The 68124-nt window shown below is 38.3% G+C and overlaps 1 protein-coding gene across 3 annotated transcripts; it reads right to left on the bottom strand.

Annotated features, from left to right (window-relative positions):
- Positions 1–7597: 7597 nt before the first annotated feature.
- On the bottom strand, positions 7598–42304 carry Pdlim3 (PDZ and LIM domain 3). Of its 3 annotated transcripts, XM_010619770.3 has the most exons (8): positions 42058–42304; positions 28376–28527; positions 27066–27150; positions 18311–18378; positions 13275–13538; positions 11453–11577; positions 9542–9653; positions 7598–8271 (listed from the first exon to the last, which is right to left on the bottom strand). In XM_010619770.3, the coding sequence occupies exons 1-8, from the start codon at positions 42148–42150 to the stop codon at positions 8082–8084; spliced, it is 1089 nt and encodes a 362-aa protein (XP_010618072.1). In that variant the 5' UTR covers positions 42151–42304; the 3' UTR covers positions 7598–8081. The 3 variants fall into 3 exon arrangements, with proteins under 3 accessions (XP_010618072.1, XP_033621300.1, XP_010618071.1); XM_033765409.1 differs by lacking the exon at positions 13275–13538 and having other exon boundaries at positions 7599–8271; positions 42058–42300; XM_010619769.3 differs by lacking the exons at positions 13275–13538; positions 18311–18378 and adding an exon at positions 18731–18918 and having other exon boundaries at positions 7602–8271; positions 42058–42295.
- Between the last annotated feature and the right edge of the window lie 25820 nt (positions 42305–68124).

The following is a 68124-nucleotide window of genomic DNA, read 5'->3' as shown; positions in this document are numbered from 1 at the left end:
TATTTCATTTGAGTATATCCTCAAAATGTAACCATTTTCCTATGAGTCTAATTTATATTGAACATTTTAAAATATATTTTTCCTATGTGTACTCTTAATATATCATCTTACCCCTAAACTTACTCATTGCCAAATTGCAAATGTCAGGAAAAGTGATTATTTGCTTATCCAGAACACACATTAGAATTAGCTAAGGTAAGGGGGAATTAATAGTACAAAAGATCCTCTTTAGACTTTGAAAGTAAAGAAAACTCACTCACTGGGGTGTGACCAGGAGAAATCTGGCCCTTTGTGATTCTCCTAGTCCGTGTGCATGAACGGTGCCAATGCTGATTCTCCTCAGCACTTAGTTCCCATACACAAGCAATGAAGGGTCAGTGACGCTTAGGCACACCTGCTACTGTTCCTGTTTTGGTGACTTTGAATGCTTTGTATTCCATTTAAAATAGGTAAACAAGACTTAGAATCAAAGCACAGGTGTTAAATTTACCCTTCTATAATGTAATTATCTCCCAATGCTTATGCTTTTTTGGTAAAATATTCTTTCTTATACTTCATAATGTTGAGGAGGATTGCAGAACTTTCTGAAAAAAGTCTTTTCAAGATCCCACAAGGGAATATTGAAACATAGAAAGATTAAGACACTTTTCAAAACTCTTAAACTGCCCAGTACTAGACTTCATGATTCTGAAAGTTCGGTTTTGCCCAAATCAACTTATCAAAAAAATTTCCCACACAAATGAGTTGTGTGAAGTACGTTAGTATTTTATCTGAATTTTGCAAACATATAAAAGAGGTACAAATATATTTAATGTTAGAAATAGTGGTTCTTATTTCCTGACATATCACATTTTACCTATACTACCTTCTTTTGTGGTGAGACTGCTCCTGTTTCATTCCTCCTCACCTAATAAGGACAGTAGAACATATTTTGTTAGGGGATATACATTTTCTAGTCACATATATAGATCAGTTCACTTAATGCCCTGAAAAAAAAGTCTGACTTTTTTTTGATTGTGAAGTTCACTGCTAAAGATGGAATTAAAATCTGGACTGCCGAGTTAAAAAAAATTCTGTGTGTCACAGTATTTCAAAATCTTCAGTTTCTCCTGATAGATAATCCACTTTCACCTGTTGACCAACAGCTGCAGATCTGAAAATCTGGAACCAATACAAGAGCTTTGCACAAAAACAAGCTAGTCAAATCTATTCTTAGCGAACCCAGACTAAAATGCTTCTGGGTTTTCAGCTTCATAAGGTCTTTTTTTAAACCTGACATCACAAGGTTATCATTAGTCATAGATGAAATCTATGGAGGTCTGAAAAGTGACTAAATCACCCTTAGGACATAGTGAATTTGGGGAATTATTATAAGGCCCATGTTTTGATCACAGGGGGGACACAGATGCTAGTGACTTGGTAAGTCTTGGGTGGGCTAGGGGCCTTCCTCAAAAGCTTGACTCAAATGTAAATCATCCCTACATCTAGTCCTCCTTAAGTTGCCTGTGTGTTAATTTTAGCCAGATTCCATCTATATAAGACAGTGAACCCCATAAGGGTTCACCCCCAGCTTTTGCTTTTAAGTACTTGATGTCTGCTTTTAGAAGGATTTATTTAAAGGAAAGTTGAGCATCCTGAGAGCAGGGAGTTGATCCCACTCTATGACGTTTGATACGCTAAAGGGGTAGACAGAGAGAAGTAGCCAGGTAAAGGGAGAAGGGACAGGTGTTAGGGAAAGGGATATTTTTTCAGGATCAGTACAGAACTTGAGCATGTTTGACGATTGAGTAAAAGTTATGGGCAAGGAGACTGAGTAGAAAAAAATGAGTTAAAAGGAGAAGTTGAAGAATAGAATGTTAGGTATGATTGAGACCAAGAAGACAGAAGAGCAGCAATGTCTTTTTTTCCCCTCATTGAGTTTATTGGTACACTTTAGGTATACAGTACAGTTACATTCATTATTGGGATCTTGTACCTCTACATGACAGGTCTTGGTTCTCATTTTTCCCCTTGTCCCTGCCCTCCCCTCACCCTTCCTCCCCTCCCCATTTACAAACACCTTATTTCCATTTTATCCTATTTTTTTCTTTTCCCTTATTACCTTTCCCCTACCCTTCCCACTTTCCCTACACCTTTAGCCCTTTCCTTCCTATTTCACATTGTCAATTATCTCAGTAGGATCTTATGTACTATTATAGTTTATTCACACCAGAGAAACTATTTGGTATGCAATGTCTTAAACATATGAAGTTTTGGCCATGTGGTGGCAGTGACAGAGGCAGAAGAAAGAGACAATCTACTTTCCCTGACAAGGGCTTGGGTTAGAATAGTGTTCTTTCTATCTGTGAAGCTTCCTCAGTGTGAGTAGGTGTCTATCAGCTTGAACCCATCAAGAAGCACCAACCTCTGTAGCGTCTTCTAGGTTGAAGTCTTCAGTTTATTTCACAGTCCCTGAGTCCCCTTGTCTCTGATGCAAAGTTTTTGTTTTTTCTGGTTTTTATACACATATGGAACTGCCCTGCCTCAGGTCACTTTGCTGCACATTAACAATAATGACATTTTTGCCTTGGTAATATAAAGCTATCATAATGTGTACCACCAATGGAACTAATGCATTTAAAATAACAAATCCATGTTCCCTGCTTGACTTCTGTTATGAGCCATAGCATGAGTCAGAGGTGGCACTTGTGATTATGGAACAGAAGGTTCTAAACTGAATCCCAAACTTGGCCACTCTCATTGCTCACCCTCACAAAATGGAACTGCCAGCCAAGTTGATACTCCTTTGACATCGCAAGTGCAGATCACTGAATGTTTGAGCTGATAGAGGTCTTTGCTATCACCCAGTCTGTCTCTCTCATTCTGCAGATGAGAAAGAGTGGTATGGCTCATCCAAGTCCTATCCAGACCGCTGTCCACAACAGTCATAATGACATCATTACTTAATGACATCACTGCTTAGCGTTTTTATTGTTTGACTTTTGCCAGCACTCATGGAAGAAATCATTTTTGCTTTACGTTAGTAGCAATATAAATGAAACAACGTAATAGAGAAGAGGGACTTTTAATGATGTTTATAATTTATAGGTTTAAACATTTCCACACTATATTACTTTTTAGTAGAGAATATTAGTGAGATTAACTGCCATTTTTTTCCTCTAGTTGTTTGGTCCTGTACAGAGATTAAGCTGAGATTTTTCCTCATTTGTAAAATATTTGGCAAGGCTGTTGTAAGGACTAGAAGTAAGGTATGAATGTTACTAATATATGATGTCAGGATTTATGTCAGAATTAAATTAATAATATGTATACTTCATTAAAATATTTGTATAGCCAACAAATTGTAGCTACAAGGTTATACCCTATGGTGCTTGTTATTACCATTCTTTGCCTTTATATTTATATTTCTTTATAACTATCAGTGATACTTTAGTAGCCATCAGTATTATAATCTTTGAAAGCAAAGAAGCTAAAAGAAAATGACTACCATGAGCACATCAATGTTTATGGCAGGATTATTCACCACAGCTAGACAGTGGGAACACCTTGTGGATCAACTGAAACATGACTGGGTAAACAAAACATGGGGTGTCCACACGATGGGATACTTCTCAGCTTTAAAATGCAATGAAATTCTGTTACTGCTGCAACATGAGTGAATCATGAAAATAGTAAGCCAAATGAAAGAAATAAGACATACAACCAAGGTTTCTAAAATTCATACAACTGAAGACATTCCTCTCAGGACTTCCTTAAAACAATCACAAATACCTTACATAAATGAGAGCAGTAGAGAATTATTAGTACCTGCTAGCATGAATTAATCTGTTAGATTAGCCAACAAAGCAAGCATTAATCAGATAAATTGGGATTAAGGACAAGAAATCAGGAGGGGAGGATGGATGGTTTGCAGCACGAAGCAGTGACAAGGGTGTAATTTGGGAGCTTTAGGAACTTCCAGCAACTGGAGTCCAAGATGCAGGAAGAGGTTGACTGCAGCACCAAAGGGAGTGGTGTTATTAATTGTGCATATGATGTTGGCCGTGCGTCCTGCATGCTTTAAAGAAACGCAGGTATGTACACACCTTGGCACAAATAAATATAATAGTCAACATCTACACACTTGTGCTCCCTAACTTGTATACTTCACAATACAAGGTAGAGGAGGAATTTGGGGTAGTTTTTGAATTTAAAACATAACTTTGCTATTGGCACAGAAGTAGATCAACTGCTGTTACTTCCTCACTAGAGGAATAAAAACAAACAAATGGAATAACTTTCATCTTCAGACAACCATTTTGCTTTCTATGTAATCCTAGTTTATAATCTATTTGTACACCATACTAATGATGGAGATAGAAATTAGGCATTAAAAACTACTCTTTAAATAATGGTCATGGAATTATGCTTTGTTTTTCATAAATGCATTAGTCCAAGAAGAAAGAAACTACGTTTTGGGACATTCTCTGTATACATACACAAAATCCTCAGGTGTTTAAAAAACTAATGTTAATATCTCTGACTTTGTACTTTATGGTCAGTCAGTTGAATTAATGATGTTCCTAAAATGTCTGAAAGAAATTATAATTAAGTGATCAAATCTTATAGGTACTTTGTTTTCAAATCAATTAATAAAGCATTCTAACCAGCTTTAAAAAGTTAATTTGTAAAATCAGACAAAAGTCTTTGTTATATATATTGTTAAAAAGACTCTTACGATTTTATATATATATATACTTCAACTTTTCTGACTTGGTGGGTGCTCAGTAAATATTAAATGTTCTCTCCAATGAATGGAGACCTGAGTGCATTATTGTGATAGTGTCATATAGGTCAGACAGTTTGTTTACTTGAATTACATGAATGCCCTCATTCTTCTTTCAGTCTTCTTCCTTATCCCTGATGTACAATGACACATCATACATAAAAAGGCATTAGGTTATGGCATGATAATAAAGAGTAATATTTGCAAGTTGCAGTTTTTATTAGGATTGAAATCAGATCTGTTCAAAGACAACTTGACAAATGTTTTTAAATAGTTACTGATAGAGAGACCCAAAGCTCTGTTCTGCCTATCTTGGAATGTTCCCATGTTGGGAAATTGGGACAGTGTATCTTATGCAGGGAAGAGTAAGCTTATTTGACTGCTTACACAGGTGCAAAAATATGTGATAACCAGAATTCTTCTCATTCAATCACTCACCCTCATGGTAGAGTGTAGCAGCTTCCTTCTTATGTGTACATGAATAAATAGCTTAATTAATCCTGGATCCAAAGTTCACAGAAGCTCAGTTCGTAATCATGGCTAGTTCCATTGATTATTGTTAGCTTTCAAAAGCTTATGGCTGTGCACACAGTGATTAAGACTGTTTGCTGAGAAAATGTTATTCTCTGAGCTAGATCAAAACTAGTTGGCATTCTTTCTTCATGGTATGAATTCTTTTCTAGAATTTCAGTTCCTTATGTGAATTCATTATTGAAGGCTAAAATGCTGTGTAGGGGGAAATTATTGATTTTTTTAAAAAAAGTTTTTTAACTCCTTTCTAGTTCAGCATTGCTTTTTTACTTTAAAACAACTTTTATTTAGCATTCATAGCTATTTACTAGCCCCACAGTTAATTCTTCTACATGTTTAAATTTTTATATTGAATTGTCAAAAGGGGGGCATGCTTCACAAGCCCTAGTCCCATAGCCTAAGATATCTACATTTGAGACTAGAACTATTTCATTTTTTAATTTAAACCTGGGCTTGAAGAGTTAATTATGTACTCCTCTGCTGAATGTGAAATATAATTTTAAGAAATATACCACCTAATGTCTAACACAAATTGTACATTTGTGTACAATATAATGTCTACTATATAACTTTCTTATGAGTCATTTACTCTTAATTCATCTTTTTCAGGCTGTTTGCATGTTCAGTCACTGTGCTTCCATTTTCTGGTTGAAGGATGCTGTCTCCCCATTTCCAGGTAACACAAACGCACTGGGAAAGGTGTGTGTGTGTGTGTGTGTGTGTGTGTGTGTGTGTGTGTGTGATGTGCAGCAAGAGCGAGGGAAGCCTCTAGGTCTAAGTGGTTCTTAAATAGCTTCTACTCTCATAATTCTCATAATTTTTAAAGATTCTGCAGAGTGAAGTGGACCAGTTTTCTCCTTTGCTACTTTGGGTTTTAGCTTTCTTAGGTTTTCTAAGTCAGTTACCTTTTGAGTCCTAGATTTCAAATCGTTAAGTTTCCTGGAACAAAAGTGTAAAAAATTGCTGTTGAATAACAATGCATTCCATTTTGGATACATTCATATTCTTTGATCTCAAGAGCTTATTTTATTTTTTAATACCCCTTATAATAAATTTATGTTTTTGTGCAAGGTTGCAATCTTAAATGCTTAAATGAACCAGGTAGGTGTTCTAGTTCCTCTTGCTGGGTCAAAACTCTGAGAAGTCAGTCAGAAACAATTAGCTAAGCTTGGAAGAACCCCCGAGCAATGACGCTGGTGTCCCAGTGGGAAGAGGACTCTTGCTCAAGCCAAAAGGCAGCAGATGTAGCAGGGCAGGGATACCTGTGTGACACAGTGATGAAGAGAGGGCTCCACCCACTGCTGGTTCTCCAGGGTTTTAACTTTGAAGGGACAGTTTCAGAAGTTCACAGGTGTCGCTGGTGAGGAACATGGACAGAAGGTGAGTGACCTAAGTCAAGGACACTGTCATGGGGCCACCTTCGCTGAGGGGCAAGGTAACGAATTCCAAGCAGAGCTGCCTGGCAGAATGTCTGCACCAGAAGTTGGAGCGAGCACATTCATGGGGTGCAGAGGAGTCATCACTGCTTGGAAGGCTGAGCTAAGCGTTTTGGGGTGGTGGAGGGAGCGCTACTGCCTGGCCCCAACTATGCCCAGAAGACAGACCACAAATAGAACTATGGATTTCGGCAGTGGATATAAGGACCCTAGGAAACCAGCAGCTTCTGTTTCCTGAGACGGTCCCTAAGTAGTCATCTTGGGAAGCAGGTTGCGCTAGTAAATCATTGAGCACGGAGAGATAGCCTGATAGAAAGAGCATTCAATTTGGCTGAATGTTTATCTGAAAGAGGCACTTCAATGGGAAGAGACTATGTCAAACCAAAATAAAATTTTAGTTGGAAAGAATGAAATGCCATCAATTAGCAAATTTAAATTCTCCTCCTAGTTGCAAAAAATTTGGACTCATAAGAAATAGTGAATTATAAAAACGAAAGAAGCTGGGGATGGTGGCCCTCCCCTTTAATGTTGGCGCTTTGGAAGGCTGAGGCAGGAAGTTTTCAAATTCAAGCTCCGCTCAGTCAGGGGAATTTTGTCTCAATCAATCAATCAATCAATCAATAAGGGAGCTGGGGTTGGAGCTCTGTGTGAAGAGTATAAGTTCAAATCCCAGCACCCCAAGCAAACAAACAGACTAAAGAAGTCATATTTCTTAAGCTATCTGAGTTGGCAGTGTTGTGTACATGCCAAGGTATGACTGAACCCTGTCACTGAAATGTTGATTTTAACTGAATTCGATTGCCACTTCATTAGGTATTTTAAAAATGTTTTATATATTTATTTTTTTTGCATACAGTAGCTTGAATAAGAACCTAGAGAGAACTTCTCCCTCACATGCAGTATAACAGTTAAAACAGATGCAGACCACTGCAGAGTATGTTAGAATATGCGACTGGTATTTGATACAGTTTTTCTACAGTTGTAAAAATCAATCTGTCAAGGAAGGACACTAAACTTCCTCTAATATCTTGATGTTTACACGTTGAGTGGCCATATTAGAAATGTAAATCGTGGCATATGACATACAAAAAGTATTGCTTTTAATGTCATTACTGCTATTACCAAAGATAAAAAGAATTGCAAAACACAGTTAAACACGTTTTTGTCATAGGGCAGACATTTGCATTTCTTTTTCTCAATACACAACAAGATAAATGAATGTCTAAAAGCCGTGGCTGTAGAGTTGCAGCCTGCGGTTCACCATCTTCTAGCCCAAAAACCTCTTACATCTCTCTCGTGTAAATGTACGTGTGTGCATGCGTGCGTGCGTGCCCCCTCCTGCAAAGGACCTAAGCTTTGGGATACAGGGTGACTGTGTCGTAGCCCTCTGGGGGCCTCGTGCGGGCCCTCGCGTGAACTTCACAGTACAGCTCCCCCTCCACGAAGAAGTAGCCCTTTTGCTTGAGGTTGAGGTTACAGTCGGCACACACGAAGCACTCTGGATGCCGGTACTTATCTCGCGCCTTCACAACGGCGCCCCTGTCGGGAAAAATAAGCTCAAATGAGAAACGAGAGCAATGAACCTGACACAGCAGGAGAGAACCCCGCAGCCAAGCCAGGCGTTTCACTGTGGGAGATAAACAGGCACCAGCTGTAAAACGCCTCATGGCTGTGGAATTGTCAGGGGGATGGAAGTCAGCCAAAGAAACCACCTCGCGTTCCTCTGGTGCTGAGGTATGACTGTTTTTCAGATTCTCAAGCAAGTGGTTTATATAAAAAGAGTAGGAGGAAGACATGATGTAGGCTAGACAGGATTCTGACTTTGATCTCGGTGTGGGTCACACAATCCAAGGCCCTTCTCTAGGTTTCGCTCTTGGTGGTTCCGTGAAGCAGAGAAAGAACTGCCAGGAACTGGGTGGATTGCGGGAAGAGTTTACTCCAACTCTGGAACAATTAGTTGCTTTCGGAGACATCATGAACTGTTGTACATTTGAGGTCTTTTCTCCTCCCCAACTCTCTGTCCTGCTTTTGGCTTCCTGGCCCACAGTTTGCCCTTGGCTCCCCCCAGTTTCCTCTTCCACTGCCCTCGCGGTCTGCATCCCAGATAACTGGGCAGATCTGCCTGGAGGAACAGAAGAAAGGGGTGGAGAAGTGGCCGCACGGACCACACGCTGTCCAGAGATTACAATTATCTGGTTCACTTGAAGATTAGAACTACCAAGCGAGGCTAGACAGGAAGCCCAGTGAAATGGAAGTGGATTGTACTTTGAGAAATGATTTTAACATTTGAGTGATTTAAGAAATTGGGTAACAAATGTGTTTTAATGAACAATTTGATGACTCTTGTTATTTGTTCCCCTGGGTTTATATAAAAAAGGAAGCGTGTGAAGATTGTACGTTAACAAAGGGAGGGCTTGGGGGATGCTTTAAAAAGTGAAATCATGATTCCTGGAAATATTTAAATACACATTTGGGGCAAGTGCCTCTTTACCCCAAGAGTACATCTGGAAGTGAAGTCAAGATTGCTCATTCACGTTGTGTGCCAGTGTGGGTTTACAGCTAGGGAATGCTGCTCAGAATAGGCTAACTAAATGGAAATGAGAAACTTATTTCACTTTTGGATATTTGGATCCAGATCTCAAATAAATGATTAACTTATAAAAAATATGTGCTAAATGTTGTGAACATTCTGTTTCAAGTTTGTGCATAGAAACTTAACTTTTTCATAACTGCCTTTTCTATATGTTTTAAAGCAGAAGAGAAGGAAACCCCCCACCAATCTTTATAGTGGGTTAAAAATGAGACGTACACGATGCCATTTCCACACTTGTCACAGAGTGGCATCCTCTGAGCGCCTCCAGCTCCACCATGGACTTTGGTGACCGGGGCTCTCACACTGCGAGTCCCAGCAGGGCGGTCATCTGAAAAACAGAGAGTTTCCATTTATGGTGAGGGCACAGCTGACTCCAGTCTGACTGTGTTTCTATTTTCAAGCGTGCACTTTAGCCTAAGGAATTCTGAAGTTGTGTTTGCACTGTTATTTCCAAAGGTACAGGCCTAACTGAAGCAGTGGAGACTTGATTCTGAAGCAGTGGTTTTCAAAATGGATCTGATTAAAATATTTTGTTACTGTTGCAGGAAACTGTTGTAAAATGTTCAAAGCAGCAGGAGGTATCTTTCATTTTTTATTCTTATTGTGGAAAAATATACATAACTTTTTTTTTCCTTTTTTGGTGGAATGGGGAATTGAACCCAGGGCCTTGTGCATGTGAGGCACATGCTCTGTAACTGAGCTGCTTCCCCAGGTGCTCTTTTGAAAATTTTATTTTGAGACAGGGTCTTGCTGTGTTGCCTAGGTTGGCTTCGAACTTGTGATCGTCTTGCTTCAACCTCCATGTAGCTGGGGTTACAGGTGCGTGTGTGCCACCACACTGGCTAAACTTCACTATTTTCACCACCTTTAAGTGTGCAACTCTGTGGCATTAAGTACATTCACAGTAGCAGGATCCACTTCCAGAACTGTTTCATCCTCCCCACACAGGAACTCTGTACCCATTAAGTAAAATCTCTCCATTCCTACCTCCTCACTGTCTCTGGTGACTTCTATTTCACTTTCTGTCACTATGAATTTGTCTATTATAGATTTTGCACATACATACACCAAATAATATTTGTCCTGTTTTGTCTGATTTCTTTTATGTACATAGGTGTTTTCAAGGTACATCTGTGGTACAGCATGTATAAGAATTTCATTCCTTTTAAGGCTGAATAATAGTCATATATATCACATTTTGTCAACAGATACTTAATTTTTTCCACCTTTCTGATGCTTGAGAATAACGTGAACATTAGTGTGCAGGTATCTGTTTGAGTTCCTGCTTTTGGCAAATACTTAGGAATGGAATTGCTGGTTCGTATGTTAATTCTACGTGTAACTGAAGAACTAGCATTTTGTCCTGCACAGTGGCTGTACCATTCATTTTCCTTTCCATCAGCAATGTACAAAGGTTCCCTTCACTCTCCACATCCTTGTCCATACTTGTTTCATCTTTTGTTTATTGTGGTTGTTAATACCCATCCTTATAGGACATTTTGCATTTTTCTGTTGTTTTTAAGGGCTGTATATATATTTTTAGGGGTGGAAAAGTATGGGTAGGCGTTTAAGCCCAAAAAATAGCAGGAGTGCACCAGAGGCCCAGCTCTGCTACTTAGGGTCTATGTGGCTTGCAGAAGCCCATTTTCCTGGAACATCAATTTCTCGTGTGTTAAGTGGGACAGTTAACAGCTCTCACTTCACTGTGCTATTGTGAAAATTAAATGATAAGGCACATGAAGTACTTGGCACAGAATTCAGCACACAGTCAGGTTCATCATAGTATTTTTTAAAAAGCTTTTTTTAACTTTCATGTTGATGGAACCCTAAAGTGTAGGAGAACAAGACTGTGTACGATATGTAGCTAAGATCAGATCTTACGATTCATGAGCAGAGATACCCTGGACTTCCATGGATGGAATTCATCCTCATTGCCTTTTAATGACTGTTTGCATTTTGTGACTGCTTGAACATACCCTGCAGGCTCTTTGCCTACTCAAGGCACCATCCTTGCTTACTGATTAAAAATGATATTTAGACTTTCATCCCTGGCATGTTTGTGGCAGCCCCTTCCTCCATCCTTCCAATGGCCTCTTTCAATCAAGTACAGCAGATGTGAATGCTCACCGTCGTTCACTAGCTCCTGGAGCACCCTGAAGGAGCCTGACTGGCGAGGCTGAGCAGGTTCATCGCGGTTGTCATGGAGCATGCGGTACACATCTGACTGGGGTGGTACGGAGGCTGTGGGTTCACTGAAATACGAGGACGGCAGGTGAAGCATCCCCAGGGCACCGAGAGGCAGCAGACACCAGTAAGCAGTCATCACTATATTACAGCAATGCTGAAGAGGGATTTACTTTCAAGTGAACAGTATAATTAAAATATAATGTGAATTCACATAGCGTGCCTCAAAATGTCATTGAGCAATCAACCTAGGGCCACATCAGCACTATCCATTTGGTTTGTTTGTTTGCTTGCTTTTTGGCACTGGGGATAGAACTCGGGTCCTTGTGCTTGTGAGGCAGGCTCTGGAACCACTAAGCTAAATTCCGAGCCCAAATAACTGATTTGGTACTGGGGATCGAACTCGGGACCTTGCGCTTATGAGACACGCAGTGGAACCACTGAGCCAAATCCCTGGCCCTGGCACTATCCATTTGGGACAAAATACTTTGGAGGAAAACTAAAAGGTGATTGTTGAGAAATAGTAATATTAAAAAAAAGCCAACAAGACTTGTGCCTTGTGACTCAAAAATTTTGTGACCAAAATGAACTGTTCTCAGAAAAAAGACAGCATACCTACGATAGTGCAGGAGTTAACCCAGTTTCATTATTAGCAGGCATGAAAATTTTATAGCATTTAGATTTACTTTTGATATTAAACTAAGAGCAAATTGCTTAATTTTGTTTTTAAGGCGAATTTGTTTTGTTAAGTCCTGGAAATAACAAAAATATCATTTAACTTATAAATTGATGAAATTAAATTTCTCAGTGTTTGAAAACATGTGGAAACTTTCATCTATAGAGCCCTCCAAAAAATGTATACTTCAGGAAAAGAAAAACTGATATAAATACATTAATACTAAATTCATTGCGACATCATGAGATTAATACACATTACCTTTGGCCTCTACAGTTACAAGAGGTGCTCAAAGTGGTGGCCATGAGCTTCCAGACATTTATTAGTTATGGTGAACTGCTGAAGTGCGTATACATTTTTTGGTCAGATTCTGTATATATATTAGATTGATTATCCTGCATTTCTAAAATAGCCACATTAAAATTCATTAATAGTAATGATAGCAGCTTTACTTAATATGCTCCATAAAAATATTCATAATGAATAAAAATGCTACCATAATACTATTTCTCTGGCACTCAGTACTTTGTTGCTTTATGTCATTTAACTTCATTGCTTAGAAACAATAGATATCTGTATACATTTTAACTATCTGTATTATATTTGAAAAAATTATTTTGTTTATATGAAATTCTTTGAAAACATTTTAAATGGAAAAATCATCACCTCTCCACACATTTCCTTTAGAAGAGAAGAGGTATCGTCTTACAAAAAATCCTCTGACCTTCCCAACCTCCTTCCTAATTTCTGACCCCCAAAGACAGACATTGGATATACTCGATTATAAATCACTTTTGGGAAGTACTAAATCAGACATTTGTAAAATACAATATAACTTTCAAACAACCTACACATTTCATCCTTGTATTATTTCATTTTACTGCTATCTACCACATTATTTCAGATAATCTTGATCTTCTCAAATCAGCTTTATCACCTAGATATTTGCAATAAATCCTCAGTACTTTTTCTTTAAAGCTTTTCACATAACTTTCTTTCCAGTAAGACAATGTTAATGAGACACCATGAAAGTTGACATTGCCCATGTGTTTAGTTAATATGCCCATGGTTCAAAAAGACTCGTATTACCTCATTGAAGGTGTTTCCCCTAGAGCTGTTGAAACCTGACCCTGAAGTGTTTCCATAATATTGTCATCTGAGTACAACTGCATAGGTGTATTAAACTGAGCATGTACAATCTTCACACCCGGAAGTTCCATTTCCAAAGGAATGTTAGGGGCCATCTTAGCAGCAACTTTCAAGTCACCTGGGCAAATGGTACTAACAGTACTGACAGAAGAAGGGGTGCTACGTCCACTGCCACCATCAATACCGGAGGGCGTGCTGCATCCACTGTGTTAATGACCACATTACACACAGATGACACAAGGAACCAGAAGGACACAGAGAACAAGTACAGAGAGGTTAAAAAGAATGGAAGACAAAAAGTCAGAAGTAAATTGTACCAAACTAAAACACTGCCTAGACTTTGTTTTAAAAAAGATGATATTTAAAAATTAATGACTGAAGAAATTTTAATAAAATTAAAAGATGCAAGTGCTATTGCATTTGTTGGCTCTATTCCACTGGGTGATTTGTAAGGTGAGGGTGACATATAGAAAGAAATGTACATAAAGTAAGTAGATGAAATACAGCTATTCTCACTTTTTAAAAATAGGCCGCCAGTAAAATTACACTGGCTGGACACTGATTTACAGTTTTTGAAGTACAATATTTAAAAGTAAAATATTAACGAATGATCCTTTGCAAATGCCAAGTGAATGTGTAGCGTGAAGATTCAATCAAAGGTTTAGGGGAACATTTCAAAATAAGCGTACGTTTCAAGAATACAGTTGAGCTTTCACTGAATGGCAACTTGAATGTGATAAAGCAAAGACTATATTTTAAGGCTATATTGTAAATATTTTATTGCTATTGCTTCAGTATTTCCTGTTTTTATTATTTTATTTAAAAAAGCTGTTTTGTAGCTTACTCCAAGATCTAGAAAAAGCCAATAAATGCTTGTCACCTTGCAATTAATGATTAGAAGATGAATAAGGTAATCACAGACTATTTAGATGCTCTCATCAGACTAACCTGTATTTCCTTTCTACATAGGTATTTCATGTAAAATTCTGGAAGCACATATATTTTTCCATGCATATTTCTTATTTTCTTTAAGAAACGAGTTATAGGGACTTATTAAAATATAAATAAGGCCAGTCATGCAGATTTAAGAACTAGAGAGATTTCATATTCATTATGAAACGGGATAGGAGGCTAGACACAACTGCACGTATTTACTTATATTTATTTACTTGTGCTGAAGCTTGAACCTGAGGATTGAACTCATGCATGCTAAGCACTTGCTCTGTTACTGAGCTATATCTCAGGCTGCTACATGCACTTTAAGTGTAGAATGAGAGATGCATTTTGTAAGAAAATGGAATATACTAAGAGATTTTTTAAAAAAGCATAGTCATTTAAAAAAAAGCAAAAAGAAATATTAATGTTACAATAAATCTCTATCATGCTAGTGAGTGTTGTTGTAAACTTAAGACAGAGAGTAGATTTATATGATGTGTTTACTTCAAAGTCAATATTCTCTCAACCCTGATCCCAACACTTCATTTACCCTCTAAGGCTACTTACTAATGTTAGTCTCAGTTCCGTGTAGACAGCAAAACAGAGAAGGATAATGGGCAGTGGTTTTTAAAAATTAAAAAAAAATTTACCAGTGTTGCAGCCTGATTAGTTTGCACAGCCTTTGTTTATTAAATGGATTTAAAACATAAAAAAAAACAACAACTTTGTGTTATCCATTTCAACTATTTACACAGCCTGAATAATGGAATTGCTTTTTCACTTACTGGTTGAGAACCTGTTTGAAACGCAATCTCTTCACACTGGTTAAATCACGTGACAAACTGTCACATGACCTCAGTCATCATTTTTGGAGGCTTAACACTAACTTGGATCCTGAAATGAACTTCATCTAGTAAAAGCATAGAAATTGATTTTCAGCTGTAGTGCAGCTTAATGAGGAGAATGTTGATTTGACCTAACTATAATGAAGCCCATAAAATTGTAGTTTAGGGATTTAAAATACTGAATTAAATCTTAGGAAACTTTGGGCTCAATATAGTGAACAAATTCAACCAACACTTAGAATCACTCTGAACTCACGACCAGGCAGAGTGCTGGATACTAGTGTCAGTCTGGAACTTACAGAAATGCTTTATTTTGTAATTGTACTTAGTAATCTTTTCCTGTTAGTATTCTTGTCTATCAGCATGTCTGTGCATATAATTTTGGTTATGCAAGAACTGTGTATTCGATTTCCTAGTTCCTTTATCATTCTGTTTAAGGACTCACGTCTATTTAGGGGATGAAAAATAAACTCTTAAGCCAAGAAGAATGACCTTTTTATAAATTTCTGGAACAACTGAAAATGATCTCTTGATTTATTTTAAATAAATAGTTTTCATGGACTCCAGTCAGAGTGGTTATCATCATAGGTTACCATGACCTATTCCTTATGACCTGGAGGTACTAATGAGAGTTCCTGAAGCTGATTCAGCTTGATCATGCACTCAATTACTTCATGCCCAAAATCATTCAACAGAGAACAGATTTCTCTGGAGGTGTGTACCGACTTTTGGGGCTATGCTTCTAGATGTACTTTGTCCAAAAAGTTGCATAGTGATTTTATTTTAATATTTGGATCTTTAATGGCTTGTATAGATTATTAGTTATAGCTTTAGCTTTACAAATTTACACATAAAAGGAATGCTTCGGCTATGTTGAAGTAATTAAGAGAACCAGTGCTAGTAGTAAAACCTCAGGGAGATTAAGACAGTACAAATTTGGTATTTCAATTTACTTTTGTTTTGTTACCAGGGATCAAACTCGAGACCTTATGCTTGTGAGGCAAGCGGCAGAACCACTGAGCTAAGTCCCCGACTCAATTTACTTCTGATTAAACAAGTTGTTCACTAATAGTGCTGTCGTAGTTTGGCAAATAGCCTCTCAGAATTCTACTTGTTGAAGAATCATCTTGAGGGAGTAAAAATTTCCAAAACTAGAACAAACAGTATGACAACAGAAAGATAGGAAGAACTGGAGAAGCATTTTATAATTCTTTAAGATTAGCACACTGGAAAGTCCTCTCATTTCTGTTTCCCTTCTTTCTCTCTTATAAATTCAGCTTTTTTTAAAAAAAGTACTTTTAAATGACAAACTTGTGAGTGACTTGTCCTTAGCACGATTTTAAATTAAAAATGAAAATATAAAAGGAAGAATTATAGATCTAGGTCTCTCTCTGAACTTTTATAAAATTAAATGTGTCTTTTATAAAGGAAGGATATAATATTTCTCTAATGTATGACTTTATTCAAGCATCCTGAAGTCTTATAGGTGGAAGATAATGGATTTACAGTGATGCAAACTCAAAACAATGTGGGTATTTTCATTTTATGATGTTTTTCTGGGAAGGTTTTTGTTCAGGAGTAAAATAGCATTTTAACATTTAGTATGAATTGTTGTGTTACTGAAGGTGGGGTAGTGCAGAGAAGCATCTCAAACTAGAAAAATGGAAAAGATGGAGAGAGAAACATAATGGAGCAAGATAATAAAGAGAAAAGGTGCAGAGTTTGCACGGGGCAGGGAGGGATAATAACAGTTCTTCTCACCACACACTGAGGAACTATTACTTCATATTTTTAGGATTTAGTCCGAGTGCACATTGATTAAGTATTTATTCTTCTGTCCTAGCCTCATTTCTAGGTGTTGGGAATGTGGAATGTCAAGATGCCGAGCTTACATTCTAGGATGCGATGGGTTGGGGAGATGTATTTGTTATCATTCCCTTCATAGCAGTTTTATCCTGGTCTTCCGTTCCAGTGCTCCTTCTGGATCTGAGATCACAAAAATTGGCTCAATTTGAGACAGTCTTCCAGGTCTACCTCTAGCTTACTGAGAAGTCTGCACATGGCCATCATTTATCAAGTGATGAATGGCCACCATGGCTGCAGTCATAAGTTTAGGTGTCCGGGGGCTGGGGGAGACACACATATGTGAAAGTGGGCGGCAGCACACACTTCAGGATGATGGCCACTTTGACAAGCCCCAATTCATCTAAAGACGTGTACATTTAAAAGATTAAACAATAGAGTCAAGGGAAACATGTTTGTGAAATTAGGCTACCCATCGGCTACCAGTTTGGAACCTGGATATAATTTATTATCCGCTGATCCTAACCTGGTAAGATCAATCTAGCCTAAGCACCAGCTTCCTTCTTCCAGGGTAACTCAGCTGAGGTCAGAGCAATGGGTTTGAGGTTTCCTGAAGCTGCTATTCCCAACGTAGCAGTGCAGGGTGTTATTGTAATGTCTTTGAAGTTTGATTTCTAGCAATAATAATTTCATCTGATAGATAGACAAGAATTCAGGCTTGGTTCATTAATATTACCATTTTATAGCTTTGTGCATTGGGTAACCAGTAACCTGCCTCCTCCTAACACTTATTTTATACTTATTTTCTTTCACTCAAGAGAAAAAGCTTCTTTTCAAGGAGCCTTTTTCTTTGCAAGGATCCATAAGAATAAAAACTTAGTTTTATGTAAGTGCTAGAATTAATGGGGTTTGATAGTTCGATGAGATCAGGGAGTGTAGTGGGGTGACAAGTCTGTCAAACATACAAAACAACACTGCTTTCCCATGTGTGCCCAGCAGGCTTCCTTGTGCCTGATGGAGTCTGGTTTCCATTTCTGTCCCTGTTGGAAGGGCTTTCCTGATCTGGGATTGAGTATGTCTGCCTGATTCAAAGGTCACTGTGTTCTGGATAGAACCCCCAGAGCAGCAGGGGTGCTAGTTATAAATATACATGGTGACTGCATAAAATTTCACAGCTCAGTAATCCTGTCTGTATTTACTCTCACAAATGTAGGTGATTTGGCTATTGTTTTGTTTTTTTGCTTTCTGTTTTGCTTTTGTTTCTTTTTGCTTTTGAAATAAGCCTCACAGTGAAAAAAATCACTCCAAACATCTAAAAGTTACTTTGCTTGATTAGTAAGAATTGATTAAAGGAGCATGCATGTCAAACTTCACAATCTCAGGGTTTATGACCTGCTTCGGCCTGGGATTATGAAAGGTTTGGGCCGAACATTGTGCTTGTGTTCAAAGTAGTTCACATCCTGTGAAAACAAAGGGTTAAAGAAGTCCCTTAGTGGAAGATTAATATTTTATAATAAAGTTAAATGAATGATAATTGTACAGGGAATTATTTAGCACGGACTACAGACACAACTAAGAAGGGTGATTATGGAACCAGAGTGATTTCTTCTTTTTAAATAAATGTTCAAGAACTGGCTGATCAGGCTCCAGAACAACTAGAACCAAATTCTAGATGTTTGTCTTTAAAAGTAAAAATCTAATAGTGCCTTCAAGAAAATACAAAGAAAACAAGAGCTGGACTTCTGAAAGGAAAATAAACCATACTATCACCGTCAAGAACACAGTGGCCAGAACCAAGAGTCTGATACTTACTTTTGAGGTGAGCTAGGAATGAGACCCCGCAGCTGTCCGTGGAGTGCATCTTGGATATTGCTAGTTGAATAGAGCCCAATTGGTGAGTTATAGGAAGCGCTCACTACCTGTCTTTTGTCATCAATGTTTGCTGCTGCAACAAAAGGCTGGGCCCTTCTGTTGTGTGCGGTACCAATGGGTTTGAATTCCTGTACAATGGCAGACAAAATACACACAGCCACAGAGTATACACGCCGTTACAGAACCAAACTAACAGCAATGCTACTGTTAATAAAGGCATCTTTACCCAACACCAGATTAATAGCAAGATTAAGGGAGGAGTTAGGGATAATCATTGTTACCATTCTCTGAGATATTCACGAGCTATGTTCATCTACTAAATGTTAGGATGCAAAGGAATTGAGCTTATTTAAAATATTGCAGTATGGTTCATACATTGTATCTCTTGTCTGCCCCCTACTGACTTCATCTCCTGCTTTTAAGAAATTGTAACGACTCACTTGAATATTGAAAATCTGTGTCAGAAGTGAGATTTTTTTGCTTAGAAAAAAATCATTATATTTAAGATCTTCTCAAGTATAACTTGCATGTTTTCTATCAGTGAGAACTTAACAAACTTTCTATTTCTTAAAACAGAAGGAGAATGAGTATTTGTAAATAAGTATATTGAATTATTTTAACCAATCTTGGTAAAATTTCTGTTTTCAAGAAGTAGCTACAAGTAATCCCAGCACTCAGGAGGCTGAGACAGGAGGATTGTGTTCTAGTCTAGCCTGGGCTATATATCAAGATCCTGTCTCAAAAACCAAAAGTAAAAATGAAGAGAGAAAAAAAGTACAAAAAAGTTCAAATTAGGCTATCATGTCAATTTTTGAATAAGATTTAAAAGACTTTATGAAAGTAGGAATAACATATATAAAAACACTTTCCTTTTTATTTTAATGATTTAATATTGTGTGTTTAAAGAACTTTTCATATTTATTCATTTCCAAGAGGAATAAGTTAGTAAGTCAGAAACCAGCAATATGTGTGACTCAAAAAGGATTTTTACTTTAGGAACAGGACGACACATCAGCGTCAGAAGTAATGTTTTTCAGTTTTGAATACATGTATAATTTTGTATAACCATTAAAGATTTTTTTGTCTTCTGAGCAACACATAGACACACAAAACCAATAGGCAATGCTGCAGTTCATGAGCTCCTTCCGTTCCTGAACCTAAGTGGAGAAAGCAGCATGATTTATCTTGATATGAGCATACTTACTCCCACATTTGCATCAATTTCATTTATTTTTGTAAATGTGCCATCAGCGTTGCAAATGGACTCGAGACAGCAGAAATATGTATAATTATTTGAGATGTTACTGGGAAGAGATGATTTTCTCTAAAAATTATAATCCTGCCATATTTGTGTTGACCTCCTATTTTCCCCCGATCATTACAGATGCGTGGGTTGTGGGATGGTGCATTTCTGTTAGAGAAGAAATTGTGAAGAAGAGAAAGAAGTAGGAGGAGGAGGTAAAGGGGGAAAAGGAAGAAGGAAATAGAGGAGAAAGAGGAGGAGGAGGAGGAAGAATAAATAATAAAGAAAATAACTCTTCTTTTCTCAGAGGTAGAATCTTTTTTTCTTAGAATTTCTTGCGTCTGAGAACATAAACAACTTTCTGTAATCATCCAAGCTGGAAAATGCTCTGCCTTGGTTCTACTGAGTAGGGATTCTGCACATATTCCTTCTTTCCTGATTCTGGCCAATGGCAAAGTCTACTTTTCTTTAAAGTAGTTATGACAGGGTATATGAGTGTAGCTTCAAATACCAACCTACTGAGTCTTTTTCCAGCTACCCCAAATCTCTTAGTAACTGAGCATCCATGATGTGCTAAAGATTAGCTTTTATCCCATCAACACGGAACAGTGTGTAATGGCCTTGTGAAGCTGAGGAGAAGGTTTGAGTTGAGTACAGTCTAGCCCATGACTCTACAGTGTGATTTAATTGACTTATACCTTGTTCCTTTGATTTTTTTTCCATCTATAATAACAGCTGACAGCTAAGGAGTTGGCTGGTTGGCTACTGTTGCTGCATGATGACAACACAACCCAATGGAGCTTCAGAAATGTCCTAGCTTTGAATTCTAGAACAAGTACATGTAGCCAAGCATTCATATAGTGGTACGATCTGAATGTTTTAATTGATCTAATAACTTGAATTAGCTGTGTTTTATAATTAACTGTTATGATGAGCCATGATTCTTATGGCATGAAAAGAGGGACATGGAAAGAATATTAAGTAATATCAGTGGTCACGATTCAAGCCCTTGTAATTATTTTTGATTAGAAAGAGTACAGAGGCTAATTGCCTAATGTAGTTTTAGTGGATTATATATATCTTCCAGGCTAATTAAAAAGTGAATCAGACAGGTTTAAACTATTCAAGTTTTGTGGAACTCAGCTCTTTTTTTTTTTTTTTTTTTAAAGAAAGAAAACACGGTATAAGGTTCCTCAAAATCTTGGTAAAAATTTAAAATAATTAGTTTTTCTTTTCTGGTACCAGGGATTGAACTTGACCTTGTGGTAGTGAAGCAGGCATGATGCCACTGAGCTAAATCCCTTGTCCTGAAATAGTGAGTTAACATAATATAACGGCTTTATTGGAAGAAATTGCTGCCCTTATTTTTTTCTTAGCCTTAAATGATGCTTAACAATGGACAGCGATTGTCCTGTAAAAGAGGTAATTTCTCTGAAAATGTTTGTGCATTAATAGTCTCTAGCAGTACTTCTAAATAGCAACACATAAGTTAATCAATTCCAAGCTTTCTTTTTTCTTTTTGCCACTTTCCGTTTTGGTTACATATATCACAAAGGTCAAAGCTGCATAATTTATTAAAAGAAAATGCCTCTATTTTCTGTTTAGATCATAAAATGAAGACTTTCTAGTACAGCATTCAGTTATTTTACTTAAGCTTTGCAAAGCATTAGTTTATTGGATTCTGGAGTCATTCCCTGAAGCACAATGAAGTGTATACACCAAATATAAACAAGAAATTTAAGCATGGTACCAAGAGGCGACATTCTATCCAAGCATTACATCACTGTTGATGGGCAAGCAGAATCAAAAGACAAAACCAGTCAGATGTTTACTGTTCTATGTAATTCTTTTTCCCTTTCTTAAAAAATCATGAGCAACAGAAAATACCAGTAAAAAATTTATATAGGAGTTAATATAGTCCAGCTCTTGTGTTTATTCTACTCAGAAAATATGGTTTTGTATTATCGCTTAGGAATTCAAAAGTGATCATTCAAAACAACAATTTAAAAACATTTTGCAATGTTAGGAGCTTATATTAAGGCACAATATTTTGAGTTAATGAAATGGTAGAACGGCCAGAGTAAAAGCTCCATAATTTGACAGAATCCCACTGACCCTGAGTGAACACAGCTCTTGACATTGATCTCCCAAGTCCTTGAAATGTTTGCAGCAATGACAGTACTCACAGGTCACCTTCAATTTCTTACTCGGAAAAAGGCTCAAGACTCAAGTTGAGATACAGACTCAAGTTCTTACCATCTCAATCAGAAAAAGTATGTTTGATTCACAGTTTCTTTTTCTTATTTCTCTGCTATGTTTTTTGATGTAAAATGGAAGGGAAGTGAAGAAGAACTACATGAAGTGAGCATACAGCGGATCAAGCCATAATGAAGAAATGATTATTTTTTATCATGTTTGAAATTTATGAACAATCAAATTTTCCTCATATTCATCCCTTAAATGAAAAATAAAGTAACGCTTAAAGTCATTTTTTTCCTCCAGTGATTTATTTAACTATTTCCTATATCTCATTGGGGAAGAGTTTGGGGGAAATGGTGATTATAAAAGTTTATTTTGTGCAGGGTGCTTTTCAGTTATCAAAACATTACAGATTAATTTCATGAAAATAAACTGTAACTGTGTTTGTGAATACATCATCAAACCTATGGCAAGGATACAGTTGTTTATGTGAAAATGACGACAGCTTCTTGTTAGGAGATGAATTGTTTCTGAAAAGCATCTTTTCTATGGCAGTAGGTACATTATATTTTGAGTTGTTCAACTAATCTTAAACAAAAATGAGGGTAATGGTTTGTTGTACAGTATAAGCTTTGAAGAAGGGCTAACAACATACCTTGTCTAGAGCAATACTTTTATATAGAGAAATGTGTACACTCACTCAAAACCTGTTTAGGATTGTTCAGAAGGAATTTATTGCATTGCTTGGAGTTGATCTAAATAAGGTCCCTTTTAAGCCTAAGATTCAAGCCTAAATTCATAAAATCAAAATTTAAATGCTTAGTGATAGTATGGTAAAATAAAAAATACATTAAAACTTTATATCAATTATTACTGTAACTGTGTAAGAAAAAATTTCCAAGCTTAAGTCTATGCATAGGGGAAAAATCAGAAATACATAGATTAAAATTTTACTTATGGCCAGCTTTAGATGGTAAAATGTAGTATTTTCTTTTTCAGTGAATACATATTAGTTTTAAATAGTTTTAAGTTTTTAGTTTTAAATTAGTTTAAATTAATTTTAAGTGAAAAAGAGTATTTTATTCCAAAAGCAAAGATCACAATACTTACAAGAAGTTTGACTTGAGTTGAGACACAAAAACTCAAGTAATTACAACACTTATGCATTTCACTAATTATCTACAATGACATTTTAAAGATTGATGTATTTACTAATGGCATTTGCTTTTCACACTGAGGCATCTTAGCTGTCTAGAAAGTTTCTCTATTTACAGAGTTCTCATTAAGATTTAAAATGATCTCTCTCTCTCTCTATCTATATGTATTTATATATTATGGCTTTGTGTTATTTAAAAGGTACCCATAACTAGTTTTTTTTTCCCAGTCCCAGTCTGTAAGTTAAGTTCACTGTTTGATCTTTGTTACCACATTATGTTGTAGTTCATGGAATAAGAATTTCAGATAGCAAGGGATCCATTGAAATGTAGCTATTTTGTATAAAGAATGTTTGCCCTGAAATACTAAATTTTGAAAAGTGTTTATATAAAAATCTGGCCTAAGAGTCTCATAAGGAGTAGAGATCATTCCATCTTTTAGGAGAAGAATCGATATTGTTCTTGGAGCCCTTTAAGCATGGCCTCAAGGAGAGGTTAGCAGTATGGATTAGTCATGACTCAAAAGAATGGGATTTTTAAAGGCTCCTTCTAACTTCTGTGGGCCTTAAAGTGATCTTTACCTTTCTATAGTATCATAAATATTCATATTTTCACCTCCAAATATAGGACATGTGGGCTAATATATGATTGACAAAAAGCTAGAGATTTTAAAAATTAGGACTGTGCCTTGGAATCCAATTCTTAAAATAATCATGGCCATAAATCAATGCCCATTGATTTGTAAAAGAGGCCTACTTCTAGGGGTTGAATTTAGGAATTACATTTAACCTCAGTTATTGAGAGATGTTAGCAAAGCACAGGCTCTTATAATTGTCTAAGCTCATCATATGTTTAATAAATTCGTGCTAAGTTACTTGTGCAAAAGTGTGGGAGAGGTGGCCATGATGAAGGGTCATTGGGGTTTGGTACTTTGATCAAATCTGTCTATTTGGCCCCATATCTTACGTCTCATACTAATGAAATTTGATTTGAAATTTAGGTGACAATACTCTGGTTTCTCTTCTGATTGTATAAATCTTTCTCCTTTTCCAAAACTAGGTGACATTTTTAATGGAAAAATAATTTGCAAAAGGATGCTGTACAGTTTTACATGTGTGTTGTATACAGATTAGGAAATGTAAAATTTCATACCCTTTGTTGTGGAGAAAGCAAGAATGTAGTCAGTCAATAAATACATGTGTAAGATCCTTACATTTCCTTTTTCTTTTTCAAGAGCACCAGAGAGTCTCTTTTTCTCTTGCGTTGCCTCTAAGTGATGAATTGATGAGTGAAGGTAGGAGAAAATAGGTGATACACAAGTGATATACAAGTGCAAAGGGATATATACAAGTGATAGCCTTGCCTTGAGAACTTTTCTTTCAGTCTTCTAAATGTTGATCAGAGGTGTTACTATTCACTAGCCACCTGCCATACCAGAGTGAGTCACTATAAGATTTCAGAACCCTTAGCTCTATATTTAACAGATTAAATTTTCTTAATCCCAAAATCTGAAATTTGACATGTCTCAAAATGGGAACTTTTGGAGCAATGACACAATGCAAAATGTGGAGAATTCCACACCTGACCTCAAGTGATGAGTTGCAGTTAAATACAGGCACATTGAAACAGTGTGTGGCATTACTATCAGGCCACGTGTATATAAGATATATCTAAAAATGAATTTCACTTTTCAAATTCAATCCCATCTGCAAAATACCTCATTAACATATATGCAAATATAAAAAATGAAAACAAATCTGAGAACCAAAATACTTCTGGTCCTAATCATTTCTGGTAAGGGATAATCAACCTTTATTACCCACCCTGTCCTTTAGATCACTACCTGACCTAAATATCCCACTCAACTTCAGGATCACTTTCGTAGTGTAGCAACTGGAGGTCATAGCAGAACAGTTTTGAGAACTGATTCCCAGACTAGTTCTGGTCAATGTTAGCAAATTTACTCTTTATCTTTTGAGCCTCCAGGTCCTTTCATTGAATGTCTGCTATGAGTTATGTGTGGGAGAGGCAGAGCAGAAAGAACAGACACATGGTTCCTGACTTCATGTGTATTCTTTGTCTTGCTCCCTCCCTTTGGGAGCTGTTTTAGCCTCCTCTTGCTCCATATGCTTTTTAGATTCAGGCTGTACCTTCCCTCCAGTCAAAAGTCTAGGACAAGAATCTTACAGACTCATTTCCTCTAAAGATGATCCAACATGATCTTTTTCTGAGAGTGATTGCATTTTAACTGAAACTACAGCTTTGATCCAATGTAATTTGTAGTGACCCATGTAAGAGTGACAAGGAAAGAAGCCCCATTGTAATATAATAGTAATGAGTGAGGAAGCCCTCATTATAATACACAGGAATGAGGATAGAAGCCTTATCATACATGCAGCTTCTTACTTCACTGTTGAGAGTCTTTTTCTGAGAGTGATTGCATTTTAACTGAAACTACAGCTTTGATCCAATGTAATTTGTAGTGACCCATGTAAGAGTGACAAGGAAAGAAGCCCCATTGTAATATAATAGTAATGAGTGAGGAAGCCCTCATTATAATACACAGGAATGAGGATAGAAGCCTTATCATACATGCAGCTTCTTACTTCACTGTTGAGAGAGGCCAAGATCAGAGCTTTTAGTAGAGGGGTAACTTATTAATAATGAGATCTGTCTATCAGTATATGAGCAACTTAATGCACCAAGATTTTTGCTTGTATTAATTTAACTTAAATCTTTGAGAATCTCTGTGAAATACTTGTCCTTATGTTAATCTCCATCTATGCACCCATAAAAAAACAGAGGCTTATGGAGATAAATAGAAGATGAGAAGGACAAGTTCAGGAGTTGATCCTGAAAGGAGGAATGGCACCAGAGCATGAGTTGTAAATGTTTTCAGTTCATCTTTTTAAAGATGTAGAAAACTATACATTGGAAATTTCTGATCCCCTTAGTAGGAAAACTTATTTCAAAAGGGATATTAAACTCATCTGTAAATCTAAATAGAGTCTCTAAAATTCTGTTTTTAATTAGATTTTTCAGTATATTACAGGGCGGTTTGATTTGACTCTTTTAGACTTTTTGAATATAGATTTGGTCAGATGAGCATCAGATTATTAGATTAATTAACTCCCTTCAGGGAAAATCCTTTATCTGCCATAATTTAGCTGCACAGGCAGAATATTGTCATGATAACATAATAAAAATCTTTTTATAAGGTAAATTTGATTACAGAAAGCCAGAATTGAGAATTAAAGGGTATAGAATAAGATCTGGGTGAAGACCTTGAAGGATTGAGGTTTACAGTAACAATTAGACTAAAGACACTTGTTTCAAATGGTCGAGCTTGTTTTGGTTTTGCTTTGTTTCAACAACTTCAAGTTTTCAAATTACCTCATAGCCATCTGGCAGAAGTCCATCAGTGGACTGTATGCAGCTTTACCTAAATCCTTCTTGATGAGAACATACTAGTCTTTTCACAAGCTGCTCCCCCAGGCATACTTCTCTTTTCTCCCAATTTAAGAAAACATGGATTATATAAATTAATCTCAGAGTAAAGGAAAACCACTATTTTATCAGGTTATTTGCTCCAGTTTTTATATTTGCCTCTTCCTGCTCTTGGAAGCATCCCCATAAAGGCAAAGCACAGTGTGGATATCGTTTACTCGAGAATTCATACCTGTGGCTCTGATTCTAAGTTGATTTTGAAAGGATGAGCTTTCCCATCTTCAGACACCTGTGGAGACCATAAGCGAGTTTCTGCCCTGGAAATAAAACAAAGTTTGTAAACTAAATTCAATAGGTACTGCTACTTTCAGTGTACTTTCATTTCCCAGTGTGTTTGTGGAAATACTTGGAAGTCTTACTAATTTAAGCAGAAGGAATTGTTTTTTGCGTGTTATTCTGCATTTCCACATCCAGTTATTCTTACTCGTTTAATGTCCTTTCAGGGAATCTGGTATGCGTCAAGAGAGAATGCCTGGAATACCGTGGGCAGTTTCTGGAAAAAGGAGGCCTCCCTTCATGTGAGAAATAGCACAGAAGAGGGAGACTGTGGAAGTTCACCCTGCAGATTCCAAGGAGCAAACTCCCCAGGCTTCCCCTTCTTCCCTCTCATCCTACTCAGGCCACCACAGGCACGGAGGGATTGGCCAGTTGGTTATCGGCTGTAGCATGAGGGAACTGTGCTTGGCTTAATGCTTCTCATGTATCTGTCTGGGACCTTGTGGCTCCTAAGAGACTGTGTGCCGGGCAGAAGCACAGATTACACATACAAAGGAAAAGACTCCTTTTCATCCCAGACATCAGTGGATTGTCCAACCAATTGAGCCTTCGGTACCAACAGAGATGGTTGTCAATAGAGTAGCAACAGGATAAACGTTCGCGCAATCACTGTATTATTTTCATGGTTTGTTTTCAGATTAGGATTCTCATGACAAGAAATTGGGTTGAATTTCCTTCTTTTTGATCAGAAATGTCTCAGTAGCTAATGTACCTCACACATATGCATTCTCATATCTTGTGATACTACAGGCCGAATTCTGTATAAAACAGACAATGGCCTATAGGAAACTAGCAACTAATTTTAAGATGATCACATTTGGGCAAGTTAAGAGGTTCCTTTAGGTACACATTTCATTCTATTCTCTATCACATTGAGAACAGCAGAATGACTAGTCATATTGCTCTGTTGTTTATGTAGCTAATGACTATCCTCATAGTCAGTCAACTCGTTAGTAGAAGAAGAAAAAATTCATCAGGCCTCTTTCCCTATTTTGACACTACAGGGAATTCTTTCTCAAAATGATTTGCCCACAATTACTAGACTGACTGACTGTAGTGAAGAAAAAGTGGTTGCTATATAAAAGCCAGTAAGAATTCTAGGCCCTGTCACACTTGTTCACACGAGGAGGATGAAACCATTTATAGTCCTGGTTCAGGTTCTCTTGCAAAACAGATCAAATTTTACCCCCATTGATTAAGGAGCACCTGTTAATTTTGAGACACAACTGGTGTGCTGCAGCCTTAATCCTGTCCTGTGCATCAGCGTGTGTCATGGACTCTGTACCAAAGCCATCAATAGCCAGGATGACATCGCCAGGACAGAGGTTGGCAGCTGCCGCCTTGCTTCCTGGAGTGATCTGGAAGAAATGACAATACCACTTAAAAACCAGCACTTTGAAACATCTTGAGTTTTGTGACCAACATTTTTATTTTGTCCTGGTACTACTTTTAATGGTCCACTAGACAGGACATCTTAAACCTAACTTAAAGTAACTCCTAATTTATCCATTGTGTTAATTTTCCCATCATGTGAAATCATTTTGTTTCTTACCACATTTCCTATAGCAGTGAGTCTTTTGTTTTTTGTTTTTGTTTTTGCTATTGGGACTGAACTCTGGACTTTGTGCTTGCCAGGCAGGTGCCACTAAGCCATATCTCCAACCCTTCTTATTGTCTTTTAAAAATCTGCAATTCCCTTTCTGAATCATATTTTTTGTTGTTTTAAAGAAATGGATTTTAAACTAGCCATTTATTTATTTATTTATTTATTTATTTATTTATTTATTTATTTATTTATATGCTACCCAGAATTCTTCATTTGGGAACAGAATTTTACTACATTTAGGCAACTTTATTTATTTATTTGTTTTTATTGCATTTATTGGTACATTTTAGGGATACAGTACAGTTACATTCATTATTGGGATCTTGTACCTTTACACGATAGGTCTTGCTTCTCATTTTTTTCCTTGTCCCTGTCCTCCCTTACTCCCTCCTCCCCTCCCCATTTACAAACATTTTATTTCCATTTTTTCATTTTCTCACATTTTTTCTTTTCCCTTATTACCTTTCCCCTACCCTTCCCACTTTCCCTCCACCTTTTCTTCCTATTTCACATTGTCAATTATATCATTGTCAATTATATCATTAATAGTAGTAAAATAGTTTTTCACACCAGAGAAACTATTCGCTATTTACACGTGTGACTTATTTATTTCACTTAGGATTAAATCCTCAATATGTATCCATTTTTCCTACAAATGAATCTAATTTCTCATTCTTTATGGCTGAGTAGTAATCCATTTCATAGAAAAACCACATCTTTATCCAGTTTCCAACTGATGGGCAAATGGGCTGTTTCCAAGTTTTAGCTATTACAAACTGTGCCGCTATAAACATAGGGTGCATATATCACTGTGATATGATTCTTTTAATTCTTTTGGAAAGACACCCAGCAGAGGGATGGCTGGGTCAAATGGTACCTCCAGTCCCAGCTCTTTGAGGTATCTCCATATTGATTTCCATAGTGGTTGCACCAGTCCTCACTCCTACCAACAATGGAGAAGGGTTCCTTTCTCCTCACAACCCCACCAACATTTGTTATTGGTTGATTTCTTGATAGCAGCCATTCTTTATGGGGTGAGGTGGAATCTCAGTGTTGTTTTCATCTGCATCTCTCTAATGACCAGTAATGTGGAGCATTTTTTCATATATTTACTTGCTGCTTTTACTTCTTTGTCTGTGAAATGTCTGTTCATTTCAGATGCCCATTTTTGAATCGGGTCTTTATATTGGGGGGCTGATTGCTTTGAGTTCTTTATATATTATAGATAAGAGCCTTTTAAGGAGCAGCTTGTAAAATACTTTCCCACATTGTAGGTTGTCTTTTTGTTCTGTTGATGGGTTCTTTTGCAGTGCAGAAGCTTTTTAATAAGATGAAATCCCAGTTGTTGATTCTTTCTGCTAGTTTCCATGCTACTGAGGGTTTGTTCATAAAGTCTTTTCCTATGCCAATGTTTCAACAGTTCTGCCTAACTTATCTTCCAGCAAGTTTAGTGTTTCTTTTTTAATATTTAGATCTTTAATCCATTTTGATTTTAATTTAGTGCATGGTGAAATATAAGGGTCTAGTTTTAATGTTTGGCAGGTTGAAATCCAGTTTTTAGGCAACTTTAAATTAGTACTACTTTAGCATACTGATAATGCATGATCTTTAAAATTCACATGAGAGGAGGGAGTACAGTGGACTAAATATTTGTGTTCCTGAACTCAGTTTATATGTTGAAATCGTAACCTTTACTGTGATGGTATTTTCAGGTTGGGCCTTAAGGAGGTAATTAGGTCAGGAGTCCTGAGCCCTCATGAATGAGATTAGTAACTCTTAGAGAGGAAATTATAAAGATCCGAGCAGAAATCAATGCAATTGAAATTAAGAAAACGATACAAAAAATAAATGAAACAAAGAGCTGGTTTTTTGAAAGAATAAATAAAATTGACAAACCCTTAGCTAATCTTATCAAAAAAAGGAAAGAAAAGGCTCAGATCCATGCAATTAGGAATGAAAAAGGCGAAGTCACAACAGATCCGAAAGAAATCCAGAGGATCATGAACACCTACTTTGAGAACCTGTACTCTAATAAAATGGAAAACACAGAAGAAATGGACAGATTTCTAGATACTTATGAATTACCAAAGTTGAACGAAGAAGATAAAAACATTTTAAACACCCCAATCACAATCAGTGAAATTGAAAATGTAATTAAAAACTTACCAACAAAGAAAAGCCCAGGCCCTGATGGATTCACTGCTGAATTTTACAAGACATTTAGAGAAGAACTACTACCATTACTCTTCAAACTTTTCAATGAAATTGAAAGAGAAGCTATACTTCCAAATTCATTCCTGGAAGCAAGTATCACTCTGATTCCCAAACCAGAGAAAGATACAACCAAAAAGGAGAACTACAGACCAATCTCCTTAATGAATATAGATGCAAAAATCCTTAATAAGATACTAGCAAACAGAATACAGAGGATTATTAAGAAGATCATCCATCATGACCAAGTCGGATTTATTCCAGAGATGCAAGGGTGGTTCAACATACGAAAGTCAGTGAATGTAATACATTATATTAACAAAGTCAAGGACAAAAACCATATGATCCTCTCAATAGATGCAGAAAAAGCATTTGATAAAATTCAACACCCATTCATGATAAAAACCCTGCAAAAAATTGGAATAGATGGTCTATACCTCAATTTAATAAAGGCTATTTATGAAAAACCATCAGCCAACATCATATTGAATGGCCAAAAACTGAAAACCTTCATGTTAAAATCAGGAACAAGACAAGGATGCCCACTATCGCCACTTCTCTTCAATATAGTTCTGGAAACATTAGCCACAGCAATTAGACAAGAGAAAGAAATTAAAGCAATAAAGATAGGAAAGGAAGAAGTTAAACTATCATTATTTGCTGATGATATGATACTCTACATTGAAGATCCAAAAAACTCCACCAAAAAACTTCTAGACTTAATTGACAGATTCAGTAAAGTATCTGGATACAAGGTGAATACCCAAAAATCAATAGCCTTTCTATACACAAATAACAGACAGACAGAAAGAGAAATAAGGGAAAAAATTCCTTTTACAATAGCATCCAAAAAAATGAAGTATCTAGGAATCAATCTAACAAAAGAAACAAAAGATCTCTACACTGAAAACTACAGCACTCTGAAAAAAGAAATCGAAGAGGATATAAAAAAATGGAAAGATATCCCCTGCTCCTGGGTAGGAAGAATCAACATAGTGAAAATGGCCATACTACCGAAACTGCTATATACATTCAATGCAATGCCAATTGAAATTCCAACACTATATTTCACAGAACTAGAAAAAAGAATCCAAAAATTCATTTGGAACCACAAGAGACCTAGAATAGCAAAAGCCATTATAGGCAACAGTCACATGGCACCAGGTGTAACAATTCCCAATTTGAAACTATACTACAAAGCCACTGTGATAAAATCAGCATGGTACTGGCAAAGAAATAGGCCTGAGGATCAATGGAACAGACTGGAAGACACAAAAACAAATGCAGATGTACTCAGCTACCTCATCTTCGACAAAGGAGCTCACCATCCTCAGTGGAGGAAAGATAGCCTCTTTAATAAATGGTGTTGGAAAAACTGGATATCAACCTGTCACAGATTAAAATTAGACCCTTATCTTTCGCCATGCACTAAATTAAAATCCAAATGGATTAAAGATCTAAATATTAAAACAGAAACATTAAACTTGCTGGAAAGTAAGTTAGGCAGAACTCTGGAAGACATTGGTATAGGAAAAGACTTTATGAACAAATCCTCAGTAGCACGGGAACTAGCAGAAAGAATCAACAACTGGGATCTCATCTTACTAAAAAGCTTCTGTACTTCAAAAGAAACCATTAGCAGAACTAAGAGACAATCTACAATGTGGGAAAAAATTTTTACCAGCTGTACCTCAGACAAAGGACTATTATCAAGGATATATAAAGAACTCAAAACAATCAGTCCCCCCAAATATAAAGACCCGATCCAAAAATGGGCATCCGAAATGAACAGACATTTCTCATACAAAGAAGTGAAAGCAGCAAGAAAATATATGAAAAAATGTTCCACATCACTGGTCATTCGAGAGATGCAGATGAAAACAACACTGAGATTCCACCTCACCCCACAAAGAATGGCTGCTATCAAGAAATCACACAATAACAAATGTTGGCGGGGTTGTGGGGAGAAAGGAACCCTCCTCCATTGTTGGTGGGAGTGCAGACTAGTGCAACCACTATGGAAATCAATATGGAGATACCTCAAAGAGCTTGGACTGGAGGTTCCATTTGACCCAGCCATCCCTCTGTTGGGTATCTTTCCAAGAGAACTAAAAGAATCATATCACAGAGAAGTATGTGCACCCATGTTTATAGCGGCACAGTTTGTAATAGCTAAATCTTGGAAACAACCTATTTGCCCATCCGTTGGAAACTGGATAAAGAAGTTGTGGTTTTTCTATAAAATGGAATATTACTCAGCCATAAAGAGCGAGAGAATAGATTCATTCATAGGAAAATGGATACATATTGAAGATATACTCCTAAGTGAAATAAATAAGTCCCACATGTGTAAATACCAAATAGTTTCCCTGGTGTGAATATTCTGCAACAATGCATAAGATTCTAATAAGATTACTGACATTTAGAAATGGGAGGAAAGGAGCTAAAGGTGTAGGGAAGGTGTGATACGTAGGGGAAGAACAAAAAGGGAAAAGAAAAAAATGTGAGAGAATGAAAAGATGAAAATAAAGTGTTTGTAGATGGGGAGGGGAGGACGGGGTGAAGGGAGGGCAGAGGTAAAGGGGAAAAAATGAGAATCAAGACTTGCCATGTAAAGGTACATGATCCCAACAATGAATGTAACTGTACTGTATCCCTAAATGTACCAATAAACTCAATTAAAAAAAAAAAAGAGATTAGTAACTCTTATAAACAGAACCCAGAGAAAGATCTTTGCTATCTTTCCTTCATACGAAGGTACAAGGAGATCTTAGCTGCCTGCCTTGGGATCTGGTTGTGCAAGTACCCTATTTTCAGATTTCTAGCTTCCAGAAAGTATAAGACATGTTTTTCTTGTTGTTGTTTATAAATCAACTAGTCCACTGTACTTCATTATAATATCCCAAACTAAGACAGGGCAACTAGGGTGTAATATCTGGAGAGGGAGTTACTCTTGCACTAACAAGAAGCGAGAAAGTATACAAAACATAACCTTTCTTGAGCTCTTTAACAGCTGAAGTTCAGGGCAAAAAAAATCTGGAATCTAAGGAAAGACAGGCGCTTCCAGGGAAAGACAGGGCGTGAGCATAGGCTCATTTGTAATGGAGCATAAAGGAAGATGTTGCCATCATACTAGTTGTTAAGAAAAATTCAGCTAAAAAACCCCACTTAAAACCAATTTGCTAAATGTCACATGTGAGTTAGCATGGATAAACAGAAGCCATGAGAACCATGGGCCCGAGACAAGTCTGTATTCACTCATAGTACCTTCTCCATGGGTGAAGAACAGAAAGAATAAACAGAAAACAACTATCAAGATGGTAGATTTTAATTAAACAATGATGGTCAATAAGTTGGGTGTATTAAATGCATTTTCAACTTACAATATTTTCAATTCATGATGGGTTTATTGAGATGTAACCCCATTGTAAGTCGAAGAGCAACTGTATTTCTAATGCTTTACAATGTATTTAGAATCAATAAGTGTTTAGAATCAATAAGTGATAAATCAAAGAATGAATGAAAAGGCCATTTAAAGCAGAGCTCAGAAAACAGAAAGAGCAAGTCCCTACACACTAAAAGATCATAGGAATCTATCAATGTTATGTTTGAAAGTTACAGAAGAATAACATACAGGGCTTGACTTAAATCTCAAACTGCTCCAGTAATCAACTAGGTTGTTCTTAATGTTTTTCTCGAGGATCAGTCATTAATTCATTTTTCCCTCTATTTGCTTATTCTAGCTATTTGATTTAATATTATGCTTCTACGAGGTCTAAGTTCATTTAAATAAGTAAAACTGCTGAAATACTAAATTCTCGTGTGTCCCAGACAGATCATCACTAAAATGTTTATTATATATTTTTTTTTCTGTGATTGTGTCAGTGTAGCGATCATGATGATTTTCCAGTATGAACAGGTCATGGAAGTTTTGTAGACAAGGGGAATTACTACACCTTAACCTTTGGGAGGCATTTCATAGCTGTCTTCCATCTAGAAATTCTCTCAGACACAGAACTATTACAAGAATAAAAGTTTCCTGGTTGTGTTGCCTTCCTCACAAGTCGATTCCCAGTAGCAAAAAAAAAAAAAAAAAAAAAAAAAAAAAAAAAAATTAAAATTTCGATCTTCAATGTAGCTTTTAGGATAGAATAATAATAAACTTGAAAATGAGCACGTTCTATTTTTAAACTTTTGAAACTAGGATTTTTTTGTTTTAAGTTAAAACACAATGTGTGGCTTAATGTTTCTCTCCAAACTTCTCTGAGCTTTAGTAATGCACTTAAATGGACTTAAGTTATGTGACATTCCTGATTAGAAAAGCTTAAACTGATCTTTTTAATCTTGGTTAGGATGAGTGGGAAACAGCATTGTGTGTATGGATCTACACATTTCAAGCAGGGTGTTAGGACTTAGACATTAAATATCCAAGTAGTAGATATCGAGTAGACAATTAAATTAAATATCTTAGATGTTGCATATTACTAAAATTTATTAATAGTAAAGTTAGTAGCATCATATTTATGAAAAACTTTAATTTGCAAAACTTTTTCTCATGCTTTTGTTCCTACAGTACTACAACAGGCAGAACAAAGAAGACTGTCTTGTTTTTAGAGGAGGAAAGGTCTCTAAGTGACCTGTGGCTTCCTGCAAAGCCGAGCACAGTTGTATAGCTGTCACCAGTGTTTCACAAGCCCACTTGGGAAGCTGGCTGACAGTGAAAGCCAGAACCCACTTCTGACTTTGAACTCAGCCTGTAATTACTTTCTCTGGGCCTCCGTAAAGAGGTTGATAAAAGAGAGATAAGGGATGTATATGAAAGAGATGAGAGGAAAGATAAATTATGCCTTTATTTCTTCCTGCTTTTCAAGTTCAGCCAGGCTGATGATCAGAAAATGACTTTCTGGTTTTAGTAAGGTAAGCCATTTGTTTAAACAAGACTCATTCTCCCCAGAACTTCTTTGTACTCTTACTTTACTACATTGTAACAGTCTTATATTATTACTTTATATTATTACTCACAGTTTACAATTACTATGTTTTCCCAAATTAGGAGAGAGAGATGAAAAAGCATGGAGTTTTTCAATGAATTATTCATTATTCAGTCTCATTAGGGTCTTAAATATTGAAAGTACTAGGGAGATAATTGGAAATAGCACTGCAATCAATCACTGAGCACCACGTTTTCAAACTTGTCTGATTATAGGAATCACCTGGGGTCCTTGCGGAACATAAAGACTCCAGTCCTGCTCCAGATGTCTGGAATCAGGAATCAAAATATCAAGGAGAGGAGCCAGAAAACTTGCCTTAACAAATGCCTCAGATGATTTCTATTTTTCTCATTAACTTATTACTTGGGTCTATTTTGGAAAGCACTAATTTAAAACACAGATAAAGCATGTACGGCATCTGATTTACTGTGGGAGTAAGAAGGGAAGTCCAAGACGTGCCTCTGATACGGTTCTGAGGTTAACAATAAAAATAGAGATTGTAGTCCCGCCTACGTGGGACAGCAGGATCACTTGAGCCTAGGGGGTTAAAGGCCAGCCTTGGTAACAGCAAAATATCATTTTCAAAATAAATAAATACATGCATAAATAAAATGATTGAAATTAAGCCTAGCATACACTGGGGCTGCACTGACGGCCTGGATCAAAATCAGAGAAGCCCCATTGTTCATTTGCTTTCTGTTGTCTACCCAATACGCTCCACATTTCACCTGGCACCCACAACCACTCAGTACCTGACTGCACTTGCAATTTTTGGAGCTATTCCCCATGTCAGTTAAAGTGGAAAATACATGCACCCTGGCATAAGTATTTCCAAAAGTTGTCCACATGATTCTAATGTGTAGAAAGAACTGAGAACTATTATTTCACAGTTTTTGTATTATTATTAAGAACCATTAGCTCTCTTAATCCTTTTTTTTAGCTCTCTTAATTCTAAGATAGTTTTACAAAATGGTTATCTCTAAGGTGAGAGAACTGATTCTCAGAATTAAATATAAGAAATTTCCTAGGTCATACATCATCCAGTACAAAGCTGAAATTCCTGCCTGGTTCTCTTCCACTAGCCCAGGATGCCTCTCCTATAGGTGCTTTGTTTTTCTGCCTCCTCCTATCTTTTTGGCTATGCTTTTCTGGTAGAATCCCATACAGGTTGTATCATGGTAGTGATGACCTTTCCAGGGGGAGAAATCCATCTAGTTATAATTATGCCCCCAAGAGCCTTTCATATACAGGCTATTCTGTATGTTATAGACCTTTGATGGATATATGAGAGTCATAAACATATTAACCAATGTTTTCGTGTAGACAGTTTGCTTGCACAAAGATATATAAGGTTTTAGTCACAAAAGCATTTCTATGAAATTTGTTTTAGCCTGGGAGAGTATTGCATTCAACTGTAAACATTCCTTCCCCAAAGTTCAAATTTCAAATATAATTTACATTAAACACTATACTTCTCTATGTTAAAACCTACTAAAATTACAATTTCTGTGTTGGTACCCAAAAACATTCAGCATTTCTAGTTACAATGATCTTGACCCCAGTATGTTCTGAACAGGAAGCAGAGAAGAATGAAGAGGAGGAAGAAGAATGGAGGGAAAACACTGCCATCAGATATATGCAGGCAGTTTATGTCACGCACACAACAGTAGGTTGTGCTGTATTCCATATTGGAATTTTGTGACAGCCAATAATCTGTTAAATTAAAGAATGACAGAGACAGAGAGAGAGAGAGAGAGAGAGAGAGAGAGACTTTAGAATCTTGCAAGAAAATCAAAAGTTCACTTAGAGACATGAATTTAGACAATATTTTATGAAATACTCAGAACAATTTTATATGGTATTGAAATTACCACTCCTTCCATTAAACTGAACATCTAAGACTTAAATTGTATCTTGCACAAACCAGAGGATATTTATTGCCTAGAAACTGCTGGTGTCTGCTGTTTGATTTACTTTACTTTTTTTTTATGCTGGGGATTGAACTCAGGACCTTGCATTTGCGAAGCAGGTGCGGTGCCATTGAGCTAAATCCCCGCCCTGATTTACTTTACTTTTGATGTGTGTGTTTTTTAATTTTTAATTTAATTTTATTTTATTGGTACCAGGGATTGAACTCAGGTCCCTGCACTTGTGAGGCAGGTGGAAGAACCACTGAGCTAAATCTCTGGCCTGATATATGTTTTCTAAATGATTCAGATTCATGTCATTGATTAATTGGTTTGTGAACAATTGTGGGGCAGATAGATTCTGTCTTAATTATGGACAGAGGCCTTATGTCTTAATTTTGTGACCTGCAGTTTCAGTTGGTGGAGAGATTTACATTTGCACCTTCGCACAAACTTTGTTGGAGTTCCACTGTCCAGAAGCATTGCTAATAGCTCCTTGACCCATGAGATTATGTCTGGATAACTTCTTTACAAAGCTGAAAACTCTCTAAGTTGAAATGCATTTAGTACATGGAGTCTGTGAAATATAGTTTCTAGATGTGCAGTGGAAGTCTCAGTTGTTTACTCTCATGATCATACTGCTGCCAGAATTGCGGCTCAGTGCTGCTGCCTCACATCTAGAGAGTAGCATGCTGTATATTGCTAGCCCATAGTATTTCATGCTGTGTATTGTAGTGCATGGTTTGTAGTGCGTGTGTAGTACTTTCAAGTCACTGTAAAGTAGCACCATCACTGGTTGAGGATCATCTGCAGTCTGGTTTTGTATAGTGGAAAGCAGGAAGGGCAGCTTGTAGCAGGACAAAAACTGATTTAATTGACCTGAGGAAATAACATCTCACGAATGGAACACTTTGTGACATTTAGTATAAACATTGCTTTTCCATTCTTTGAATACTTAAGAACCTATCTGAAACAAATAACTATAAAATTTATCATTTATCTTTATTGTGGGATATTTCTGAGAACAAAATCTTGTACCTATTTCTGAAAATAAAGTTATGCAAAAAGCTAGGAATTTAGTCAATCATTCATATTGTGTCTGTACTATTTTACAACCCATATGATGTAGTAAACACTGTGCCAGTGGCCCCTAAAGTAGACGATTCCTACCATCAGGGAGGAATGCAACCTAGTATGGTACAGATATACTTTAATGTATGTGGCACATGCATGATAATTAAGAGAGGTGATAGGTCAGTAGTTATGGTAATCAGACAGATGAATGGATTATTACTAGAAGGCTTGTAGAGTAGTATTTGAAAGGGTTTCCATAGGCATAGAGGATGGTAGGGGTGGGACAAATAAAAGAACCCATGTGTGTGTGTGTGTGTGTGTGTGTGTGTGTGTGTGTACACAGGAGTAAAGACATGTTAGGGTACTCATAAGTGGATCAGAGTAGTGACACAACTGCTCATGTATACAGTGAGAAGAGGAAACGGACACAGAAGGAAGAGACAGAGAAGAAACGAAGTTGGGAAGTCAAATTGGAACAGATGGTAAAAAGCCACATATGCCATCCCAAATGTCACACATTTTATTTTGTACAATTTGGTGATGCCATCGAAGGATTTTTAAGACTAAGAGAGATGAGGAAACTCCTGTACATTTCCAAGATGGCTGGTAACACTCAGGGTAGATTGGAGAGAGAGAGAATAAATGTCTACCTGCAGTTATGAAATCTTCACTAAAGATAATGGTCAAACATGAGGGAGATCCCGAAGAAGACCTAGAATCCATAGAACGTGTATGAGTTGGGGTGGAATTTTTTTTTCACATGGGGATTTCCAAACGCAAACTTGATCTGGCGTCAAATCCTATTCAACACTTGCGAGCAATGCAGGTTAATGTAGCTCCCGATGCCTCATTCTCCTCACCTGCAAAAGGTCATCCTCTCCCAGGACCGCAGTGAGACGTCCGTGCCTTAGTGAGTATAAAGGGCTTAGAAGACTGCGTGGAAGCAGAGGCGTATCTCCACACACTGGTCACCTCCCAGCACCATACCATCGGATGATTTCACTACCTAACAATAATACTAGTTGTATCAGAGTAACACCTTTTAGTCTTCTTCTAAATGATTTTCAGTACTTTTATAGTTTCAGTGGAAATATTCTTAACTGGGTGTTCACCAAGGCATAGAAGTTCCAGTGAATACACATTCATTTGCTCAGCAGCATCTGTGATGTAGATGGCTTTAAGGACACTAAAACAGGTATGTTTCACCAGATCCTCTGGAGTTACAATACCTGAATAGGCATACTCACATGAAATAATCACATCTGCTTACCCATTATTATTATTAATATTTGGTACCAGGGATCACACTCGGGACCTTGCACTTGCCAGGCAGGTGTGGTGCCACTAAGCTAAATGCCCAGCCCAACCAACTATTACTGAATAAAAAATTAAAATGAGTGACAAATGAGACATGAATTAGAAATTCAAGACAGAATTGGCTTTTCAAACAACTGTTATTGTATGAGATATAATTTCTGTAGTCCAACTGCAGATGTAATACTGCTTCAAAATAAACATTGCTCATAATATCAACAACTCAAAATCTCAAACATATGATTAATGATACTAACACGTTACATAGGGAGAGCAAAAATATTTCTTTTATAAATTCCTTGGGAGGCATTGGGACAAAATTGTTTCTTTAGGATTTAATCTAAATATGAATTATTCTTTTCTGGGATTCAAAAGCTTGTTTCATTTAATATAAATAAATGAAAACTATACTTTATAAACTAACATATTTCTTAGAAGAGATAATGGAAACTGTTTTCTTTGGAAAAAATCTATAAAAGGAATTGGTTGGCCCAGGTCATGGAAGCATTTTCTGTTTAATTTTCTTAGCAACAATTTTGAGGATATGTTAAGTTTTCACATTTTACGTAAAAACACATGTTAGATGTGTTTATATGTTTTTAAAAAAATGTAAAGCAAAGTTTTAAATGATACATGGTATGCGTTTGTATAATACAGGTTTAGAGTTATTTTGATGTGACATCTGTTCTCAAAGCTCATACACATATATAAATACAACAGCATTTAAAAGGTACTACCTTGTTAAAAATCTATGAGTGATCAGATTATAAAGTATACATTTATAAAATGCATTATAAGCAGTAAGAAAAAAGTATAATAATTTGAAAATAAAAGTATAATATTCTGAACGTTTGTGCCTTTCAGTTAGGTTTAAAACGCTCGACATGTGGTAACTGAAATAATTGTTTTCTATTAAGAAAAATACTGTGTAAGAAAAAACCAATTAGAGCAAATAGTAACTTGAGAATTAACACTAGAAATTTACCGGCAAGAGAGAAACCCTAAAGTTTTATTTTTACTTTCTCTCTCTTTTTTTTTTTTCCTAATTAGTGCTTTAGAGAACATGGAGTAAGGAAAAGTTGGGCTTTAGTATCGAAGTGTTATTTTCAGAGTTACCAGCCTAAGCGGTTGCTTTCTATCAGGTACACTAGACTCTGGCGCGTTTTCTTTGTAGTTTGAGTCGTAGGTAATGATTCCTAAGCCAAGTTCCCAGCTTTGGAAAATATTTATCTAAAACGCCTGGAAACCCAGGAATACACATTCGTAATAGTTTCCCTGTCTGGGCTGATAGGAGCAGTCGCAGCTTGGCCAACTCGATCGTGCCTCGCGAACAGCGCCCTTGCTGAAGTTTTCGTGGAGAGAAGAGAAACGCTCAGATGCTCGCCTGGCTCCGACGCTACGTTCGCAGCTGTGCCCTTCGCGTTTCTCTCCCTAGGTCCCCATCGGTCAGCTCCCGAAGGAAGGTGGGATGCAGCGAGGAGAGCGAGAAGGCATCCAGGCCCTGGCGGCCTCGCCTTCTGAGCGCGGGGAGACCAGCGTTGCCCGCTCTTCGGAGCGGTGCTGGGACCGAGCTGATGCCGCTTTGGAGTGGACTTTGTTAAATCTATGAACTGCTCTGCATCTTCCAAACCTCAACTTGTCAAACTGCTGCGGTCCCTGGAACCAGGGCTCAGCGAAAGGTCTTGTGCGCCCTCCCCAGCCCTGGACACTCCTTAGCACCCATCGCGCCTCTGCGGACGCCAGAGACCCCGACGTGAAGCAAAGGAAAGGAAGCAAAGCACTCACCCTGGTGATGACCAAGGGCTGATTGAAGTCTACGCCCCCCGAGAGTCTGAAGCCCCAGGGCGCAGGGCCCGGGAGGACCACGTTCTGGGGCATCGTGCCTTCCTCGGGTGGGGGCCTTGGCCGCCTAGGAGCAGGGCGCAGCGAGGGGCGGCTTGCACGCCGCAAGGGTCCCGCGTGGGACAGCCCTCTCTGCTCCCCGGGCAGCGTCCTGTCGGGGCGCAGGCGGGGAGCTTTATCGCTCTCCGCGGTGACGTCGCCGTCCCTCCGCTCCCCGCCCCTCCCGGCCCCGAGCTCCAACTTTGGAAGTGAGAGGCGCCCGCGGAGGGCGCGGAGGAGGACGCTTCGGGTTACAGCTTCCATCACCAGTTCAAGTCACACCTGTCCTCCTGTTTATCGTCAGCTTGGAGCTCAGCGGTGAGCTTTACTGGAAGTTTAGAGCAGGCAAACCACAGCCTCCACGCTTTCAACTAAAACAAAACACAAGCACGTCAGTGCGTCGAAGTATTTAGCAGTTTTGAGGGCGTTAATAATTTAACTTGCTGGCCGGGGATTTGGCTCAGTGGTTCTGCCGTCTGCCTCACAACGGCCCGAATCCGATCCCCGGTACCAAACAAAAACAACAAAATAATAATAATTTAACTTGCTGTGTGACTTTGGCCAAGTTACCTAACTTCCTTGAATTTTAGTTGCCTCATCAGTAAACAGGGTTAATGATTGTGACTGCCTGTCAGGGAATTGTGTGAGAATTAAATGGGCCACTTCTTCAAGTGCCTGGGATAGCACAAATGCTAAATAAAATATATTATGTATGCATTTATATATATTTATGGGTACCTATAGTGTACGTTCGTACATTTATAAGGATACTAGGAATTAAGCAAAGGGATCTAAAATAAAAATGTTGTTCAAACATATACTCAATCACATAAACCATCTAAGAGCATATATGAACGGATGAGTAATCAATACACTCAGTATATAAATGTCAGTAATGCTGAATAGAGTAATTGTCTTCTTCCTCGAATTCAGCACCTAGACCTGTATTTGGCCTGTGGGGAATGAGGGTAACAGTAACCTGGGAGTTGAGGCTCCCCTGTGTGGACGTTGCAGCCAAAGTGAGGATGCCCAGCGGAGTGTGAGAGACCAGGAGGTCCCCAAACTGGATGCAGTTGCAGAGGGAAAGGAAGGGGTGAGTGTTCATTGAGCCCTCTGAGTCCAGGTATACAGTGATTGCTTAACACGGATGATTTTAGCACATCTTTACAGCCCAGCAGATTGCTGTTATAAGTTTCACTTTTTTTAAGTGAAGAAATAATTTCGTAGAAGCTGAGCAACTTCTGTAAGATCGTATAGCTAATAAGCCCGAAATCTAGGTCTGCCTGACTTCATTATCTAGAAATAAAGATCAGGAGAGTCTGGGCAGGGTGCTGCTGTCATCTCTGTGTGACCAAGTATTTCTAGTGTTATTTTTCAGGCTTTTCTGATTTCAAGGAGAGGGGACAGGACAGGGAAGAGAAGTATGATGATGTTGGACTTCATGCCCAATAGGATAGGACCAAATCAGTCCAGGATAGAAGGGTTGCAATACACTTTTTTTTTTTTTGGCTTTTTGAGATAGGGTCTCACTATGTAGTTGAGACTGACCTGGAACTCACTATGTAGTCCAGGCTGGTCTAGAACTCATAGTGATCCTCCTGCCTCAGCCTCCTGAGTGCTGGGATTGCAGGCATGAGCCACCACACCAGGCCTGCAATACACTTTTAATAGAGTAGTCTGTTTAGACACAATTTAAAGACTGATGAAGAAAAGAGAGGCAATTCAGAAAGCTATATGAAAAATGGGACAGTCTGAGAAGAATGTAAGTACTAAGCCAAAATGGGTACTACTTTGCCTACCACAGTGGGTTATAATACAAGTTTCAGGGGGAAAGGAGTTTATCTAGTCCCAGACATTTCCAGTGCCCAACCTATGTTGAATTACCAGGGAAATAAGTGTAATGTATATTCTGGTGGATTTTGCTTATTTGTGTTGGCTGTATTATTGCAGAAAACACTTCCTCTGTCAATAACTGGTTAAATCTGCAAGACACATACACACACACACACACACACACACACATCCCACACACGATTAGGGAAAAAAAGCCAGACAAGTTATTTGATGTTTTGTAATTGTCCTCATCAATTGTTTACACCTATACTTCATCAGCTGGCTTAGAGAACCAGTTGTTTTTATGATACCTTTTCTTTACATCTTTACTGTTTATTTGAACATCATTTAGATATAGGCAACATCTGTACAACGTCTACATAATACCCAGTGAGTTCTTAAGGCTTTACCATGAGGGCAAAAGCAGGGAAATGAAATGTTAGTTTTCCCAAATTCTTTTTTAACTGCTGTCAACAGGAAAGTGTTCCGAGGTGACCACTGGGGTGGAAGTGAGAACAGCAGTGAGGGGCTGCTCTAAGGAAGAAGAGTGGGCCTGATCCTGACCCTAGTTACTCATAGGTATTCTTGCTTTTGGTTTTGGTATCGCTCTAAGAGGCTCTTTGGGCCTGACTCTTTCTTTTATTTTCCTTTTTGCTTTTTAAAGGAAACATTGGGAGAATATTTTATACAATGATGGAATAAGAATGACAATCAACTCTCTTTGGGAAAGGTGTCAAAGAAAACTCTGAGAGAAGAGGATGCTGGAGTTGAATCTTAAAGGGTTAGTAAGTTTTCCGATTGGCTAGAACTGGGAGAGGACTTGGAGGGAGAACATTCCAGACAGAAAATTATATAGGATGTGCATAAGCAGGCAAGGGACACATGGCAAATTACAAAGCAGCATGCCAAGAGGTTGACATTGGGTAGAAGTAGGAGACAAGGGCTGTGCTAGTCAGAGGCCACAGCAGAAGGGATTTTATATGTACGGTGTACTGACATTTGAGTTATTTTATCAGGAGGCTTTAAAGAGCTTTAAGCCACAGGTATAATAATCAAATTTGCACCACAGAAGATAGGAGGTTGAATTGCAGTTGAAGGATGAGGAGATAGGGAAGCAGGGAATCCAGTTTTTTTAAAAAATGCAATAATTGAACCAGGTGAGGTGGCGCATGCCTGTAATCCCAGAACTTGGGAGGCTGAGGCAGGAGGATCACTATGAGTTCAAGACCAGCCTGGGCTACATAGTGAATTCCAGGGCAGTCTCAACTACATAGTGAGACCCTGTCTCAGAAAAAAAAATAAATAAAAATTTACAATGCAACAATCCAGGGGAAAATGTTGAGGAGCAATGGGGATAGCAGACTTGGGAGTCGGTGAGAAGTTCATTGGTATAACCTGGCACAAATCTCCCTGGCGTGCGAGGGAGAGTTCAGGAGTTGGATGGCTCTCAGACTTCTGTGCTGGGTTTTGCCCAGAATCTTTTAAAGCAAGGAAATCATATATAAGAAGTACAGCAAAATGTTTTTGTTATAATCAGGGAATGGTGGATTAGAGCTTTGTTTTTGTTGTGATTTTTAAATGCCTGTAAAATATCTGTACCATACAGGGCCTGGTTGAGAGACTAAGACTTGGAGCCAGACTGTCTGAGTCACAGTACAGTTACACTGTACTTCCTGAGGGATCTTAATGGAAGTTGTTTAACATCTTTGTTAGAATGGTGATGATAGGCACAGAAGACAAATACCACATGTTTTTGCTCACATGTGGAAACTAAATAGGTTGGTCTCATAAAAGTAAGAGAGAGTAGTTGTTGCCAGAAGTTGGAAATGGGGTGGTGGGGGTAGAGAGATACTAGTGATTTGCTACAAAAATAGAGTCACATAGGAGAATAAGTTTCGTGTTCTATGACACAATAGTGTGAGCATAGTTAATAATAATTATTGTATATTTCAAAATAACTAGATGAAGAGATTTGAGTGTTTCCAACATAAAGGAGCAATGTATCCGAGTCAATGGATATATTAATTACTCTGATTTGATCATTATACATTATGTATATATCAAACATTACACTCTACTGTAATTCCCAGAGTTATAATGAAGTTTATAAGACTTAAAACTATCATGCCTGACTCACAAGTGCAAAGTCCTGAGTTTGATCCCCAGTTAAAAAAAAGTATCAGATACTTAGGACTGTACCTGGTCATGCCAAGTGATTAGAATCCCTGCCATTACTAATATTAGGGCTAGTAGTATAGAAAGCAATAAAATGTATATAAATATACAAACTGGGCTTGAGATGAATATGTTGAAATTGTAGTAGAACCTGTGTTTGTGGATGACAGACATTTGTTAAGTGTTTGAAAATTTGTTGATATTTTTCATTTGAAGGGGTGGAGTGTATTAACCTCCCCTTGAATTTGCGTAGATGTGTGATTCTTACATTACCAGTGGAACGAGCACAGGTAGCACTGCGTGACTTCTGAGGCTAGCTCAGCAAAGACAGTAGAGCTGTGGTCTTGACAGTTGTAATGCTCATGCCTAAAGACCAAAGTTCACCATGCAGTGGGGAAGACAGGCTGCACGGGGATGTCACATATTGCAGCTACTAAGCTACTATTGGTAACTCAAGACCAGGTACCATGTGTGAGCAAAGATTCCAATTTCCAGTCTGTCTGAGACCCCTAGGGCTATCATGGCAAAATACCAAAGACGAGGTGGCTTAAACAAAAGACTTATTTTTGACACTTCTGGATCATGAGAGGTCCAAGACCATGGTGTTGGTAGGTCTTGTATGTGGTGAGGTTCTTCTTATTTTACAGATGGCTTCCTTGCTGTATCCTCAAAAGAAAGCTTTTAATCTCTTCTTATAAGAGCACTGATTTTATTATAATGGCTCCACCTTTATGAACTTATCCAAACCTAACAACCTTTCAAAGATCCTGCTTTGGAATGGGGCTATAGGTTAATGTATGAATTTTAGAGGACACATACATTTAGACCCTAACACAGTCTCCAGCCCGTAAGTCACTCCCAGCCTCTGAGTCTTCTTAGATTCGATTTTGTAGTAGAGAGGACTCATCCCCACTGCATACTTTTCAGATTCTTGGCTCATGACATAATAAAATGATTATTTTGTTTCTAAATATTAGGGTAACTTGTTATTCAGAAACAATAACAAATTCTAGATGAACTCACTCCAGGAAATTAGGCAAGGGGTGAGGAATAGATACTTAATGACTAAATGTCAGGAACAGTGACACAAGAGATGATTTTCCTTTCCTAAAAAGTTTAAAGAAAACTGTGAAAGCAGTGACCTGGAGGACAAGTAGGAGAAAAATTCAAGGAGAGAAGGCAAATATCACAGGAAGGTGAAGTTATGCTTATCAGATTTAGCAAGTATGAAGTTACTTAGTAAGCACTCAGTAAATGTGGAGGTCTCGGAGCCTTAGAAAAGAACGGAGAGGACAGAGGCAGGCTGTGATGGTTTGAGAATAATCAGAGAAGTGAATACAGAAAATCCTTTCAAGGCATTTTTTGGGAGGGTACCAAGGATTGGACTTGGGACCTTGTGTTTGTGAGGCAGTTGGCGGAACCACTGAGCTAAATCCCCAGCCCACAAGGCATAGTTAATGATGGGGAAAGGGAGACCTAGCATGGTCAGCTGAAAGGGATGTAGATTGAAAGAAAAACAAAATTCAAGATAGGAAGGGAATAGGATGTTGTTGAAGTCAGAAGAAAGAAGATAGCAAGGAAGCAGAAGAGGGATGTGCATTAAGCAAGGTCATTGGTGGAAAGGAGAAGTGGACAGGTGGATGTGTAGGTCTCAGAGAACAGAGCCCTGTCTTCTGAGCATAGTTGGAGTTCCCATAAAGCAGAGGTGTTAGCAGTACAATGATAGCTTTGGCTCTCTAGTTCATTTTGAATTCTACCTGCCTATTTCAGGCCCTTAGGAGCTTTACATCTCTGGATGGGAACAAGTGTTCTGAGATGGCTTCTCTGCTCAACATCTCCACCATGCTTTCTACCTCCCAGAGCACTCACCAGATTCAAACATGGCCACTGTCTGGGGAAGGAACCTTCACTAATGATTTGCTGTCCCTAGGGCAATGCAATACTTTGCTAATGAAGGACTCAGACAGCCATGGATGCTGCTCAGATTTGGTTTCTGAATTGCAAAACAGTGATTTGTAGAGACTCCTTTTCCAAAGTTGTTTTCTACATAGTACTTTTAAAAATTTCTTACTTAACTCTGTTTTTTCTCCCTCCCTCTCTCTCTCTTTCCCCTCCCTTTCCCTCCTTTCTTGCCTCTACTTCCGTCCAACCCCCTTTTCTTTCCATCTTTAAGGGAAGAGTATACTGTATATTTGTTTAAATTTGACTTTCCCTTTTCTAGCTCAGTTTTTATGTGCATTAAAGAAATTTAGGTGCTTATTAAAAATGCAAGTGTCTGGGCTCCATACTTATGACATTTGAATTTAGTTGCTGGTGTCAGAATCCATTCTGGGTGGTCTGTAGATCACATATTAAGAAACAGTAATTCAAGCGAACATGGGATTATAGTGTCTTCTACTGGGTCTTGTGCTGGCCCTTCTTTCTGGAATATTCTTTTTCTTTTTCTTTTTGGTTTTTTGAGACAGGGTCTCACTCTGTAGTTGGGATTGACCTGGAACTCACTATGTAGCCCAGGCTGGTCTCGAGCTCACAGCGATCCTCCTGCCTCAGACTTCCGAGTGCTGGGATTACAGGTGTGCACCACCATGCCCAGCTGGAATATTCTTTTTCTTTATCACACTTCTCCCTCTCCATATTTTTGGGGAAGACTCAATTGACCAACTGCAACTACATCAAATTTTCTCCTTATCTAATTTATTTGTTCACTTTTTTTTGTGGGCTGAGTTTCCAGCCCAGAGCCTCACACATGCTAGGCAAGAGCTCTACAATCAAACTATAACTCTAGCCCTTAAGTATGGTCAATATAATAAGATTTTGAAATTAGCTATCCTCCACTGAGCCAAGTACCAGTCAATGTGATAGATGCTGGAGGTTAAACAAAGGAACAAAGCATGGATCTAAACTTTGAGAGGCTTGTTTTGTAAGGATGACTTTCTTGAGGGCTGTTTTTTTGCATCCTCACTCAGACATTAGACTGTATTTCAGGGAAGAGGCTTTATTTTCTTGGCTTCTACCACAACTGCTATCATAGTACTGAGCACCTAGCTCAGTAATTGGTTAGTAGTCAGCCGTTATTGATAGGTAGATACAGGTGTCGGTCCTGAGATATGTTGAATTGGGAGGCTGATTCTTACTTCTCAATTCTTCTTTCACCTATAGTCCTACCAAGAAGTACCCTTCTTGACAATTGCTCTTAGTCCATTGTTTACAATTCCATCTCCCTTGGCTTCACCTGGCTTTTGCTGTATTTGCATGTACTTGCTGGTCTGGCTGCACAAACCAAATTGTCCAAGGGCCTGGGCAGCCAGCCAGTGCTCCCAAGCCCTTCCTTGCATTGTGTCTGACTTCCTCTCCATGTGATTTTTATGCTTTGGAGGATTTGGGCCCTTGTGAAGTCTCTTCTGGAGAATTAGCCACACTGAATTCCATGCTTTTGTGTTTGCCTTCAGTGCTGGCAGTAGCCAGGATTGTTTCATTCCCACTTCGTCACACTCCTTGGGACGATGTGATGGTTCAGCTCAAGTTCATTTGGTATTCCCCTCTGAAACGTTACTGTGTTTTCCCATTGTTTGCTCTGAATTAACTAATAACAGTCAAGGGAATCATTAGTATGCTGGGAAACATGAACTGAGGCATTGTGGTCTTAGCAATACATAGGGGCCTCTGTAGGGCCCCTGATCCTGTTGCTGTAGTGGCTGCCATTTTAATACCAGCATTTTGCTAATTGCAGAGTTGTGAAGATAGTCCTCCACCCCATGTTGTAGGATAGAGGGGAATTTTAACTTGCTATCCCACTTAAGAAGCTTACCTGGGGTATTTACATCTTTACTGGATGGTCTTCTGGTTGGATTTCAAGCTGAATGAGGGTATATTTCTTTCCTGCCACTGAGAAGTTGAGAAAGGTCCTTTTCTTTGCAGAAACTAATTATCTACTTCTGGTTTTGTGAAATTGAACTTGATTAGAAGAGCTAGCAAGAAGTGTCAGGCAATGTGCTAAGCATTTAACAAGTTAACTGACTCTAAGAATTAAGATAATACCTCAAAATAGATATTATTATCATAGGATACAGAGAGAGTGAGAAGATTAGGAATTTCTGGCCAGTGATAGAACTGGATTCCAACTGAGCTCTGCTTTTTTCTGCCACTTCCTAGTTCTTTGACTACTTCATGTTGTCTCTTCACAGTGCATATTGGCAAAAGTTTACCATCAACCCTGGAAGTCTTCTAACAAGCTCGTTTGCCATGTTAGTGCATGCTTTAAACTTGTGAAAAGCCAGGGGCTCCATTCACAATGAATTTTCATCCTTTCAGGAGACTAAGTGTCACAAAGTACCATGGAGAAGAACTCCTCTGATAGTTGAGTTGATCCCATTCAGCACAGCCTGTTATGTGAGCTGTTGTTTGGATTCTCCTACATTTCTGCCTAAATGTGTCTCTGAAAATCAGAAATACCTGATCTTCCATTGAATGGTATTTTACTTACATGGGTTAACTGGCCTCAGATTCTCTCTCTACATACTTTTTGCATGTTTTTGATGACATTGGAGTGCAGTGAGAAGAGGCAGGGTGCGTGTTTATATTACAGAAACACATCTGAACGTGTTCTGCAGTAACAGACACCATGTGTTTTGGGACTTTTCTATTTGGAGTTAGTTTATCATCACTATAAAAACGTTTCCAATGAGAATGGAGTGGACAGAAACCCTGGGGAGTTGTACAGGGAGCTCTTGGCTAGGATGCCTAGCCTTGGTTTAGTCATTCAGAAAGTTGGAAGTGAAGCACTCATGCGAGCTTTTAATCTATCACAGCTGTCTTGACCTTCCCTGAGCATTTCCACCTGTTTTACCACTGGGACCCATGGCTAGTCTCTTAACAAATAAAATGTGTGTGTTCTGTATCAGACGTGTCAGTTAAGTCAAGAGAGTACTAAGTACCATATATAGTCATCTCAGTGGTGTCTAGTTTTCTTCTTAAAAAGATCCTTAACCAATGGTGAAAAGTGGGGATAATTAGTCTCAAACTCCTCTTAAAAGGGAGACACATTCTGGAGTAGAAGGATATTATTAGAAATTCTACTGTGATTTCTCTAGTTTTTTGCTGGCATTGGGCAGGAAGTTAGCATTTTAAATTTTATATCCTGGTAATAGTTGAAGGGAAAGCCTTCTCTGTACAGTGGCAAGGAAAACACTTGTAGAAATGCCACTAGAACAAAGACATCACTGAGTTTTAGAAATGGATTAAATAATTCATGATGTAAATTAAAGTCAAACTCATTGAAGTCTCTGGGCCTGGGGTACACTTTTAAAATTGTGCATATCATGTATCCTGGCACACCAGGATCTTGTAGATTTTTACACACACACACACACACACACACACACACGATCATCATCATCAATCATTAACTGCTTCTTCTCTGACAAGTTTCCATCTGTAATTGTCTCTTATATGTCACTCATTCCTAGTCTCATGCCATGCTTTGGAATCTTATTTTCATTAAAATCTGTGGCCTTTCCCGCTTGATAATAAAGTCTTCCATCCCAATCAAATATATATAATCCTTCCTTTGTTCTCTATTTCCTTCCTGCTGTCTGTCTTCCTTCCTTCTTCTCTCTGTCTCTCTCTCCCTCCCTCCTTTCTTCCCTTTCCCTTTGCTACCTCCCTTCTTTTTTCTCTCTCTTCATTTTGCTGGATATATGTATCGATGCATCCAACTTTTACTCTCAGAGAAACTTGGATTCAGATTGTCCAGAATCCAAGACTACTTTCTTTCCTTCTCTCTTCTTTGTTCTGGCAAAGAGCACCGCCATAACTGTCTCTGAACAGACTCCAACTATCCTCTACTTCTTTCCTCAAGCTTCTTGACTATATGGCAGGTTGCCAAAATCCAGAGATAACTTTGTGCACTGCCAGTTCTCACATCCAGGCCTTTGTCTCCCTGTCTACTATTTTACAGCAGGTGCTCACAGACTTCCTGGGATGACAAGAAAGTTCTTTCCACCTCTTCGCTCACTATTGGTTTCACTCCCTCCAGTTCACTCTGTGCACTGTTGCCACAATGTAAGCATAAATGTAAGCATAGCCATGTACTTAACCTATGTAAAATTCTTCAAGGGCTTGCCAGTCATATTCAAGATAAATATCAAACTCCTTAGCTTAGCTGACAGCGCCTTGAAGATGTGCCCTGGACTAGTTCCCTCCACTACTCTCTGGGCAGACACCTTTGCGGCAACTGTCTAAAGTATCTATGGTTTACAGATCTTACTAAACCAGTTGATGTTTATGTCCTTGTCCATGATGCTTCTTCGGTTTGGAATTCATTCATTTATTAAATCATTTATTCAGGAAGCATTTGTGAAGTATTTATTCTGACCCAGTGACCATTCTAGTGGGGAGACAGCAGTGTATGTGAACATAACCAAGGGTCCTTCCACCATAAAAGTCATTTTGGTAGATGGCGACAGTAACCAGCAGACAATGAATTTTAGGTAGTTCTGAAAGTTGTTGGGGCTGGGGATTTAGCTCAGCGGTTCCTCTGCTTGCCTTGCAAGCGCAAGGACCCTAGTTCAATCCCCGGTACCCCCCCCCAAAAAAAAAGAAAGTTGTGAAGGTAATGATTTAGAGTGATGAGATACCAAGGATGAAAAGGTATATGTGCGTATGCAGGGGATTCTTACGCAGGATTCTCTGGAAGATTCTCCCAAGAATAGCTTTTAAAACAGGGATCTTTGCTGGGAGTGAACAGCTGTGAAGTCTGGAGGGTCAGCAGGTATGAAGTCTGTTCACTTAATGCTTTCAAGGGGGCATTTATAAGAGCTGTGTGCCTGCAGGTCAGAGATTGAGGGAGGCAATGGAAGGAGATAAGGAGGAAAAAGCAGGCCAGTTAATAGTGTGAGACCTTGTAAGTATGGCAAAGGGTCTGGTTTTCAAATTAACCCAGGGGAGTGAAATTAACAGATTTATATTATAAAAATATTTTTCTAAAAGAGCAGGTGTTGTAGGATGTGGAGTAATTGGAAGAGTCATATAATGCTGATGGGAATATAAAATAGTGCAGCCACTGTAGAAAATAGTTTGGCAGGTCTTCAGCCACTTACCTCATTGAGTTACCATATGATCAGGAGTTCACTTTTAGATATAGACCCAAACAGGTATTCAGACAAGAACTTGTACATGAAAGCTCATAGCAAAGCTATTAGAACAGATAAAAGGTGGAAATAATTCAAATCTTCACTAACTGATGAATTAATGAACAAAACATGATATATTTTCATAGTGGGATATCATCCAGCCATAAGAAGGAGTGAAATATTTATACATATTATAGCATGGATTAAGCCTTGAAAACATGATGCTAAGTGAAAGAAATTAGACACAAAAACCCTCTATTATACTATTCTTTTTATATAAATGTCTAGACTAGGCAAAACTGTAGAACTAGAAAGCACATTAGTAATTACCAGGGACTAGGGCTGAGGCACATGTAGTTCAGTGCACATGACTGGAATGCTTAAATCTTGGGTTCAATCCCCAGCACAAACAAAACAAAATGAAACAAAACACATCAATTAAAAAAAAACCTAGATCAGATTACAAGACAGTTGCCAAAGAATGGAAGGTATGAGAAACAGAAAATTACTACTGAATGGGTGTAGGGTTTCCTTTTGGGGTGATTGAAAGGTCCTGGTGCCAATGATTGTACAAACTGTGAATGTAGTTCATGTCACTGAATCACACACCATAAAATGGTTAAAGTAGTAAATTTTAAATTATGTGTCGTAGTCATTTTGGACTGCAATAACAAAATACTACAGCCCAGGAACTTTAAACAGAAGAAATTTATTTTCTCACAGTTCTGGAGGCAGGGTTGATGTCTGAGGAAGTGTTTCTCCTTTGGTTGTAGATGGTTATCCTCTTACTATGTACTCACAAGTCCTTTCCTTAGAGAATGGAGGGGAGGGGGAGAGAGAGAGAAATTCTTTAGCTTTCTGATGGTTCCTCTTCTAAGAATATTAATCTATTGAATCAGGGCCACAGTCTTTTGACCTCATTTAACATTAATTACTTCCTTACTCCAAATACAGTCATATTGAGGGTTAGAACTGCTTCAACACAGAAATTTCAGAAGCAAACAATTGTATTATATATATTTTACCACAGTAGAAACAATTATTTTGTCTACTGTGTAGAGCATGACCAGAATGAAATTAGGGAGACCAGGTTAATAATCCAAGCATGAAATGATGATGATTTGAATTAGGGTGGTATTAGAGAGGAACATGTAGTCTTTACCTTTCTCATTTTCATGTGGAAAGATTTTACTAATATAATATTCTTTTGGCTTCTCAGCTCACCCTCATTCACACTTCCTGGTGTCTCATTGGTAAGTGAAGGCCATTGACCCACATTTCTACTTAGGTGGAGCGAATCTATTCATTAGTTATAATGGTTGGGTACACTTTTCTTCCTGTCTACTCTGAGGCCCAGAGTGAGATACCAGTCCTGTTCTGCAGACCTGAACTTTCTGCCCAGAACAGAGTCAGTGCCAAGGTTGGGGTGTGCTGGAATAGGGGAAGAGAGTAGCTCGGCCAGCTCAGATGACTACAAACTAAATCTGTCTCTCCAATAAGCTTAGCTGTGAGGGTACCATCTTGATTTCTATTTTCATGGCTCATTTAGGTTCTTTCATAGAACCTTCAAATCTCAGCTCTAGTATTACTTTCTTTCAGGAGCATTTCTGACCATCCCCACCCTCCACTGTGTTTTATGTGCCTCTCTTTCATTTTCCTATAAGCTTGTGTGCATTCCTCTAGCTTAGCATATGCCAAACAATGCTTCACTTTTCTAGTAGAAATAAAGACATGTGTTCCCCATATACATCATATTGCATTGTTGCAATGCAGTGGCTCTACAGACATTAAGGGTAAGGTCAGAATTAATCTCTTTCCTTTTCCCATACTTGGTATAATGTCGGAGACATAGTAGGCATCCAATAAGCATTGGATACACAGCACCAATAGGAAATTCTGCGTTCCTAACTCATCTTTCTTTATAAAAGAGTCAGAGAACATAAGGTAGCCTTGAAATGGTCTCAACTTACTATCAAAAGTTAGCTTGGATCATGGAAGAGGTTGGACCCATAGATAACATACAGCTACTTAACTTACAGCAAGTGTCCAGCAAAGCAATTGATGTTCTTTTATGTTTTTGATGAATTTGCTATAGTGATACTCAACCAGAGTTTGTAGCCCTCATTGAAAGCTTACTGATTTCCCACAGTCATGCAGCGATAGTTTCTTGGAGTTGATCGCCTACAAGTTAATAAGGTACATCAAGTTGGGGTGCGTTTTCAGTTCTTGGGATAATGGAAGGTAGCAATAACCTATTTTCAAAGAACATTAGAAAGTGCATATAAAATTATATGTTCCTGTAGGTGCAAAACTGATCTCTCGTGTAAAGGTCATGGCTTTAGAAATTTCTCTCCATTTCCCAATGGTTATTGGATTTTGCTGTCTGTGCACACCCTCTCAGCTGGTTTTTCTGTAACTGGGAACCTATGTGAATTCCATAGTTGTCTGGGCTCATCTGTGGTCTGATGATGTAAAATGGACTGGAGACAGCTTATTAATATGACATTTGAATCCTTTGATTTGTGTTTCTACAATCTCTATTCTCCAGCTAGAAAAATGACTTGCCAAAGATTACAAAAATTCCTGAAAATTAAACTGTAAGATAACTTAAAAGCTATTTTGAGATATGTCAAACATCTTAAAAAATGTTAGTTGATTATGTATTTCTTAAGATAGTGTGCTGCATAAAAAGATAAGAAAAATAGTTTGAGTATTATGTTAGTCTACAAGTGAAATGTAAACAATGAGCTGCACATTTCCCTGACAGTGTAATACTAAAAGAAGCCAAGCTTAAAAGGGAAAATTAACGCCCATATGTGTCACACAGAAGCAACTGTAGTGACTACCTGCCATTCAAAAGGCGCACGGTAGTCTATTTAGTCTCCTCTGTTCAAGGAGAATGCTGTATTCTCTCATTAAATTTAGCCCTCCAACTTATATCTACACAGTAAAACAGGGCTTCGTCAGAGTCAAGATGCCCTTTAGGTAAATGTGTTTTTGAATGTGGTTGAGATTGTGATTGACTTGAGAGGTTGGCGGGAAGCTTCGCAAGCATTCCTAGAATTGCAGTCATGTCCAGTTTCATTTTATAAAGTACTTTAAAATAGAAGACACATAATTGTCCCCGGGCTTTAATATTTCCTAGTTATCCAGTTGTGATGGGGAGGTCAAGACACTGGCAATCAGAAAATTAGATCCTTAGGGCAATATGTATCTTCTTCCACTGGGCTTCAAATTAGAAAACATATCACTACTGAAAAAGCGCTTACAGTCCTGAGATTCTTACTTGTTCTAACTAGTTATGACATTCAAATTTAATAGATTACTGCCGTTTTAAATCAGTTGTCAGGATCTAGGAATTCCTTTATTTTTATTGTTTCTTTGCCATCTTTATTAAGATCTCGATGGGCTCTTTTGGGATTTTAACTTCTTTAAAGAAGATTACGGCAATACTTTTGGAAACATGAAAACAGAGGAAAACAAAATAATAACTTAGGTGAAAATCGAGCTGATTGCCTATGGTATTTGAAATGAGTTTTTAACTTTCAAGTTCTTCTGTCAGTCAACAGGAATAAAGACAAGACCATTTCCCATTGTCTTCTAGTGGTGTTCACCCTTTGAAGCTCTCAATGAAAGAAAAGTATATTTGTGACAGAAATTTCCTGGAATTCGGGAAAACATAATCATGTGTGAAAGATTTGTGAATCCACCACATGCTAACTTGGAACTTAGTATTTAAATTTAAATGAAAAGTATTTACAGGAGGAACTCCTTCTGAAGACAGTTATCATAAAAGGAAAGAATAGTTGTATGAGCACTCAAAGATTGGTGCAAGTCCATGGACTAGATTAAATGGGGAGAAATTATGCTAAGTATAGCTGATAGTTATCATTTCAGATCAGCTGTGTCAATGAATTTCTGGGCTTAAGGCAAGAACCAAAACAAAGGAACTGGAAAATGTGATTTCATGAAAATATCTGTGGAATTTGAGCATATATTCTTCAGTTACAATGGTGCCAGGAAACTAGAGACTTTACAGGGTAACTTCCTCAGGCAACGTCACTCTCAAAATGGCACCATCAGTTGGGCCTTTGTGGCTTTAGAATATAAGTAGGTAGATATTAGCAATATCATTGTGTCTGGGTGAGCATGTCGTGGAGTTGGCTTAGCTTTGTTGCCCAGTTTCCTAGGAACTGTTGCCAGGTTGAGTGGCTTAGTGATCATCAGCCGAAGTGGTGGCAGCTTCTCAGGACTTTGGTGCTCTTGACTTTATAATGGTTAATGTTACGTGTCAGTTTGACTAGGCCATATAGGATGCCCAGAGTGATGATTAAACATGGTCTCTGTGCATGTCTCTGAGGATGTTTCTGGATGATATTAGCGTTTGAATTGGTGGAAGGAATAAAAGAGACAGCCTCCCCAGTGTGTGTGAGCATCATTTAATGCACTGGGCCTGAGTGGAACAAAAGGTATGAAGAAGATTGATTGTACACTGCCCATTTGAGCTGAGATATTGAGCCTCTCTTGACCTTGCACTCTTGATTCTCAGGCTTGCTGTGGTCTGGAATCTGTTATTGGCTCTTCAGTGCTAAAGCTTTTGTGATGTGCCACCACCTTTCTGGGACTCTTTCTTGCAGATGGCAATTCGCAAGGCATCTCAGCCACAATAATTGTGTAAGTCAACTGTAAATCTCCAGGATCTGTCTAGGTGCTGTTCATCTCTTTGTGCACACACATATTCATACATGTAGGATGTATAGATTATATTGGTTCTGCTTTTCTGGAGAACCTGAATAGTAAGAATGCATTTAGATTCATTGGTATAAACGGCCACTGTTGTATAAACCTTGTAGGTGCTGATTTATGCAAAAAGTCACATGTGGAGCACATTTGGGATACTTCTAGGAAGATAAAGAATTGGAGATGTGTTCAAGAGAGTTGGAATTCCTACAGAATTCAAGGGGTTACTGTTAGTGTGGTGGTCTCCTGCCTTCAACTGTAGCCTTCCTTTTTATCCCAGGTTAGAACAATCTCAAGTGAGATTTTATCAGTGTGGCCCAGATATCCAGCTTAAATTTTCATGCTTTGAGTCTTTATGTATTTTAGAAGAAACCAAGGGATAATTGAGAAAGAATTATAAAGCACCTTTCCCCTTCTGTTTTCTTTCGAACTTCCTTCAATTCACATTACAAATGTTTAATGTTTCCAGATTTCCAACTTAATTTGATATCAAGTGAGACTTTCAAAAAGTAAATATTTCATTAACATTCTTTCCATGAATTAAAAAAAAATAAGTGGGGATAAATTTTATTGATGCCCTGCAGGCCAGAGCCAACTAGATAGAGCCTTTGAAAATATGTTACAGCCGGCCATTACTCTGGAAACTAAGCATCATTATTTTCCATTCTGTCATTTATTCCTCAGGGCTCAGCTCCATGTTCATCATTAGCATCAAATGTCACTTCTGTGTTTGGTGACTCAGAAGCCTGTGTGCTAAAGGATCAAATGTTGAAGCCACAAGCCAGAAAAATCCAATTGCATAGTCTTGGATCTTAGTATGTTGCATCGTATCTGCTGAAAACACACATAGCAATGGTCAGCCTGGTACCTCATAAAACTTCCTGTTTATATATCCTACATATTGACAATGGTAAGCATAATATATTATTGGTAGTAATATAGTTTTGGTGATACTGCATTACTTAGTCACTAAATAGCCATTGCAATTCCATCAGCTTCCAGCTTATTTGGCTATTTGATTACCTAACAAATTTCTACATATCTGGTGTTTTGTAATGGCAGATAAATGTGAAAATGACATTTCTGCCTTTGAAAAAGCAATATATGTTTTATAAAATAAATACAAGGATAAACTGAACATTAAAAGTTTCCAAAACTTAAAGACAAGTTTGAAAAAATTTTTAGGGGTGAAAACAGCCAGGGAAGTACTTGAATATTTTGCACATCATGAAGAAAATATCTGATCTTTGTTGGCAGAGAAGAAAGGATTTGGCTGTGCATAGCCAAGCTATGTTGGTAGCAATAAAAAGCGTCTTACATGGATTGAGGTAAGAAAGAGGCACTGGGAGCTTGGACAAAAATTGGAGTGGTGGAAAGAGGACAGAGTAATGAGAAGACCAGTCTGAAAAATCTCATGTTAAGGTTGTTGAAATAAAACCTTAGACAGATGGATTCCTCTGATGGAAGCTCTTAAATGTCTGGCCAAGGCATTTAGGTTATCACTCACTCACCCACTCATGTACCAAATGTTTAGGTGTTAGGCATTACACTAGACACTGAAGGTGAAAAAATACCAGTGCTTGCCCTAATGAATTCATATTAAGAAGAGGCACATGGATAGTCTATTATAATGTAATAATGGCTCTAAAAGAGGCCTGTAAAATATAGGAAAGATTAATTTAATTTAAGCAGAAAGATCCATTTTGTCCGAAAGGAGGACAGGGCTGACACATCTTAAATGTAAGTGCATATCCTGAAGCAGATGGAACTTATAGATCAGGTTTATGAAGCAGTTGGGAAAAACCCAAACATAATGAGAGCAGAGTAATATCACATAACCTCAGTGGATACCAATGAATAAGAGGACAATAGAGGTACCTTGAAAATGCAGCGGAGCTTAGGTGTGGTCTGCTGGAAAGAGGTGGTGATGACACAGAGTTTGGAGCTAACAATTAGAAACTGATAACAAGTCCCTGGGAGCCTTCAAGTACCAACAGGCTTTGTGGAAAAGCACTTCTGGACTCTTTATCCAAGATCCCATCTGCAAGGACAGCATTCTGAGTCATTTTCTTTTCTGGTCCTTCATGACTTCTGTCATGTTTTGTACCCTGAATCTGCCTCTCTTTCCTTATTGTCTTTAATGCCCCATTATGTTTCTCCAAGAACTTTTGAATGTCTCTCAAGTTCTTGTGAGACATTATTTTCCATAAGAGAAAAGTGTCAGCTCAGACTTGGGCACTCTTCGACTCATGGACATCCATTCAGATCTGTCTATCAGTTGACTAAGCAACACATTCATCTGAGTCCTGCTCGGAATCCGAGCATCATCATGCTATGGAGACATAAGACATGGTGGCTGCACGTTAACCAGGCCCAACACCACCCTATTGCCCACCAACTACCATCTACTGAGTTTCTCTGGGTCAACCCTGTGGACTAAGCTCTGCTGTAGTTCCATCCTTCAGCAGAGAGGCCTGGAACTCAAAGAAATAACTAATTTGCGCATGGTCAACAGCCAGCCAGCTTCATGGTGGCTCGATCTTGGCTTGGCTCAAGAGGGAAAGAATAGAAGCTATGTTCTAGAGTAGAGTTTTCCCTAATTATCCATGTAGCACGCTTGGATACCATATCTTGGAGAAAAAAATGAAAAGAAACACTTTTTCCTGATCTGGGAAATCAGCATTTCTCATGAAGAAGTATATTATACAAATTTTAGTCATTTCTGATTTAAGTGTTAATACTGGACTTTATTTTGAACAAAAGAATGATTACATGGTCTAAAACTACAGTTACTGAAAGGCTTTGCTTTGAGAAAAGTAGGCAAAGCTTCAAAGTTAATTCAACTTCTATTTGGATAGAAGAATATTTTTTCTAGAATAAATTCTATTTAAAACTAAGTAGTGGGACTATAATAGTTTTCTCTTTTATCCCTAACTCATGATGCAATTTTTCAATTTGTAAGAAAGTCAGAAGATGAATTTATTTCCAGGAAATGAAACATTACATAAATATTTTCTCAAAAGGGGCATGCATAGACAACATTAATTACAAGTGATGAAATGGTATAACCTTATGACATCTAATTTTGGTTGCGTTGTAATGTATTGATTGATGGAATCCAATTTCCTTTTTACTCTATTGAAAGCCCTCTTGCGGTTCTTGAGCAAAAAGCTTAGAACTGGGCAAAACTGATAAGCAAGAGGAATGTGTACAAAATACCCATTTGTTTTCAAGCTGGAAAGGACACACATCCCTCCCCACCAAACACGCATACTTGGCCAGTTAAGCACAGAGTGTATAAGAATAAAACCATAAATTTCAATATGTGAGGTTGAAAATGATTTGCTACATTTGAGTTTTCACTTAGAGAAGAGTGCAAGGGTTGAAGAAGAGTGAGTGCTGATAGAAAGCACATAAATGACTGTGCCTCCCCCTGGTTAGAGTCTCCTTGCAGCCCTTCCTTTCCTGCTAGGCTCTAGGGTGTTGGTGCATGTTCGTCTAGGCCTGCGTGTTGACAGACAGCGAGGAAGGACAAGCTCTAAACTTTCTAATTTTATTGTATTTATTTATTTCTAATTTTATTTAATTTATAATAAATTTCTAATTTATTGTCTTCTGAGTTTCTATTCCTCAGGGACATATTCTCAACACAATAGCACTGATTTATTTAGTTTTCCATTTCTGTCTTTTCGATCTAAAGGTGGCCCATATCCAAGCGATGAGGTGCACCTGCATCCCTCTCGCTGGTGTTTATGATGGTACAGAGTCAGTGACCCTAGCACAACAAGTAGGCCCTCTGCACTCTTGGGGGTATCTCTAATCAGCATTTCCAGTCCTATGAGGCTGGACTAGGGACCTTCAGGTCTCCCAAGTGACTGGGATCCTTACCTCCCTGCAATAGCCAAGGAGTCTACTTCTTGTGCTTTCTAATGCTCATGCCAAGCACTGATGCTACAGCTCTTGGTGACACGTCCTTTCTATTCTTGTGTGGAGCCATCATTTGTTTTGACACACACACTGTGACGGAGTGGCAGGGCAATGGTGAATCAGCAACAGCTGCACCCTTGCCTGAGGACTGGCAATTTTCTGCACTGCTGAAGCCCTGCTGGGTGTTCAGACATCCCTCCCTCATTGTTATGATGACTGTGCCTATTATCCTTTTGTGTTCCTGGGTTTCACAGAAGACTATGTTAGTTCATCAAACACATTTTGGTATTTTTAGTCCTTCAACTGAAAGGGTCAGACTCCTAATCCCTTTTCTTCTAGGTCCTCTGTCTTTGTGCAGTTCATGGTTGCAAAATGACACATTGAGTTATGGCACCAGCCAGTAGCTTTGGTGGCAGAAATGCAGATCAGTATGGTGAGGGAGAGTGACATCTCTGTGATTCAGAACTGGGACGACTGGGACTCAGAACCTTGCCATGCCCTTTGTAACAAGAGGATAATGAAGGAACATGGGTTTGACCGTGTGATGACCAAGTATCATATAGGGCACCATTCTTGTAGGTAAGAGTTCGCTGAACAGAGTCTATTTATTGTTCTTTCTGCTTTGAAAACTTCGGCAACTGCCATGGGACTTTGTACATCAACTGGCATAATGCTAATAGGCATCTTGCCAAAGCACTGTCATGATAGTTGGGTTCTGTTTCTTCTACTTCAAAGTGAGGGGACACATTTCTGGAACATTAACTTACTCTCTCCTTAGACATGAACCTGTAGCCTGAGGATAAGATTCAGGTTTGTGAGTCTTGACAGCATCTAGTTTGATGTTTCTGCCTTGTACTTCTGAGATAGAAACACTTCTAGCTGTGAACCTTTGTAGCTAACCTCACTCTGTGCCTCACATCTGCAGAGAGTGTTTGTCAGATTGGAGATGAGCTGAAGGGAAAATGTAATCCTTCTGGGGCCAGAGGGGATCCCACCCAGAAAGTTTTCAAGATGAAAAACAATACTCAGCAAGGGTAAAATCAAGTCAGCAATTAGCACCTCTCATAGTAAAGCCTCAGCTTTCTAAGGCTGTAGGTGTTCTTTGTGGGGTTTCATTTAGGTGCTTAAAGAAAAGCTTTAAAGAAAAGCTAAAAGAAAAGCATTTCAAGCCAGAAGTGAAAGCCAGCTAGTGTGGATACTGAGACAAGGGTATCCAGGTTAGAAACATAACATCCAATGCCTTTGTAGTCTCAACACACACTAGAACAGGGGATAACTCTGGGTTTCTGTGACATGCAAGGAAACAATGAATAACTGCTGTAATCCTTTGTTTTGTGTTTGCAAATGAAGTTATATTTAAAATGTTCTAGAGATGTAAAGAGATTCTGTGGGGAATCCGTTTATAATGAGAATGTTGAAGTTGTTCAAATGCAAATATTCATTCCTAATTCATTAACTGGTACTTTATAGTTAATTTTATTAAGGTATACGTTACGCAGTTTGGGTCTGGATGTCTCCCCAAAGCCTCATTCAGTCAGTGGTAACTGAATCTGGCATGTGTGATGCTGGGATTAAGGTTGTGCGATTACTATTACACAAGTGAGTGGTTTAGCACTGCCCTCATCCTTGGAAGCTGGGTGGGATAAAAGAGGCAGAAAGACATGCTGAAGGTCTCTCTTGTTGCTTTGTTACTTTGTGCATGCCGTGTTTCCCCTGTGCAGTTACAGTCTGCCATCCACCCTGCCTTGGACCCAGCCAGTTATGGACTAAAACCTCCATGAACTGTAATCCAAATAGACCCCTTTCCCTCTAACTTTGGGTGTCATGTGTTTTGTCTCAGCAAGGAGAGAAAAAGTAACTAACATAGTATAATTTGCACAGTAAAAGGCATACACTTAAAGTGTATAATTAAATTTATTTAATGTCACAATTAACTGTATTTTGACTTTAGTGCACACCCATGAAATCACCGCCACAATTAAGATACATACTATTTCCATTCCCCTGGACATTTCTTTCTGTCCTTTTGAAGGTTTTCTCTCCTTGGCCTCAAGCAACCATTGATCTACTTTTTGTCCCTGTGAACTTGGTTTGCACATTCTAGAATTTTACACAAATAGTGCCATGCAGTATGGACTCTTTTGTGTCTGGGTTCTTTCTTCCTTCCTTCCTTCCTCCCTCCCTCCCTCCCTCTCTCCCTCCCTCTCTCCCTCTCTTCCTTCCTTCCTTTGTTAAATTTATTGGTACTTTTTAGGTGTACAGTACAGTTACATTCATCATTGAGATCTTGCACCTCTACATGATGTATCTTGATTCTTATGTTTTCCCCATTCCCCTGCCCTCCCTTCACCTCCTCCACCCTTCCCTATTTACAAAGACTTTGTTTCCACGTTTTTCCTTTTCTGATATTTTTTATTTTCCTTTCTCCTACCCTTCCTACTTCCTCTATTCCTTTAGACCTTTTCTTCCTATTTCACATTATCAATTATACCATTTGAACCTTATTTACACTTTTAGTTTTTCACACCAGAGAAACTATTTGGTATCTACATGTGTGTCCTATTTATTTCACTTAAGAGTATGGCCTCAATGTGCATCCATTTACCTATAAATGTCTCCAGTTTCTCATTCTTTATGGCTGAGGAGTACTCCATTTTGTAGAAAAATCACATCTTTATTCAGTCTCCAGCTGATGGGCAACTGGACTGTTTCCAAGTTTTAGCTATTACAAACTGTGACACTATAAACATGGGTGAGCGTATATCTCTGTGGTATGATTCTTTTAATTTTTTTGGAAAGATACCCAGCAGAGGGATAGCTGAGTCAAATGGGACCTTAACCCCAGTTTTTGAGGTATCTCCATATTGATTTCTACAGTGGTTGCACCAGTCATGGAGAAGGGCTCCTTTCTCCCCACAACCCAGCCAGTATTTGTTATTGGTTAATTCATTGATAGCATCCATTCTTTCTGGGGTGAAGTGGATTCTCAGCGCTATTTTCATCTGTATCTCTCAAACGACCAATGACGTTGAACATTTTTTCATGTATTTATTTGCTGCTTTTACCTGTGTCTGGCTTCTTTCCATTGAGCATAACAGATAGGAGATTCATTCGTGTGCTTGCATTTATCAGTTGTCTGCTACAACTACTGCCTCATCACCTCCTTTATTCTCACCAGAGTAGTAGCATTTTCTCATATGGATACACCACCATTCGTTTATGCATACCTGGTGATGAATACTTTGTTTACACTTTTTAGTTATAAATAATGCTGCTGTGAACATTCATATATAAATCTTTATGTGACAATTTATACTCATTTCTTTCGGGTGAATACTTGGGAATGGACTGACTGGATCAGAATTTTAAGAGACTGTCACATGGTTTTTCTAAGTTACGCCCCTTGGCACTCCGCAGTGTATGACGAGTCAGGAGCCCACATCTTCACCAATTTGGCATTATTAGTATACATCATATTTTCTTAAACTGTATATTTATGTAAATTAATGGTTGAAGCTATATATAAATACATATGTTACAAATAAATCTAAAGAAACTTTGCTTTGTGGTGACTAAAGGTGTTTTAATTCTTCTCTCTCTCTCTCTCTCTCATGTTATATTAGGTCAGACTCGAGTTACCAGGGGACCCTTACTTAGCCCATTGTATCTGGTTATCAAAACCCACTTTTGATATGCCAACAGGAAAAATTTATTTCTTCAGTATCTAAATTACAATTTTGGAGGAGTGAAAAACAAAGAAAGTGATTAAAAACTGTGTATGTGAGACAGGAGGAATGTGGCAATGTTTATGATAGTTCTAATCATATATGGTTGCACTGCTGTCCTCAAATCAGAGCTGTACTTATGGGCTCCAATGGGTGGCAGCCCTTTTGAACCACACAACCCTTTCTAACCTCTGGAATGCTTTCTCCAGTTTTTCTTGCTCCACCATGTTGACAAGAAGACCAGCGATCATGAGAAAAAGTAGCAGCCAGTGACTCATTCTCTATTTGGCCTGGAGGCCCTGTTGCTGTCCGTTATTGTCTGTACTAGGGAGTCTCAGCACACAAAGCTGCTGAGGTGTTGTAGAGCAAGGAGTAAGTCCTGGATGGGTAGGAAGACTCTGGTGGTGTGGTCACTGGAGCACCATCCGGCCATTGTGAGTACACTGGGAAGTCTTGAGTTCAGTGTGAGCTGGTGCTTAGGAATGTGGGGAACCCCAATTTAAGGGAATATATGAAAGTGTGAAAAGAGAAGTAGGAAAGGAAAAGAGAGGGAGAAAAGAAAACATAAGGGTAAATTTTTATGATCAAGAAAAAGAGCTTTCAAAAACTACAAAAATGAGCTGGGCATGGTGGCACACACTTGTAATCAAAGCACTCTTAGAGACTGAGGCAGGCGGCTCACAATTTTGAGGTCAGCCTTAATAACCTAATGAGAGTCTGTCTCAAAATGTTAAAAAATGAAAAGCGCTGGGGATATGGGAACATAGCTCCAATGCAAAGACCCAGTACTGCAAAAAACAGATACGCAACACTTCCCATTTTATAGTAGAAAGAGAAGAAGCTAGTTGGGGGTAGAATGGCCCCCAGAGGCCCACATGGTAAAGGTTTGGTCCCCAGCTTGGCATTATTAGGAAGTGGGGCTTAATGGGCAATCTTCTGGTGTCCTCGAAGGAGAGAGTGGGATTCCAGCTCCTTTCCAATTTTCTTCCAGGATGCACTGAAGTAACTGCCTTTGTCTGCCACACACTGCTGTGATGATGTACACAGCCTTGTCATAGGCACAGAAGCTATGAGGCCGAGTGATCTTGGACTGAACCTTTGAAACTATGAGCCAACATAAATCTTTCCATTTTATACGTTGATTACATTGGTATTTGTTACCTTAGTGGAGAGCGAGAACACCAGCTAATAGCCGCTGTCTGTACTGCAATATAGCATTTCTGGTGGGGAGTATGAGCCCCGTGGCATGACTTGTTGTACCATATGCACGGCTCCCTCCATCCATCCTGACCTAGGTCTGCGCCTGCCTTGGGAGGAAGCTGAGGAGGGTGGGAGGAAGCTCCCGTGAGGTCTGAAGCCTGGCTGTGCTGTATCCTGACTCCACCCGCCCTGGGCCTCAGCTCCTCATCTGTGACGCAGCCATGGCACCATGCTTACGTGAAGATCAGAATGAGATGAGCGATAACTGAGCCTCTGCGTTGTCACATGTCTTCAAAGGTATAATGGGAAAGTAGGATATATTTAAAAAATCTTCTTTGGCGCGTCTTCTTTTACTTCTCTTATTGATTATTAGCAACCCAAATTTTTACAAGCAGGCATTACTTTGAGGGAAAAGATCACTACTCATACAAAATGCTTTCTTTTCACTAAAGCTTAGTATATTTTTATTTTATTATCTTTATTTTTCAGTGCTGGGTATTGAACAGAGCTTTTGCACTGAACTATATCCTCAATCCTTTATTTATTTTGTTTTGAGACAGGTTCTCACTAATTTGCTGTTTCCCTGGCTGAGTTTAAACTTGCCATCCTCCTGCCCAAGCCTCCCAGATGCTGGGACTATAGGCACGTGCCAGTATGCCTGGCAGTTATTTCTATTTTAAATGTACTGTCTGGCCTTACAGAACTGCACCAAAACTGTGTTTCCCTTTTGAAGATGCTCCCTGTTTTTTCAGTAAACTTTGTCATGAATTTTGTTACAACTTGCCTGATGTTTGCATGCCTATAAACCCTGTTTTCTCAACTAGTTGTTCTCAGGCTAGCAAGAGGGATCTGACTCAACTCCAGAAGCATTTAAAGTTCCTGAAAGATTAAATGGCCATGAGCACTCCCACAGATCCTCCACAATGTTCTTTGTCAAGGTCAGGTTCAAACTTTCTTTACAAATAGGATGATTTTTCTCTCATTCTCTGGATGTAGCATCCATCAGAAGCTGTTCCAGAACTTTGCCTGTTCTAACAAATGCATAGTCTTTGACCTGCCTTGACAATGCTTCCTGTGGTGTTTGACTATAAGGACTAAAAATAGCAAGGTGAACCCTGGGGTGTTCTCTAAGGAAATAAAATCAAATAACGTAACTGGATTATTCTTGGTTAACTTGCAGGTATCTGTGTGACCAGATGTCTACAAATGATGGTGAGATAATTTCTAGTCGCCTTTTAATC

Source organism: Fukomys damarensis, unplaced genomic scaffold (assembly GCF_012274545.1).
Source record: "Fukomys damarensis isolate Sample0158 unplaced genomic scaffold, DMR_v1.0_HiC HiC_scaffold_18, whole genome shotgun sequence".
Classification (NCBI taxonomy): domain Eukaryota; kingdom Metazoa; phylum Chordata; class Mammalia; order Rodentia; family Bathyergidae; genus Fukomys; species Fukomys damarensis.
This window is presented reverse-complemented; position numbering and strand designations above follow the sequence as displayed.

Bases quoted from the DNA above. Each gene is read 5' to 3' on its own strand.
- Pdlim3 (XM_010619770.3), bottom strand. From the start codon at position 42,150: ATGCCCCAGAACGTGGTCCTCCCGGGCCCTGCGCCCTGGGGCTTCAGA. The intron at 27,151-28,375 runs GTGCTCCTTAAT...TTTTATTTCCAG, and splicing joins TTGTGTCTCAAAATTAACAG to GGCAGAAACTCGCTTATGGT. The intron at 8,272-9,541 runs GTACGTCTCATT...TTTTCCCGACAG, and splicing joins AAGTGTGGAAATGGCATCGT to GGGCGCCGTTGTGAAGGCGC.